At 40.3% G+C, this 72089-nt stretch overlaps 1 pseudogene; it reads left to right on the top strand.

Moving 5' to 3' along the window:
• The first annotated feature begins 37658 nt into the window (after positions 1 to 37658).
• On the top strand, positions 37659 to 65553 carry LOC121458667 (annotated as a pseudogene).
• The last annotated feature ends 6536 nt before the right edge of the window (positions 65554 to 72089 follow it).

The raw sequence follows: 72089 nt of genomic DNA, 5'->3' as shown, positions 1-72089 counted from the left end.
ATAACACAAAGAAGCAGCATGGCAGAAGCTGCACACTGAGAGAGTGGAGAGAGCATGGCCCTTCTCAGTTAAATTGCCACCACTGGGTAGTGCAAATTGATACCACCCAAAGCTCCAAGGGAGCTGGAGTTTCTGATGTTTAAACACATGCAGACATCTGGACTCAGGTAATATTTTCTGATTCTTTCTGGAATAAGGCTTCCATTTATTTTTTAATATCACCAAATAAACAATCTCCATAGGCAAGTCCATGACCAGGAGTCCACAGTACATGCTTTCTGAATTCGTTCAGCAGAAAAGGGAGGTCTTTCTACTAATTGCTTACCTCTTTAACTGTAGAGGATCTAGGATGGTGTGGGATATCAGTGGAACTGAAGTAGCATTCATCTCAAAATTACAGAAAGGATGGTCACTTGTTGGAAAGCCCATTTCTAAGTACATTGATTGGTATAAAAGTTGATATGTCTGCATGCACTGGCTGGTCCAAGGAGAGATGAGTCTGAAGGAGCTGGGGTAAAGGCAGCACTAATTTTACAGTCAGTGTCCAGACTCCAGAGCAATGAAATAATCCACGTGCTGAAACTTGAGGACTTTGTTGCCCCAACTCATCCAGCCTGGCTGTAAATTCCGAGCAAACAGTTCCAAACACTGCCCGCCTGTCTTGATGTGGTCTTTCAATACTTCTGTATAAAAAGAAAAGAAAAAAATCAGCAGTAAGGAAGAAATCAGTTTACTTTTTAAAAGCAGAGAAGAATAGAAGAAGCAGATGTTTCAGCTTTTAAGATGGACAGCAAATTAGAGTCGAGCATGGCACGGTCGGCTCTGCCATTCTTGTCAGAAATGCAAAGGGGGAAGCACCTGCAGGCTTGGGAGCAGCACCGCTGTAACCACACTAGTTCTGATTCACTGCAATGCATTTACAGACAAGAAGCGAGGCGTTCACGTCCACACACGTCTTTCCAGTTTTCCAATAATGCTCACACCTCTCCTGAGAACTAATTTACTCTATTGTTTAATAAATACAATCCATGAATTCAAAAAACTGTAGAATCAATATAAAGACAACCTGCTAGAAACTGAAGATGAACTATAAGTCTAGCTTTAGTACATACTTTAGTGAAATAATTAAGAAAAGAGTTTTATAAAGACAGAAGATTTTAACAGTTGTAACTACGCCTCTTGACTGGCACTTGCATGTTCTAAGATTACTCCCACACTATAGTTCTTTGCCTAAATTTCACCATGCTATTTCCAGTTAATGAGCCCTTATTTATATATTCAGAACCACAACCCTGAAAATCATCTTTTTTGGAGAGAAGACACTTCATTTAGATTAGTTAAGTAACTGTGGTCTGCATTGCCTGAGAGAAAGGAAAACCACAGCAACTTGTTTTTAAAAAGCGCTCATTCCCTTCGAGGACAAAAGAATCATTCTAACCCTGATCAGGTTTTGGTGGCTCTATTAACCACGTAACAGGAGTGGGTATAAAAGCAGTTCCAAGAAGAAAGTACTTTAGCAAGCAGAATACAGATCACAGTCCCTAAGTTAGGTTGGCCTTCGAAGAAGGACAAATAAGGCTTCTTCAGGATTATTTGGTTTTCCTTGGAAATAAGGATCCAGCCCAGGGCTGTACATGCTCAGCAGGGACTCCATTTCTGAGCTACACCTCCATTCTCAGACTTCCTTGGGAATAACTGAAGGTTTAAGAGGTAACAATTGTAAAGTTAGAAACACAATACAGCAGAGTGGATCTGGGAGGAACTGGGGGAGAGGAAGTGAAAATGGTCAAAATATATCACATGAAACTCTCAAATAACAAAGCTATTACATTATTTTTAAAAACATTTTGAGTTTCAGATTGTTCTTTGTCCAAGAGTAATATTCTTACTTACCAAAAATCAAAGAGAAATTAAAAGCTGTTATTTCCTGCAATTGACTAACTCAAATTTAGGTTTTGGAAAGATTCTAGATGTTGACATAAAAGACTTTATTCATTTCAAAAGTATGGAACTAAACACAGGGCAACTGAAAAGAGAAAACTTTCCCTGAGACCTAACAAAGAAAACCCTAACTTCCCTTCTGTTTTCTAGAAGTTGGCATGGGCTAAGCTATAATGCTAAGATTGTGCTAACCACCCCTCCCATCTGTTTTCTAGAAGTTAACATAATCTAAGGTGCAGTGGTTTTACTTAGGTTCTGCAGTCTTTTGGGAAAGATATTCTCTTGATGATGGGGCCAGAGAGACAGCTCAGCCATTAGCAGCCCTTGCCGCAACTGTGAGAATGAGAGGGTCTCTGTCTCTTGCCCGTTCCTGGGACTCTTTTCCTCCTGCTGGGTTTTATGTCCAACTTCGATGCAAGTATTTTTGCTTTGCATTGTTGTATTTTATTTTGTCATGTTTTGCTGTTATCTGCAGGAGGTCTATTCTTTTCTGATGAGAGATTGAGGAGGAGTGGATCTGGGGGGGAGACAAGGAAGTGAGGAACTGGAAGGAGCTGAGGGAGGGGAAATTATGATTGAGCTGTATTGTATGAGAAGGGAATCTATTTTGAATAAAAGGGGGGAAACACTTGCTGTTCTTAAGGAGGAGCAGGGTTTGATTCCCAGCACCCACATGGTCCAGAAGCATCTGTAACTCTGGTTCCAGGGGATCCTATGTCCTTTTCTGGCCTCTGCAGGCATCTGGGATGCATATGGTGTACAGACAAACATGCAAACCAAACACCCACACAGGTAAAATCGTTTTTTGGTTTTTTGGGTTTTTTTTTTAATTTAAAAGATGTATCTTGAGGTTTAAGAGCAATAGAGAACAGTTCATGTTTTGAGTGTACATAAAGCAGATTACTAAGATTCACAGACAACGTTCTAAGTGTAAGAAGATACACATATCCTGCCAACCCCCAGAGTTAGGATTTCACTGTGAAATTTACCACAGGAATCCTTAAGTTACTTTCTGAAGGTTTTGACTTGTACCTCTCTATAGCTAAGATGCATGCGCTAACCTAATATGAACTCAAGACAAGGCACCACTTATATTTCATGTATATGACTATGTAAAAGCTTGGAAGTTAACTATATTGAGTCATTCAGATTTTCCTTACAAGTACAACTCTGAGTGGAAATGTTTTCAATTTTAAATGTGTTTGTGCTGCTCTCTACTGGCAGTACGCAGAACTGCACTTTATAGACTATCAGGACAAGACTGATTTTAATCCACAGTCTTTAAATCTTTTCTCTTCAAAATAATCTTTACATGTATTTCTATTCTATTGAAAAAAATGGCAAATAATTAAAATTATTCCAGAATGAAAGACTTTGGAAATTAGATATTTTTTGTATTTTTTTAATTTTATAATTTAAATATCTTCATTTTATGTGTATTGGTGTGAAGGTGTCAGATCCCCTGGAACTGGATTTTCAGACAGTTGTGAGCTGCCATGTGGGTGCTGGGAATTTAACCCGGGTCCTCTGGAAGAGCAGTCAGTGCTTATGGCCGCTGAGCCATTTTTCCAGCCCTGTAAATTTTTTTTAGAACAAATTATAAACCCTCAAACAGAAGACTTATAAATTAAGCTTTGGTACATACCAAAGGATAAACAAAATTCAAGTATACAAATTAGATTTCATTAAAGTGCAACTTTTATTAAATATTTTTTTCAAGAAACAATAGACTTCACTTTCATCCAGGTCATAAACTAATGCATTAGCATTTATAGAGTCTCAGGTATGAGATTTCAGAGTATCCTTCTAAGCCAAAGAATAGTCAAACACATCTGAGTATTTCTCAAATTAAAGGTATCATAAGGACTCCTTTGCAAAGTTATTTGAGGTAACAGAAATCCTGAGTTCACTATCTTCTGTTGGTTGTGTGTCTGTGTGTGTACCTGTGTTTTCAGGTGTGCTATAAGCACTGAGTATCCCAGTCCCAAAGTGCACTTGCCAAGGTCAGAGTGGCTAGACTGGCTGGCCAGGGAGATCTCTGTGAAGTGCCTGTCTTTGCCCCAGTGATAAAAAACGCACGGCTTTTTACATGAATACTGAGGACTTGAACTCATTCTTGCTGAGCAAGCACTCTTACCCACTGCGCCACCTCGCAGCTTTCTCATGTTCTCATTTCCAGGCTCACAAACCACATTCTGCAAAAGTAAATCTGATAGATTTTGAGTAGTAATGATCAAAATAGTAAAATATCTTCCTGAAGAAATTTTCAAAACATAAACTTGGAATATCAAAGTCAGGCTTTCAAGAACTTCCATGAGCAAGTCTTTAAACTCTCACTTGAAAGACAATGAGCATTTGTTGCCTTTTAAATACACCATAAACAATGCAATCACTCCTTACCACTCTGCGGTATTAGACATCATTACTCACTCTGGGAATGAGGGTGGCAAGGAAAGGACTGAGGTAACCTGCCAGAGCAGAGAGCCAGAACTCACACGCACGTGAGCCAGTGCCCATGGCTAACACTGATCCTTGCTGCTCGGTTACACTGAACGAGGAGCACCATGCTCAGCACTCCAGCTTGAGGGAACAGCAGCCTCAGCAGCTTCCTTCCCCTGTTGCAATGGTAGCCTGCCTTCTAGAAATAGAAAATCATCATGTTCGGGGGATCCTAGACATCTCTTCTATTATGCTGGGTCTGAATCCTGAACCTAAGGGCAAACAAGGCCACTAACTGAACTACATCCTCTGAATCCCAACAGTAGTAGCTCGGCACAGGCTACTACTGGAGGGACAAGGACAGTAAAGAAACCGTGGGAGATGATGCTGAAGGACAGCTGAGGTAATACACACTAACATGGGCTCTATTTCATACATTCTATGAGAAGGTTTCTACACGCTTCAGAATATTAAACATCCCACTCACAAACCTACAGACCATTCCAATACGAAATTCAATCCCTTTGGGAATATTTTCTGAATCCTCACAGCCGGGTTTCACAGACACATACCAGCAAGGGGAGGCTTGTGTGAGTGAAGAAGGCAGGGCACACTGACAATCAGTTTCCGATCTGGAACCGGGGGCACTTTCACATCCAGGCTCCTCATTGACACGGAACAAGATGAAAAGCTAATACTTAAAGGATCATTTTTAATTATATGCTACAGTTGCATCATTTTTCCTCTTTTGAATAGTAATTAATTCTATTAATAAATGAATTTAAAGATAGAATCAATGAGAAAAATCAATTTAAAGATTCAAACATCTTTAGAATGTCAATTTTCATATTAACTACTATACTCTGGATAAAACACAAGTTAATAGAAATTTGTATTTGTTATGTAACTTATACTTCTTATCTCTAGGTCATTTTTAAGATTTCAAAAGTATAAAAATAAATAAAATCAGTGATCACTATATTAACTTTAAAAGTCTGTATTTATATAATTTTGAAAAATCACTTGGTTTACCTTAACACTAAAGCAGTTTTTTCTCGAAATCTCCCCAGTACAAGACACTCATAGGTTTTTCGTGTGGAGAATCCAATGGGAACATGAACTCCCCTGAATGCGTGATCTGAAAGGAAGGAACCAAGGAATGCTCATTTTTTTTCCTGACATTATACACTTTCCACAAAAAAAGGAGTTATTAAACTTCCTGTGTTACAACTGCTCAATAAAAAATATAGTATGAGCTGTGAGTGTGAGCCTTATATATAATTTTAAACTCTCTAGTATTAACATCAGAAAGAAGTTAAAAAAGAATGCAAGGTAATTAATTTTAATTTCATTCAATCTAGCATGTCTGAAACAGTATTTCCACACGTGACCAATTGTAAAGGGTATCATAAGATATGACATTTTTCTCCACTGTGGGTCTTTCATGCCAACAGACATTTACCACTCGACAGTACCTCTCCACGTAAAGGGCACAAGTCAAGCGCTAGAGAGCTGCATGGCACGGTGGCTACCACACTGGACATATGCAGTGTCCATACCACAGTGGAAATGTAGCTATAAGGAATATCTAAAATCTCACATACCATGGGTATTTTAAATATATTGTACTATCATCTCACATAAACAGTCTCTACTTTTTATGATTACTTGTTCCTGGAAACAAGGCCATTGTGAATTCAGTCATTAATTCACCCAAATAAAATTCAACTGATTACTACACATGATTAAGTAGTTAAAATAAAGCCTTCTATACTCAAGATGGCAGAGAGCCAGAGCCACAGTTTAGTAGGGAAGAAAGTGGGGCAGGTGATGATGGAGAAAAGACCTGGTGCCGAGACTGGCTCTTGGCACTATAAATTCCAGGTTGGCAACTTACTATCTCCAAAATAAAATAAAACAAACTGACAGCAAAGAAGGGAGTTCAACATGGTTCAACATCATCCTCAGCTACATAGCAAATTCAAGGCTGTATAGATTATAGGAAACCCTGTCTCAAGGGGAAAACCAACAAACAAAAAACCAGCGAACAAAAGGTTCCCGAATCTTCGCATAACTCTCAATAGTCTTGTTGTTCTCTGCTCTCAGCACTACAGCAGAGGGAAGAGAAGGGGCACGCAAAGGCAATGGAGCTGTTGATGAATGGAGAAGACATTGGAGATAAGACAGTCCCTGATTCTTGCTAATTCATTAAACTACAACTATCCATGGGTGCACACACACATGCATGCACACCCACATTAAACTACAGCTATCCATGGGTACACACACACATGCATGCACACCCACATTAAACTACAGCTATCCATGGGTGCACACACACATGCATGCACACCCACATTAAACTACAGCTATCCATGGGTACACACACACATGCATGCACACCCACATTAAACTACAGCTATCCATGGGTGCACACACACATGCATGCACACCCACATTAAACTACAGCTATCACATGGGTGCACACACACATGCATGCACACCCACATTAAACTACAGCTATCCATGGGTGCGCACACACACATGCATGCACACCCACATTAAACTACAGCTATCACATGGTGCACACATACATGCATGCACACCCACATTAAACTACAGCTATCACATGGGTGCACACACACAGGCATGCACACCCACATTAAACTACACTATCCATGGGTGCGCACACACATGCATGCACACCCACATTAAACTACACTATCCTTGGGTGCACACACACATACATGCACACCCACATTAAACTACAGCTATCACATGGGTGCACACACACATGCATGCACACCCACATTAAACTACACTATCCATGGGTGCACACACACATGCATGCACACCCACATTAAACTACAGCTATCCATGGGTGCACACATACATGCATGCACACCCACATTAAACTACAGCTATCACATGGGTGCACACACACATGCATGCACACCCACATTAAACTACAGCTATCCATGGGTGCACACATACATGCATGCACACCCACATTAAACTACAGCTATCACATGGGTGCACACATACATGCATGCACACCCACATTAAACTACAGCTATCCATGGGTGCACACACACATGCATGCACACCCACATTAAACTACAGCTATCACATGGGTGCACACACACATGCATGCACACCCACATTAAACTACAGCTATCCATGGGTGCGCACACACACATGCATGCACACCCACATTAAACTACAGCTATCACATGGTGCACACATACATGCATGCACACCCACATTAAACTACAGCTATCACATGGGTGCACACACGCATGCATGCACACCCACATTAAACTACAGCTATCACATGGGTGCACACACACAGGCATGCACACCCACATTAAACTACACTATCCATGGGTGCACACACACATGCATGCACACCCACATTAAACTACACTATCCTTGGGTGCACACACACATACATGCACACCCACATTAAACTACAGCTATCACATGGGTGCACACACACATGCATGCACACCCACATTAAACTACACTATCCATGGGTGCACACACACATGCATGCACACCCACATTAAACTACACTATCCTTGGGTGCACACACACATACATGCACACCCACATTAAACTACAGCTATCACGTGGGTGCACACACACATGCATGCACACCCACATTAAACTACACTATCCATGGGTGCACACACACATGCATGCACACCCACATTAAACTATACTATCCATGGGTGCACACACACATGCATGCACACCCACATTAAACTACACTATCCTTGGGTGCACACACACATACACGCATGCACACCCACATTAAACTACAGCTATCCATGGGTGCACACACACATGCATGCACACCCACATTAAACTACACTATCCTTGGGTGCACACACACATACACGCATGCACACCCACATTAAATTACAGCTATCCATGGGTGCACACACACATGCATGCACACCCACATTAAACAACACTATCCATGGGTGCACACACACATACATGCACACCCACATTAAACTACACTATCCTTGGGTGCACACACACATACACGCATGCACACCCACATTAAACTACAGCTATCACATGGTGCACACACACATGCATTCAATGCACACCAAATATTTTTAAATAAACTAGAGCTTTTTGTAACTTTATTCTGATCTCTCCTTGATTTCCTAAAACCAGCAGTTTGGGGCCCTACTTCAAAGACACAGGATAAAAAAACAAACATCTTGAGAATAGAAAGATTCGTCCAGGCACAAAGCATAAAAAGCTCTCATCAGAGCCTGATGAAGACACCAGTGATGTGGTCACAGTGAGAACAGTCAGTGTCTTCCCATGAGCAGTATGTGATGCTGTGTTAACAAATGAGCTAATTTTTGAACTCACTTTTACCCAGTACCATTCTGCAATGACTTCCACAAACCATGAAAGATAAAGTTTCTCCTTCACAAAACACAGGTGCTTCTGCCTATTGGTCACCCAAGTAACAACAAGACAGTCAGCAGCAAGCTTAGGAACAGGCATGTGCTTTATCTGCTGTGGTGATAAACAACTGTACCTAAAAATGAGCAGGAAAAACATGAGAAAATTAACTTCAAAAAAGAAATAAAAGCAGAGAAAAGAGCTGTAGGGTGCCAACCCCACTAATACACAGTTTCAGGGTCACTTGCATGTGGTAACTATGGAGTCACACTGACACCTGGTGGACCACTGGCACTTACACATGCCCTGAGTTTTCCATTTTACTAGTTTTAAATTGCCAGGCTGTTTGTTTTTGTTTTTTAAATTACTTTCAAATGACTTACATTTTGGTAATTTTCCCACAGGTAATATGCTTTTCCTCCCAGTCAGACTTACACAAATATTGTCTGGATTCCATCATGATGTGTTTCACAGGAGCCCCATCAGAGAGAGCCTTGCAACTAGTGACCCGAATGGTGACATGTCTTGGTACAAAGAAGCACTGGTTTTGAGCCCAGTGATACAGAAGCCAGCCGCCTTCAGTGAGGGGCGGTACCCACTGTAAGCCTCAGTCTTGCACACACTGCTGACCCCTAGATCTCCTATCACCTTGCCCGACCTCACCCTCCCAGAGCAGCTTCAAGCCTGTCTACCACCATGCTCTTGTCATCCCATTTTCTCTCTCTCTGCATGCACTCATTTTAAAGGCCCACTGTCTTATACCTCCTGACCATTAACACTACAAAGTAATTTTGCCAGAAAATTACTTCTTCTACAAATATCCAAAGAAATACAAGTCTTTCCCCAGCATTCAACATACAACTGGAGATGATACATCGGTATTCGAGTGTCCCCATCACTGCTTCTAGACTCTATCAACTTCTGCAAAACCTCCCTTCTCTTTAAGCATCATCCAGTCACACTAGCCCCAAACCTTCCTCACTCTCAATATTCAGTGTGCTGAAGCTCTGACATCCCTCTGTCTCAACAAGGAAAGTCTTGACACTATCCTGGGCAACTTCAAAGCACAAGCCATGTAATGTGTACACAAATGTTAATTCACCTATTCAAATAATATATGCACTCACCCTCCAGAAACCCATTTCAATAACATAATGAGGCCTTGTCATTGTGCACACATGTTGATGTATGCATGCGCATATACACGCACACAAGAAGGATAGACCTAGGGCCCTGTGCATGCAAAGCACACTCTCCATCACTGAAGCGTGACCACACGCACACACAGCCAATGCCACAATGCAGTTCAACTTCTCCATACACATAAATGAGGTGAAGAAAAACATGGGGCAAAAGAATTAGACCACTGAAGGGCTCAGTCAAAGATTCTTTCATTTACCCATGGTTACCACTACTCAGGTTCCTTGTCCAGAATTTCCCTTGGCATATGAATTTATCTCATACTCAGTTAAAATAAACCACCCAGCATCTTCAGCTATCACACTATTTCCTCCCTCCTTTATATACTTTATTTATCTACTTCAACACACCTTCTCTTTGGGGAAACATATGACAGCATCTGTGAAGTTTATCCTTCCAACTCTGTCTTTTCACTCCCACATTCCAACATCCCGCAATATCAATTATTGTTCCCTTGTTTCTGCATTGTCATCCTCTCTGGTAGTTCATCATCATACTTGGATTATGCTATTTGAAAAGAAGAGGAGAGAATAAAGAGACAAAATGAAAGAGATGGAGAGAGGAGGAAAAAGGGAGAACATATGAGGGAGAACATTTTTTGTAACATTAATTATGTGTTTGTTTATTGGCATGCATCTGTTTTAGGGTGTGAAGGGGTCAGAGAACAACTTGAAGGGATCAGTTCTTTCCTTGCATCATGTGAATTCCAGGGACTAAACTCAGGTCATCAGGCTTGGCAGTGAGTGCATTTTCCCAGTGAGCCACCTGCAGGCCCAAGTATCATTTTAGCCTAGAATGTCTCCATACACTCATGTGTTGAGTGTTCAGTGTGGATTGTGGTGCTGTTCTAAAAACTAGAGAGCCTGAGGGGTGCAGACTGCTGGCTGAAGTAGATCCCTAGGAGAGGTAGGAATCTTTGAAGGTCACACCCAGTACTGGTTGCCATCTAGTGCTCTCTACTTCCTGTCTGCTGCTATGTGCTCCTGCATCTGACTGGGGCCATGCCTTTCCTAATGTAATGGACAGAGATTTCTAAAAGCATGACCCGAAAATCCCTTTCCTTCCTTAAGCTGCTCCTGCTGGGGATGTTGTCAGCTTCTTCCCTTCACTAACTAGGCTAGGGATGCCATGGACTTAAGTCTCCCTACGTCCTCTCATTTGCTTCATTCCTCTGTCAATGCCAAAGACACTTCTACGACTCTACTCACCCAGACAAAAATAAGGAGTTTCCCAAGGGGCAGGCACAGGCATCCTGTTCTTATGGAAAGAAACATCACATTAGAGGGGTCAAGAATGCTGGCAAACTTTCCTTACGCAGATAAACTTGGTGAAGGAACTGAAGATAAACAGGTAACAGAATCAGATGGCAAGCACCCTGGGCTCCTGCATCCACACCATCCCATTCCCAGAACACAAGGTTTCCCATTCTCATGGGGATGCTTTTCAGAGACTATTTTGTCATGGTAGAAAATGTACTAGGTCAAAACCCTGCAGTGACATGTTTTCAATAGCTGCAGATAGACTGTCTTAACTAACCTGGAGTATTTGGAGGTGAAGAAACAGTCACTAATGCTCTTATAGTCAGTTGTGAGGAGTCACACACATCTCAGTACAGACCAGATCAACAGTCAGTGTGCTACTGAGGGTGTCTGGGACAACTGGTGAGTCAGAATAAATTGACGCATGACAATATGTGTCCATAGAGTTTTATATTAACGTTAGCTATCTCCTTCTGGTACCTCTAAATTCACAGAAATCACTGAGAAAATTTCAAATGATGCATCCTATGGCTTACAATGCTAACTATTCAAAGCACCTACTTCCAATACATCTTTTTAATTAGAATACAAATAGTCTTTCTTTTACAACTTTCACACATGCTAAGTCTTACTTGACCCTTCTTCTGTACTCTTCTCCCTCATCTCCTTTCCCCTATTCGTACCCTCCACCCCAATGTTCCCCTTTGAACACCCCTAGAGTTCAACTTCCATATCATATATGTTCTATTACCTTCCCCACCCACCTCCTTTGAAGTGTCTTATGACTTTGTTTCATGTCAAAAGAAAAAATTCTTGGTTTTTCTAAGGCAGGGTCTCATTGTATAGCCTTGACTAGCCTGGAACTTGCTCGTAGACTAGTCTGGCCTCAAAGTCATAGATATCAGTCTACCTCTGCCTCCCAAGTGCTGGGATTAAAAATATGCACCACCATGCCTAGCCTGACAAAAGATTTTTAAAACATGTCACTAAAAGCATAAGCAGAGACGCGAGCGGCGGCTACCGGCGCGGCATACGCACGAGGCGGGGGGCGGGGATGGGCATGCAATAACGAGAGCAGATCGCCCCACTACAATTAAATCAAAGAGGTAGGCCTTTTGTTGGCGAGGTCACTAGCAAACGGGGAGCCTGGTCCTGATTCTGAAGACCCTTCGGAGGGGTGAGAGGGTTCTTGGCCTGCGGCAGGAACCAGGAAACAGCGAGGGCAGTTGGTGAGCGAAACGCTTGGCCAGCAGGGAAACCTGATCTGGTTTTAAAAGACCCATTAGACAGGATCAATAGGAAGAGATGGGCAGGTGCCAAGGCAAGAATTCACCCAACAATCTGAAAAACAACATGAAAACACCAGAACCCAATGATCTTACAACAGAAGTATTTGAACACCCTAACACAGAAGAAGTGGAAAAAATTGACTTTATGAAAGCAATAGAGTCCCTTAAACAACATTTAAAAAACGCCCTTATAGAAATGGATGAGAAGTATAACAAAAAGTTTGAAGAAATGAGTAAATACGTACATGATACCCTGGGAAACCAAGAAAAAAAACGATCAAACAGGTAATGGAAACAGTTCAAGAATTAAAAATTGAAATGAAGGCAAAGAGGAAAACACAAACTGAGGACCAGCTGGATATGGAAAATCTAGGTCAACGAGCAGAGTCTACAGAAACAAGCATAATCAATAGAATATGAGAGATAGAAGAAAGAATCTCAGATTCTGAGGACACCACAGAGAAAATAAATGCACAGATAAAGAAAACAGCAAAGCCAAAAAATTCTCATCACAAAACATTCAGGAAATATGGGACACAATAAAAAGACCAAACCTAAGAATAATAGGAATAGAAGAAGGAGAAGAGTCACAGCTCAAAGGCCCAGAAAATATTTTTAACAAAATTATTGAAGAAAACTCTCCCAACATAAAGAAAGATATTCATTTAAATATTCAAGTAGCATACAGAACACCAAACAGACTGGATCAAAGAAAAACATCTCCTCACCATATAATAATCAAAACACAAAATATACAGGTTAAAGAAAGAATATTAAGAGCTGCAAAGGAAAAAGGGCAAGTAACTTATAAAGGTAAACCGATCAGACTTACACCTAACTTCTCTATGGAAACCATGAAAGCCAGAAGGTCCTGGATAGAGGTACTGCAGAAGCAAAGAGACCATGGATGCAAAACCAAACTACTATACCCAGCCAAGCTATCGTTCACTATCAATGGAGAAAACAAGACATTCCAGGATAAGAACAAATTTAAACAATACGTAGCCACAAATCCAGCCATACAGAAAGTAATAGAAGGAAAATCGCAACCCAAGGAATACAACATTGCCAACACTACCTACAATTACTCAGGCATCTAGCGACCCTTCACCAGTACATCTCAAAGAAGGGAGACACACAAACTCTACTACCAAAAACAATAAGAATAACTGGACTAAACAACCACTGGTCATTAATATCACTTAATATTAATGGTCTCAATTCACCTATAAAAAGGCACAGGCTAAGAGATTGGATACGAAAACAGGATCCAATAGTCTGCTGTTTGCAAGAAATACATCTCAACCACAAAGACAGACATCTACTCAGAGTAAGGGGTTGGGAAAAGGTGTTTCTAGCAAACAGTCCTAAGAAAAAAGCAGGTGTGGCCATACTAATTTCAAACAAAACTGACTTCAAACTAAAATCAATCAGAAGAGATCAAGATGGACACTTTATACTCATAACAGGAACAATTCATCAGGATGACGTTTCAATCGTGAATATCTACACCCCTAATATAAAAGCACCCACTTATGTAAAAGAAATATTACTAGAACTCAAGGCAGACATCAAACAACACACACTAATAGTAGGAGACTTCAACACACCTCTCTCTCCAAGGGACAGGTCAATCACACAGAAACCTAATAGAGAATTAAGAGAATTATTGGAGGTAATGAAGCAAATGGACTTAACAGACATCTATAGAACATTCCACCCAAATAGGAAAGAATATACCTTCTTCTCTGCAGCTCATAGAACCTTCTAGAAAATTGATCACATACTCAGAAACAAAGGAAACCTCCACAGATACAAAAAAAAATCAGTGTCCACCTGTATCTTCTCTGATCACCATGGATTAAAGTTAGAAGGCAACAACAATACTACCCACAGAAATCAGACAAACTCATGGAAACTGAACAGTCAACTACTGAACCACACCTGGGTCAAGGAAGAAATTAAGAAAGAAATTAAAGTCTTCCTTGAATTTAATGAAAATAAAGAGACAACATACTCTTTATGTTGATGAAAGCAGTGCTAAGAGGAAAGTTCATAGCACTAAGTGCCCACTTAAAGAAAACGGAGAATGCATACATTGGGGACTTAACAACACACCTGAAAGCTCTAGAAAAAAAAGAAGCAGCTGCACCCAGGAGAAGTAGAAGACTGGAAATAATAAAACTGAGGGCTGAAATCAACAAAATAGAAACACAGAAAACAGTCCAAAGAATCAATGAAACAAAAGAAAAGAAACAAATGAAACAAAAAGTTGGTTCTTGGAGAAAACCAACAAGATTGACAAACCCCTATCCAAACTAATTAAACAACAGAGAGAGAACACGCAAATAAATAAGATCAGAAATGAAAAGGGGGACATAACCACAGACACAGAGGAAATTCAGAGTATCATTAGATCTTACTACAAAAGCCTGTATGCCACAAAACTGGATAATATAAAAGAAATGGACATTTTTTAAATAAGTACCATATACCAAAGCTAAACCAAGACCAGATGAATGATCTAAATAGACCTGTTAGTCGCAAAGAATTAGAAACGGTTATCAAAAATCTCCCTTCCAAAAAAAGCCCAGGACCATATGGTTTCGATGGAGAATTCTACCAGAACTTCCAAGAAGAATTAATACCTATACTCCTTAATGTATTTCACAATATAGAAACAGAAGAGTCATTGCCAAATTCCTTTTATGAAACTACAGTTACCCTGATACCAAAACCACACAAAGACCCAAACAAGAAAGAGAATTACAGGCCTATCTCACTCATGAATATCGACGCAAAAATTCTCAATAAAATACTGGCAAACCGAATCCAAGAACACAGTAGAAAAATTATCCATTCTGATCAAGTAGGCTTCATCCCAGGGATGCAGGGCTGGTACAACATACACAAATCTATCAATGTAATCGACCATATAAATAAACTGAAAGAATAAACCCATATGATCATTTCATTAGATGCTGAAAACACATTCGACAAAATTCAACACCCCTTTATGAAAAAAATCTTGGAGAGATTAGGGATACAAGGGTCATACCTAAATATAATAAAAGTTATTTACAGCAAGCCGACAGCTAACATTAAATTAAACGGAGAAAAACTCAAAGCCATCCCACTAAAATCAGGAACACGACAAGGATGTCCACTCTCTCCATACGTCTTCAATATAGTGCTTGAAGTTCTAGCAATAGCAATAAGACAACATAAGGGGATCAAGGGGATTCGTATTGGAAAGGAAAAAGTTAAGCTTTTGTTATTTGCAGACGATATGATAGTATACATAAGCGACCCCAAAAACTCTACCAAAGAACTCCTACAGCTGATAAACACCTTTAGTAATGTGGCAGGATACAAGATCAACTCCAAAAAATCAGTTGCCTTCCTATACACTAAGGATAAGGAAACAGAGAGGGAAATCAGAGAAGCATCACCTTCACGATAGCCACAAATACCATAAAATATCTTGGGGTAACTCTGACCAAGGAAGTGAAAGATCTGTATGACAAGAACTTTAAGTCTTTGAAGAAAGAAATTGAAGAGGACACCAGAAAATGGAAGGATCTCCCCTGTTCTTGGATGGGGAGGATCAACATAGTAAAAATGGCAATTCTACCAAAAGCAATCTATAGATTCAATGCAATCCCCATCAAAATCCCATCAAAATTCTTCACAGATCTGGAGAAGACAATAATCAACTTTATATGGAAAAACAAAAAACTCAGGGTAGCCAAAACAAAAGCATTAGTTCAACTATGTTCATAGCAGCATTATTTGTAATAGCCAGAACCTGGAAACAACCTAGATGCCCCTCAATGGAAGAATGGATAAAAAAAAAAGTGTGGAATATATACGCATTAGAGTACTACTCAGCAGTAAAAAACAATGACATCTTGAATTTTGCCTGCAAATGGATGGAAATAGAGAACACTATCCTGAGTGAGGTAACCCAGACCCAAAAAGATGAATATGGTATGTACTCACTCACTAGTGGATTCTAGCCATAAATAAAGGGCATTGAGCTGTTGAAGTAATAAGAGGAGTGGCGGGGCTGCGTCCCCCGCACCCGGCCGCCCACATGGCTAGCTTAGCTTATGCCCGAAATAATTACACGGACACTGTATTCTTTTAAACACCGCTCTTGGCCCATTGTATCTAGCCTTTTCTCGGCTAACTCTCGCACCTGGACTAGCCCATTTCTTACAATCTGTGTAGCCCACGATCTGGCTTACCAGGAATGATCTTAACCTGCATCTGCCTGGAGTGGGAAAATCATGGCGACTCCCTGACTCAGCCTCTTTCTCCCACCCATCCGTTCTGTTTACTCCACCCACCTAAGGGTGGGCCTATCAAATGGGCCTAGCAGTTTCTTTATTGCTTAACCAATGAAATCAACAGATTGATATATGACACTCCCACATCATTGAGCCTATAATTCATGATCCTAGAGAAGCTAAATAGGAAGGTGAACCCCCATCAAAAAAAAACATGTAGTTATCCTCCTGGATAGTGGAAGTATACAAGATTTCCAGGCAAAAATTGAGAGCTGGGGGTGGGGGTGGCACAGGGGTGAGGGGAGACGGGGCGAGAGAAGTGAGAAGGGGAGGATGGGCAGAGCTTTGGGGAATGAGACAGTTGGGATGGAGGAGGAGTCGATATGGAACAGGGAAGAATATATCTTAATTAAGGGAGCCATTTGAGGGTTGGCAAGAGACTGGAGTCTAGAGGGGTTCCCAGGTGTCCAAGGAAACGTCCCCAGCTTGTTCCTTGAGCAGCTGAGGAGAGGGCGCCTGAACTGGCCCTATCCTATAGCCACTCTGATGAATATATTGCCTATCACCATAGAACCTTCATCTGGTGATGGATGGAGATAGAGACAGAGACCCACATTGGAGCACTGGACTGAGCTCCCAAGGTCCAAATGAGGAGCAGAAGGAGGGAGAACATGAGCAAGGAAGTCAGGGCTACGAGGGGTGCACCCACCCACTGAGACGGTGGGGCCAATCTAATGGGAACTCACCAAGGTCAGCTGGACTGGGACTGATGGAGCATGTGATCAAACCGGACTCTCTGAACTTGGCTGACATGGAGGGCTGACTGAGAAGCCAAGGACAATGGCACTGGGTTTTGATTCTACTCCATGTACTGGCTTTGTGGGAACCTAGTCTGTTTGGATGCTCACCTTCCTAGATCTGGATGGAGGTGGGAGGACCTTGGACTTCCCACAGGGCAGGGAAGCCTGACTGCTCTTTGGACTGGAGGGGGAGAGGGATGGAAATGGGAGGAGTGGAGGAGGTGATAATTTGTAGTAATAATAATAATAATTAAAAAAATAAAAAAAGAACATAAGTACTAATTCTTTTGATTTTGTGTAAAGAAAAGAATAATATTAGTATTGGTTTAATTACACTGGAACTAAGAGAATAGTCTATGATATGGAATAGCAAAGGACATAGATCAGGGGCCAATAAAACAGTAAGCGTTCATTTAGAGCAAACACATTATGCACAATTGGAGTATTTTGTATGAACTTGATTTTAGTATATACTATGTGACAATTATAAGCCTTGGTTTTGTAGATGATCAGAACTACATAGACTAAGAGTTAAATCCAAATTTCTAAAGACCATCTTCACAATCTACATATGATAGACATGAATTGGGAAAACCTGAAGGAAGAAAGTGAAGAATTCTAGGAAAACTGCAGCTTTCCTTATACTTATTTTTAAACTGTAGTTTAATGGCTCTGTGACTTCAGTCAACTTCTGCTGTTTCTGGCGTCACAGAAGTTAGCAAGTACTATGTGTCATAGTATTTTCCAAAGCTTAACTACAGTTGGCATGTGCTCCTGAATCTAATGTTAGGAAGATGCAGGACACTCAGGAGCATCCTTTGCTGTGCTGTTGTGTGTAGAGGATGGGGCACGTGCAGGTTTCCACTTTGTTTTTAACCCGTTTCAGCTGTGGACTTGCTCACATGGCACTGACAGAGGATACGACAGTTACAGGCAACCGAAGGAGGCAGAGATCAAGAGTCTCGCTGGTTATGGCCTGCCAAACTGAGATTGATACCCAGACTGTGTAAAGCTGCAAGGAGAGAATGGACTGCAAGAGTTGTCCTTTTACCTCCACATGTGTCCTGTGGCATGTTCTCACACATATAATATACACATACTAAACAAAAATATAAAAAGGTATCTGGTTTATAATGTTAAACAGTACATTTTATAGAATATATTAGAATTACCATATATAAATATGCAAAATTATAGTTTATATTATACATATATATAGTAATTTATATATAATGTATTATATTAAAAACACATAAAGGTTCATATTCAGAGTACTTCCGTTCTTAGAATAGGTTGTCTGTTGGCTTCAAAAAGCCTTGTGCTTAATCCAGACAGGAACAGCAGTGCACACCTATAATCCTAGTACTTGGGACGCTAACATAGGTGGACAGTCAAGAAGGGAGGCCAACCGGGGTTGCTGAGTAAGACTCTGTCCAAAACCAAAAAAGCCACGTACTGAGAACCTGGACATTACAGTGGGCTGGAAAGGGCTACACATCTCTCAAACATGTAAATATCACCTTATCTGGAAAACGGTCTTCATACAAGTGATTGGGAACGCTGACGTGAGAGAACCCTGGATTATGCAGGCGTGTCTTAATCACCACCATAGGTATCACTGTAAGATAGAGGCAAATGGAGAGTCCATGTAGATAGGAAGATGAAGACATAGGGACCAGAGAGATGCCCAGCAGTTGCAGCACATAGTGCTCTTCCAGAGGGCCCAGGTTTAGTTCCCAGGGCCTACATGGGTGGCTTACAACCATCTGTGACTCCAGTTCCAGCAGACCTGACACCCTCTTCTGACCTGAGGGTATCAGGTACACATGTGGTACACATAAACTTAACATACACATAAATTTAAAAAAAAATGGCTGGGCAGTGATGGCACACACTTTATTCCCAGAAAGGCGGATCTCTGTGAGTTCAAGGCCAGCCTGGTCTACAAAGAGAGTTCCAGGATGGCCAGGACTACACAGGGAAACCCTATCTCAGAAGGAAAAAACCCAAACCAACAAACCAAATTTAAAAAGACAAAAAAAGAGAAAAAGAAGAGACAAAGACAGAGGACAGAGGGAAATTCTAATTTTTGGAGGCAAGATTTTGAGTTTGAGGAGAGCTTGGGCTATGTATAATTATGGCCCCTGGAGGCTGGGGCCAGAGGATCTTCAATTCTAAACCAGCCTGGGATACAAATATAGTCTTAAAAAAGGGGGGAAAAGATGATGCAGAGAAAAGACAGTAAGAAGATGGAGGTAGAGATTATAGACTGATGTGGACATAAGCCCAGGTATGCTGTCAGCCATAGAAGCTGGAAAAAAAACAGGTTCTTCCTGAGTCATTTGGCAAGCACACATTTATTGGCTCTTAGATTACATTTGGAGCTATGAGAGAGAAAAAATACTATTTGGTACGGGACAATAGTTTATATTCTGTCAATTATGTTTTAAATAAACACTGATTGGCCAGTAGTTAGGTAGGAAGTAGAGGTGGGTCAAGGAGAAAAGAAGAATTCTGGGAAGGAGGAAACCCATTCCTCCCCAGTCCTGTCCCAACCACAGAAGAAGGAAGATGTGATTGCCCCACTGAAAAAGGTACTGAGCCATGTGGAAGTGGTAACTGAGCTAAGTAACAATATGTCTAACAAAATAAACCAGAACAACCTACATGCAGTATTTTAAGGGTCAATATGTGCCAATCCTGCAGTCTCAGCTACTTGTGAAGCCAAAGCAGAAGGTTTGTGAGTTCAAGGCTTTCCTTGAGTACAGAGTAGTTTAAGTCCAGTCTTAATAATTTAAGAGGACTTTTTGGCATGTAAGATGCCTTGGATTCAAACCCCAGCAATTCCCTAACCCCTCCCCTCACCACATAGTTATGTTTTGTATTGACAAATAATTACATTAAAGTGAGAAACAGGAAGAAAGCTGGGTGGTGGTGCACGCCTTTAATCCCAGCACTTGGGAGGCAGAGGCAGGCGGATCTCTGTGAGTTCAAGGCCAGCCTGGTCTACAAGAGTTAGTTCCAGGATAGGCACCAAAGTTACAGAGAAACCTTGGCTCGAAAAACCAAAAAAAAAAAGAAAAGAAAAGAAAAGAAAAAGAAACAGGAAGAAAAGGAATCTTATCTATAACACATATACTAGTTCCAATACATTTCCTTCTTTCTTTCAGTTCTTTTCAGTTTTGAGACAGGTCTCACTATATAGCCCTAGCTAGTCTGGGATTTACTATACAGACCAGGCTGGCCATGAACGCACATAGGTCTGCCTCCTTCTGCCTCCTGAGTGCTGGGATTAATGGGGGTACACATGGTTAAATTTGCATTTTTCAGTTGGCTACCACATGAGGGATTTTACACAGGAAAATTTAATGAATTAAATCTGGTTAAAAAAAATCAACCTGCCGGGCGGTGGTGGCGCACGCCTTTAATCCCAGCATTCGGGAGGCAGAGGCAGGCGGATCTCTGTGAGTTCGAGGCCAGCCTGGTCTACAGAGCTAGTTCCAGGACAGGCTCCAAAGCCACAGAGAAACCCTGTCTCGAAAAAACCAAAAAAAAAAAATCAACCTCACAAATTTCCTAGAAAGCAAAAGACAAGTTCTATAAAAGAACACCTTTTAATGAAGAATATAAAAGCATCCTCTTTATATATTGTTTATAGTAATATATCGTACCTTATTATGTTTAATCCCGTCATCTGTTTCTTCTCCCCAAGGCTGCCCATCATCAAATAATGGTGCACTTTCTGTCATGGCACTATGAATCTAATTAGTTCACAAACAACACATTAGATTGGTGGAGTTGATAGTTTGTAAAATTCATTTTTTTTAAAAGCTACCTGGTGTGGGTGCCGGGACTCTGATTCTCTGGAAGGGTAGGAAGTTCTCTTAACCATGTCATCTCTCAAGCCCTTTGCTGACATTGTTTTGAGATAGGGTCTTCACCTAAAGCTATAGAATGGAGCTCCCACCAGGTGAAGGTGGTATTCTCTAACAAAATACTATTTCTGAGCATTGTTTAGGGCACAAGAGATCCAAGCCAGGCCCAACCAAAAATTATTTTGGAGCTCATGCAACCTTGTTATTTAGTCTCTAAAAGAGACGGGGCCACGGTCAAATTGCTGCTATGCAGACAGACTGTGTGCCAAGTGAGCAAAGAGGCACAGTGAAGAATGAGAGAAAGTATCAAGCCACTTATAAAATATTATAAAGCAATTTGGGATCAGAGCAAAATAACAAATAATGGACAGAGGCCATCAATCAATATATTATATATGGAGGCGAAGAGAATGATTATATTTTCAGTATTGGAGGGAGGGCTCAAATTGTTAAGAGTATTTGTTGCTTTTCCTGAGGACTCAGGTTCGTTTCCCAGCACCCATGTTGCATAGCTCACAAATGCCTGTGACATTGCTTCTAGTGGACCCAATGCTCTCTTCTGGCCTTGCACAGAGATTCACACACATAGATAAGTAAAAATAATATTTTAAGGAATATTTTCAATTGTTCCTTCAACCATTATGTCAGGATCTTGTACTTGCTTAGACAAGCTCCCTATCACTCTATTCCATCACCAGCCAGGAGTAACTTCATTGCAGGGTGCGGGGGCCTGAATTAACAGTCTTATGTATGCTAGACCAGCAAACTATCACTGAGCTATTCTCAAGTTCTCTTTTCCTTTTTATCTTGTGACAGGATCTGAGTTGCACAGGCTGGCCTAAACCTCCCTTTGTAGAGCAATGTAAGGAAGGGAATCTGTGATTCTTCTGCCTTAGCTTCCTAATTAGATGAGATTACAGGCCGGAATCACTAAGCCTGGCTTTAAAAGCCATTTCTGAGATAATAGCAGATCCACTTCTGTAAGAAAAAAAACTACCTTTGATCCTGACTAAATAACAAAAATACCTTTCTTTGTAAACAGTAGTAGTAATAGAAAATAATTTAGAATGGGGTAAGATAGTTTATTAAGAGTAGTGAGATAAGAAAGTCTTGAAATATCACTACAAGTCTCAGCATTAATAACCTAGAAATATAGTTAAGAAAACATCAAAACAAATGGAACTGAAATATGGTACTTGATATTAAGAAAGCTATATCTTACTGAAGAAACAGAGATGAATAAATGAGAAAATTAATACTTCCCCAAACAATAATGTTAAATATTTTCAAGATATGAATTTGTCCCTAATGTTTATGAATGCAATTTGAAACCAGTGGAGGGGTAAACAAAACATAGAATTTTAAATAATATCGATAGGCTGGGAAAATGTTCTGTGGATAAAATGCTTACCATACAAGCATGAGGACTGGAGTTTGGAGGCCCAATAACTGTAGTGACATTTTTTTGTTTTAACAAAGAAAGCTTGCCCTAAGATCAGAGTACAGAGTAAACCACTAGAAGCCATGGAGTGGTGGCACACACCTTTAATCCCAGGACTCAGGAGACAGAGACAGAGGGACCTGTTAGTTCAAGACCACTCTGGGTTACACGAAACTGAATGTCTAAAAGAGAAACAGAGCTCCCGCAAAGGTGATCCCACACCTTTAATCCCAGCACTAGGGAGGTGGAGACAGGATGGATAGGGCTGGATGGAGAGAGGAATATAAGAGGGGAGGAGACAAGAACTCAGTGCATTCTGAGGATTGTTTCTTCGTTCTGAGGAGAGAGCCTGAGGAGGGAGCCTGAGGAGAGGATTGCCCCTTCGGTCTAAGCATAGGTAGAGGTTAAAGGTCTCTCTAGTGCCTGGGCACTCTGCTTCCCAGATTGTTCAGCTTACCCTGATAGCTGACTCCAGGTTTTTATTTGAATTCCTGCTAAGGTAACCATGTAAAAGCTGAATGTGGAGATGAGCATTTGCAGTTCCAGTGCTAGGAAGTGGAGACAAGTTTTTGTAAATTGATAAGAAAAAAGGAAAAAGGGCTAGCGAGAAGGAGGTAACAGCATGATATACAGTTTTGGCAACCTGGGCTTGATTGCACATATATGTTGTAGCATGCATACATGTGCACGTGCACACAGTAATAATAATGATGATGCAAAAGGAATAAAGGAAATGATAGGCAATTACTTTTTTTCAATAAAGATTTATTTGCTATGTCTGCATGTCAGAAAATGGCATCTGATTTCATTATAAATGGTTGTGAGCCCCCCTGGGGTTGCTGGGAATTGAACTCAGGACCTCTGAAAAAGCAGTCAATGCTCTTAACCTCTGTGCCATCTCTCCAGCTCAGGCAATTACTCTTGTGTGAAACTTTTAAGTTCAACTTAAATATATATATATATATATATATATTTATACATATATATATTTATACATATATATATTTATATTCTTTATGTCCTGTTGTCAGTTATTAAAACCATGAACAACAGACCTGGCTCAGTAACTAACTTCAAAAAATTATGCTATGACTTTCACATGTGTGCCACAGCATGAGCATGTCTACACATCGCTCACCCACACAGAAATAACAAGTTAAAGCTTTCAAAGGCATCATGAGGCCAGGGAAGTGCGGTTCAGCTGAAGAGTGCCTACACAGAATAAAAGAGGCTCAAACACTAACAAGGGGGAACATAAACCTAGGGAACATGAAGCCAAGTCCAAAAAAACAAAAATAAACAAAAAACAAGCAAGCAAACAAAAAAAGAACAAAAAACCTGGATATAATGGCAAAGACTGATGGTCCCAGTTTCTTGTGAGTTTGAGGTGGGAAGATTTTAAGACTACCAGTGAAATACAGTTTCTATTCCAAAATGGTGAACCAAAACAACCACTCACCATATCCCAGCCATTCCTTTCTCAAATGCAAAGCAACCTGACAACAAAACCAAACCAAACCAAACCCAACAATAACCCTTCCCAAATCATTGTCTCAGTTTGAGACAGAAGGGATTTCATACGAAAGGTTCAAATTAAATGCTGGATTAAAGCTGGATGCAGTGGCACATACCTGTAGTTCCAGCTATTTACCAGATTGCAGTGGGAAGATTATTTGACCCCAGAGTACAGACTAGGCAACATGGTGAGATTCACTCTCAGAAAAACCAACCAACCAAAGAAAGAAAGTTTCAAATTAATAGCAAAAGCACATAGAGAGATGTAAAACTAAGAAAACAAACAGCTTTAAAGTTTCCACATAGGTAGAGTTTGAAACAGTAACGCCTCTCCATAGGCACACAGTGCTCACACATGGCTGTGTAGAGACAGGGTTTCTCTGCGTAGACCAGGCTGTCCCTGAACGAAGAGATCTGCCTGCCTCTGTCCCAAGTGCTAGGACTAAAGGGCTGTGCCATCACATCTGGAGGCTGAGTATTTTTAATTGCTATAAGCTTCCTTGGAGGAAAACTAGTTAGTATGTAGAAAAAGCTTAAAAAATATACAGTCATGCATTGCTTAATTTGTGACACATTCTGAGGAATGACCAGGTGATTTTGTTGTATGAAAACTTCAGCACATTTACAAAAACCTAGGCAGTGTAAGAAAGTCATTCCATGTGGCCCCTTGATCTAATCAGGAAACGTGACACATGAAGCTGCTACAGATTAATATGGCACTGTTTTATAGTAAAAATTATTTGTTTAAAAAATGTAGTCCACTCTAAAATAATTAGGGTAAACATGTTAGGCAACATTAACTCATGTGCTATACTTTTATATGGCTGCAGCACAGGTTTACATCAGCATCACCAGAAATAAGCAATTTTGCAATGGCTCCATCACTAAGTGACAGAAATTAGTTCATATCTGTTATAATCTTATTGGACCACCATGCCATCCATCAATGACTGAACATCAGCATGTGAAACATGACTGTACACATTTTTAGAGTAAACAGGACTTTGAAACCTATATCCAGGGCTGAAGTGCACCTCAATGGTAGAGCCACCCACGGGTCAACTCTGAATACCACAAAACCAAATAAAACTAGATCCAAAGAAAATGACTTAAAAGTTATCTGTAAGTTGGGAAAATATTCATTCTATATTTCCCTATTTTTTGTGATTAATATTAATTTCATTTTTAAAAAAGGAAAAAATGAATTTCGCAAAGAAAAATGATGGGCTCATTTTTTTTCTAAACAGTAACACCCCAGGAACACAATCTGTCAAGCAGAACTTCTCCCTGATCACCGTACTTACACTAACAGTTTGAAGAACTTCAAATCAAACATGCTTTGAAAGCAGAAGCAGGGTTTGAGATAAGTTGCAAAAGTCAGATTGCGGGAGAATAGAAACTCATTGTGAGGAAAACCAAAACTAAACATTTAAAGGTAAGATTTAAACCATCAATCAAATACCTTGATGCAGTCTATCAGCCATACCAAAGCTGCCACGATGTGAGGCCAGGTATGAGGGGCTCCTACTGCATACAGGGAGCTCTTGGACAGTGCAAAGGGATACATATGAGAAACAGGAAGATAAGGAGCAACCATGTTAGCAAGCATAAAGACTACCGTAAAGGTGTATTTTAAAGCTGCACATACACCTGCTGTGCAGATATTTGAGTCTACTCTGAAGGTCTTATTCATCAATGATTTTTGTGTATTTATTCACATCCCACAGATTGCTTTACATGGTGTTTAACAGCTGAGTATAGACGGATTCTCCTAAAAAAAACAAAACTTTTCATTTTCCTACATTCAATGTACTTCTATTAGACGTTAGTGATTATCTGTCACTGAATCTACTTCCGTCCCTGTATCTCCAAACAAACAGCTTTCCTTCCTCAGTTTCCTGTGTTGGGATCACAGGTGTGCAGCACCACGTCTGGTCTGTGCTTGTCTTTATTTATAATGCCTTTAAACTTCATCTCTCTGCTGGGTAGCTCTGTCAACCAGACACAAACTAGAGTCATCTGGAAAGACGGAACCTTAAAGGAATTGTCTCCATTAGGCTGGCCCATGGGCATATCCATGGAGCACTTCCTTAACTCATGACTGTCGGGAGAGGGCTAGTCCACTGTGGGCAGTGCCACCCGAGTAGGTAGTACTGGACTGTAGGAGAAAGCACGCTGGGAAAGCTATGGAGAACTAGTCAGTAAACAGCTTGGCTTCATAGTTCCTACCTCTGTTCCTGCTTGAGTTTCTGCCCTTACTTCCCTTGATGATTAATGTAATAAGTTCTTCTCTCCGTTAGTGTTTTTTTTTTAAAGATTTAGTTATTTATTCTGCATACAATGTGCTGATGGCATGTATGCCCACACACCAGAAGAGGGCGCCAAATCTAATTACATGTGGTTTCTGGGAACTGAACTCAGGACCTCTGGAAGAGCAGGCACTGCTCTTAACCTCTGAGACATCTCTCCAGTACCCTCTGTTAGTTTTATGCAAGTATCAGGAAGTCAAAATAAGACAATCTCATTGTTTTCATCAGACCTTACTGCTGTGGTTGCCACTACAAACTGTGGTAACCAGGCTGCACTTTATGTTTTCTTGAGACGGGGACTGAGTAGCTTTGACTAGCCTGGTATTCATCACGTAGACCAGGGTAGCCTTGAATTCAGAGGATCTATTTGCCACGGCCTTTGGAATTCTGGGATTAAAGGCCTACCACCTTACCAGGCTGTACTTTATATTCCTCATGGTTTGAGCTTTATGTTCTATCACCTAAACTTCTGTTAGAATGGACTGCTATGGTTTGAATGTTTGTTCTGCAGAATTCCTGTTGGGAACTTAGTCCCCAGAGTCAGATACTAATGATACAAAGACATGAGACTTCTGGCAGGTGAGAGCCCTATGGACGAATCTATTCCAATACACGTGGGTGTTTGAAGGCATGGCCTTGTTATAAAGGTAATCCTTTTCGGACACACACGCTCCTCCTTGCCATATGGTACCTTCTGGCAAGTCATCACCCACCAAGACGGTCCTTCCTTATTAGAGGCTGAGTACATGCTGATGCCATGTTTTTGGCCTTTCCATCCTTTATAACCATGAGTTAAGCCAGTCACACGTGTGTGCATGCGTGTGTGTGTGTATATATAAATATATGGTGTGTTTTAAGCCCATAGATCTTCTGTACCAAGTAGTCTACAATATATATTACATATATATGTATTACATATTTAAAATTTATGTGTATGGATGTTTTCCTACATATATGCATAACATGTGTGTGCCTGGTGGCTGTGGAGGTCAAAAGAGGAATCACTGTTTATGACTGTGAGGCACCATGTGGGTGCTGAGAACCTAACCTGAGTCCTCTGGAAGAGCAGCCAGTACTCTTAACCACTGAGCCATCTCTTTAGCTCAATAACTCCTCTATTTACCAATTACCAAGCATTGGTGTTTTGTTAAAGGAAAAAAAAGTTGAATATGGTACAATCTATCAATTTTCCTTTCTTTTCAGTGCCTCCTACACATACTGTTCACAGTGATTATCATAACACTGAACCTATTAATTCAAAGGATTCACAAACTTATGTGTGTTTCTTCTGTGTTCTGATAAGATCTTAGACTAATAAAAATATTACATACCCAAGGTCTTTAAAAATTCTTGGAATCTCTTCTTTAAATTTCCTGTAGGAAGTTTATATGATGGGCATAGGAAGCCATAAAGAAACGCAAAAATCCTAAGGAAATCTTTTGTGGATGAGGCTTGAAAAGACTTTATGGATACACGATGTACATAACCATTTTCTTTAAGAAACTACAATCATTTTTATGAGTCCTTGAAAGTTTTGGATTAGAAAAAAACATGTTGGGAGCAAAAACACTCAATTCAGACAATTTAATACCTTATAAAGCTGGAATACATTGCTGAATGAATCCTTTATCATGAACTGAACTTGGGTCCTTTATTTTTTTAAAACTGGAAAATATACCAAGTTGACTATTCCTGGATGAATGCCCATTGGTCCTAGAAGAATATTTTAAGAAGACAATCAAAAACATTTCCTTCTGCGTTCAAGTCTGCATTATTTCAAGGCTATCCATCACACATACACACACACACACAAATTGTAACAATAGCATCAAACATTAGCCTTTGTTTTTTTTTAAAAATATTTATGTTTACAGCATTTCTTCCATGTGTGCCCGCAAGCCAGAAGGGGTGCCAGGTCTCATTATAGATGGAATTGAACTCAGGACCTCTGGAAGAGCAGTCAGTGCTCTTAACCACTGAGTCATCTCTCCAGCCCAAGTTTTAAATAACTAAACACAATGTATTCCTTAAAGCAGGAGAGCATACCATGAGGTAACAGCAGTTTTCGGCATAAAATGTGGGGGGATAAAATGTACTTCTGGGACAAGGACACATCTCAGTGTTTTGCTCAGCTTGTGAAGTGCTCTTTGCTCAATCCTCAGCACCACAAATAACAAACCAAATTTCCTTGTGCATGCCGTTATCAACACACATATTATCCTTAAAGGTGTGTTGCAGGCCCATAGATCTTTTGTACCAAGTAGTCGACAAGCCTGTTCAATAACCTAAACTCTTTCATCTCTATTTATGCCCCTGTAATTGTCCCCTTCTTCTACTCCCTTGTTTGCCATTATTCCTTAAGGGAAAATTGTCTGAGTATCAAGAGTTAATATGCATGAAGAACTTAAGAACAGTTGACCCGTATGAACACTCAATAAATATTGCTTAATGAACCACTTGCATCTGGAACATTTTTCTGATATTGAAATTAGGTTCTAAGCATGAAGTGCAGGTCCGTTTCCACCGGTGGTGCAGGCTGCCTCTCCACACAGGAATTGAGATCCCAGGACCTCGATAAACCAGACCTTTATACTTTTCAAACGTGCCTCCAACGTAATGAGTGTGTGTGTGTGTGTTAGAGATAGCCTCAAAATAATGCAGACTTGAACACAGAAGGAAATGTTTTTGATTCCCTTTTTAAAATATTCTTCTAGGACTAGTGGTCATTCAACCAGGAACATGGAACATGCAACTTGGGTTATGTTTGCAGTTCTAAAAAAATAAAGGATCCAAGACCAATCCATGATAAAGCATTCATTCAAGAAAATATTTGACATCTCTCTAAGGTATTAAGTTGTCTGAGGGTTTTTGCTCCCAACATTTTTTCTAATCCAAAACTTTCGATGCCTCATAAAAATCATTGCAATTTTTTACAGAAAATGGTTATGTACATCGTGTATCCATAAAATCTCTTCAATCCCCATTCACGAAAGATTTCCTAAAGATCTTTGAATTTCTGTATGGTTTTTTATGCCCATCATATAAACTTCCTGACTTGAAATTTGAAGAATTGGAAATTTTTGAGGTTGATTTTTTTTAAAAAAAAGATTTAACTCATTAATTTTTCCTGTGTATAATCCCTCATGTGGTGGCCACAGCTAGATCCTATGTCCTCTGATCAGAGACATTGTTTTCACAGATGGTCAATGAATTCCCGATAAGGACACTTGGTTAATATAGTCATTTTCCAGAGGTTACGGGTCAGGTATTTGGCACCAGCTTCAGGATTAAACTTAATTTTGAAGTCATAACCTTTGGAATTCTCAGCACTTTTGAAAATAAGCTTTAATTTTCTAGCCATTTTGTGGTAGTCTGCTAATTGTGCTTCGATCTGGAAGAAAACACAAAAAGAAATGTTAAAAATAAAGCAGTCCTAGACTGTGGTTTTCAATGGTCATTTCTGTAAATCTACACAAGCGGTTATGCCAGTTTTGAGTAGTTTGATAATTAATGGATAGTAATATTAAAATATATAAATGAAAGGTTTGGATAATAATTCTAAGGCAACAATTCTAATAATTGATTGGTGAGAAGTATACCACTGTTCATTTACTCCATATAAATTATTTTTCATTATCAACTAAAATTTACATTCTCAAACCTAGATATAAATATGAAATAAGACCAAAGTTTAGAGCTGGGCATGCCTTTCTTTAATTGCAACACTTGGGAGTCAGAGGCAGGTGGATCTCTGAGTTTGAGGCCAGACTGGTTTATAGAGAGAGTTCCAGGACAACCAGGGTTACATACAGAAACACTCTGGAAAAACAAACAAACAAAAACAAGACAAAAACTCCAAAGTGTGTGAGGGGGAACCCAAAACATTTTACAGTATTAACACATTTTAATTACCCCAAATAAAAGAAATAGATAATTTACATTTCAAAGTATTATCTTAAATATATTGAAAAAATTTTTAGTGGTTCATATCTCTCTGTCCTTCAAGGGTACATCTGTTACCAGAACAGTGTTTTTTCCCTCTAATAGAGTCCCCAGTTTTCCCAAACTCTTAATTTACTTTACAATGTGACATATCTGTTCACTTTTACTAGCTGAATGTAAGCTCTATAGAATCATATATGTGTGTGTGCGTGTGTGTGCGTGTGTGTGTGTGTTTATCTCCTCCCCTGGCCCTAGAACACAGCCTGGTACTTTCTCTTCTCTTCTGTTACTCTCTAGGCCCAATCAGTGGTCTCTTCTCTTCTGTTACTCTCTAGGCCCAATCAGTGGTTTCTTCTCTTCTGTTACTCTCTAGGCCCAATCAGTGGTCTGTTCTCCTGCTTCCTGCTCCTCTTTTCAGTCTAAAGGAAGAGCATCCAGGAGTTCACTGCTTATGTCTCTAGTTCTTTCTCCCATTATCAGTTCCCACAGCCAACACTTCTGATGATCTAGATGCAGTTGCAACCATTATATTTCACAAGAGTTCTAGATGTTATATTTATATTAATATAACTAAATATTTATAGTTGTATTTTACAAGAGTTCTATTATACTACCAGACTTGACAAGTAGGGCAAAATTTAATACAGAAAAAAGGTTCCAGATGCATTGTTTAGATAAGATTTTGTAACCTAGACAGACCTTTGATACTCTCAGCTCTCGGGTACCCAGCCCACTAAGTTCTTTTCTCATGGCCAGAGTTGGACCCCTCCCCTAGGTCACTGCTTACCTACCTCCTCGATTATTTTCTTCTTTCAGCGTGTTCAACCAAAAAATGCTATTCTCTTTTAGTTTTATAAACCCAATGTTTACTTATTCCAGAGATTTGTAACCTTTCCTTTCTTATACACCCTCTGAGAGATAAGGTACTCTGAAGTAACTCACTTCAGATTAACTGATGTGGTCTAATTACACTTCATTTTCTTTTTTTCTTTTTCTTTTTTGTTTTCCAAGACAGGGTTTCTCTGTAGCTTTAGAGACTGTCCTGGAACTAGCTCTGTAGACTAGGCTGGCCTTGAACTCACAGACATCCGCCTCTCTCCACCTCCTATACTTCGTTTTCTAAAGAAACAAGTGGAGGCTATAAAAGGCTAGATGATGCAGACTGTTCATGCTTTAATAAGAAATTACAGGCTAAAGCTGAATCAAGTTTGACCAAATTCTAGGCTCAAAGACTGGGTGCCACATCCTTTTCATTAGGATTATGTATTGAACTTGATACCCGGAGCATGCTAAGCTTGTGTTCCATCATTAGGTAGACCTCTCATGACGCTAGCTCTTATAAAGATGTATACAGATGTGTACCTATTTCCTTTATACCCAGGGATGGAGCTTACCTACCAGGGTTAGGAGATTAGGGAAGATAACAATAACTAAACGTTTAAAGGTAAGATTTAAACTATCAATCAAATACCTTGATGCAGTCTATCAGCCATACCAAGGCTGCCACGATGTGAGGCCAGGTATGAGGGGCTCCTACTGCATACAGGGAGCTCTTGGACAGTGCAAAGGGATACCTATGAGAAACAGGAAGATAAGGAGCAACCGTGTTAGCAAGCATAAAGGCTACTGTAAAGGTGTATTTTAAAGCTAGACATATACCTGCTGTGAAGATATTTGAGTCTACTCTGAAGGTCTTATTCATCAATGATTTTTGTGTATTTATTCACATCCCACAGATTACTTTAAACGGTGTTTAACAGCTGAGTATAGAAGGATTCTCCTAAAAAAAAAAAAAAAAACTTTTCATTTTCCTACATTCAATGTACTTCTATTACACACTAAATCTACTTCCGTCCCTGTATCTCCAAACAAACAGCTTTCCTTCCTCAGTTTCCTGTGTTGGGTGCACAGGTGTGCAGCACCACGTCTGGTCTGTGCTTGTCTTTATTTATAATGCCTTTAAACTTCATCTCTCTGCTGGTTAGCTTTGTCAACCAGACACAAACTAAAGTCATCTGGAAAGACGGAACCTTAAAGGAATTGTCTCCATTAGGCTGGCCCATGGGCATATCCATGGAGCACTTCCTTAACTCATGACTGTCGGGAGAGGGCTAGTCCACTGTGGGCAGTGCCACCCGAGTAGGTAGTACTGGACTGTAGGAGAAAGCACGCTGGGAAAGCTATGGAGAACTAGTCAGTGAACAGCTTGGTTTCATAGTTCCCATCTCTGTTCCTGCTTGAGTTTCTGCCCTTACTTCCCTTGATGATTAATGTAATAAGTTCTTCTCTCCATTAGTGTTTTTTTTTTAAAGATTTAGTTATTTATTCTGCATACAATGTGCTGCTGGCATGTATGCCCACACACCAGAAGAGGGCGCCAGATCTAATTACATGTGGTTTCTGGGAACTGAACTCAGGACCTCTGGAAGAGCAGGCACTGCTCTTAACCTCTGAGACATCTCTCCAGTACCCTCTGTTAGTTTTATTCTGTGTTTTATTCAAGTATCAGGAAATCAAAATAAGACAATCTCATTGTTTTCATCAGACCTTACTGCTGTGGTTGCCACTACAAACTGTGGTAACCAGGCTGCACTTTATGTTTTCTTGAGACGGGGACTGAGTAGCTTTGACTAGCCTGGTATTCATCACGTAGACCAGGGTAGCCTTGAATTCAGAGGATCTATTTGCCACGGCCTTTGGAATTCTTGGATTAAAGGCCTACCACCTTACCAGGCTGTACTTTATATTCCTCATGGTTTGAGCTTTATGTTCTATCACCTAAACTTCTGTTAGAATGGACTGCTATGGTTTGAATGTTTGTTCTGCAGAATTCCTGTTGGGAACTTAGTCCCCAGAGTCAGATACTAATGATACAAAGACATGAGACTTCTGGCAGGTGAGAGCCCTATGGACGAATCTACTCCAATACACGTGGGTGTTTGAAGGCATGGCCTTGTTATAAAGGTAATCCTTTTCGGACACACACGCTCTTCCTTGCCATATGGTACCTTCTAGCAAGTCATCACCCACCAAGACAGTCCTTCCTTATTAGAGGCTGAGTACATGCTGATGCCATGCTTATTAGAGGCTGAGTACATGCTGATGCCATGCTTTTGAACTTTCCATCCTTTGTAACCATGAGATAAGCCAGTCACACGTGTGTGTGTGTGTGTGTATATAAATATATGGTGTGTTTTAAGCCCATAGATCTTCTGTACCAAGTAGTCTACAATATATATTACATATATATGTATTATATATTTAAAATTTATGTATATGGATGTTTTCCTACATATATGCATAACATGTGTGTGCCTGGTGGCTGTGGAGGTCAAAAGAGGAATCACTGTTTATGACTGTGAGGCACCATGTGGGTGCTGAGAACCTAACCTGAGTCCTCTGGAAGAGCAGCCAGTACTCTTAACCACTGAGCCATCTCTTTAGCTCAATAACTCCTCTATTTACCAATTACCAAGCATTGGTGTTTTGTTACAGGAACAAAAAAATGTTGAAAATGCTACAATCTATCAATTTTCCTTTTAGTAAATCCTATACATACTGTTCACAGTGATCATCATAAAAATGAACCTACTAACTCAACAGATTCACAAACATGTGTTTCTTCTGTGTTCTGATAAGATCTTAGACTAGGGGCTGGAGAGATGGCTCAGTGGTTAAGAGCATTGCCTGCTCTTCCAAAGGTCATGAGTTCAATTCCCGGCAACCACATGGTGGCTCACAACCATCTGTAACAAGGTCTGCTGCCCTCTTCTGGTCTGCAAACACACACAGATGGAATATTGTATACATAATAAATAAATAAATTTTTTTTAAAAAAAAAAGATCTTAGACTAAAAAAATATTACGTACCCAAGGTCTTTAAAAATTCTGAAATCTCTAGTCACTGGTAAAAAGCCCTGTTTTCAATAGCACCATGGAGGCTTGTCTCTCTGTCTGTATGTGTTTGGTCTTTCAATCTCCAGCCCCTTGCCTGAAGATCGTGAACTGTATGGTAGCCCATAGAGCACAGACAGGAGTCGTGCGCTACACCCTGTCTTATCTGTATTAATAAATAAGAATGATGTTTGATTGTCTAAACAAAAAAAAATTCTGAAATCTCTTCAAATTTCCTGTCAGGAACTTTATATGATGGGCAAAGGAAACCATAAAGAAATGAAATGATCTTTAGGAAATCTTTCGTTGATGGGGATGAAGAGACTTTATGGATACACGTTGTACATAACCATTTTCTGTAAGAAACTACAATCATTTTTATGAGGCATTAAAAGATTTGGATTAGGCCGGGCGGTGGTGGCGCACGCCTTTAATCCCAGCACTTGGGAGGCAGAGGCAGGCGGATCTCTGTGAGTTCGAGACCAGCCTGGTCTACAGAGCTAGTTCCAGGACAGGATCCAAAGCCACAAAGAAACCCTGTCTCGAAAAACCAAAAAATAAAAAATAAAAAAAAATAAAAAATAAAGATTTGGATTAGAAAAAACATGTTGGGAGCAAAAACATTCAAATCAGACAATTTAATACCTTATAGAGCTGGAATACATTGCTGAATAAATCCTTTATCATGAACTGAACTTGGGTCCTTGGTTTTTTTTAAACTGGAAAATATACCTACTCCTGGATGAATGCCCACTGGTCCTAGAAGAATATTTTAAGAAGACAATCAAAAACATTTCCTTCTGCGTTCAAGTCTGCATTATTTCAAGGCTATCCATCTCTATCTCTCTCTCTCTCTCTCTCTCTCTCTCTCTCACACACACACACACACACACACACACACACAAATTGTAACAATAGCATCAAACATTAGCCTTTAAGTTTTAAATAACTAAACACAATGTATTCCTTAAAGCAGGAGAGCATACCACGAGGTTACAGCAGTTTTCAGCATAAAATGTGGGGGGAATAAAATGTACTTCTGGAACAGGGACACATCTCAGTGTTTTGTTCAGCTTGTGAAGTGCTCTGTGCCCAGTCAGCACCACAAATAACAAACCAAATTTCCTTGTGCATGCCGTTATCAACACACACACATTATCCTTAAAGGTGTGTTTTTGGGTGGGAGACGGGGATTTTCTGTATAGCTCTGGTTGTCTTAGAACTTGTCTGTAGACCAGGCTGGCCTCAAACCCAGAGATTAGACTGCCTCTGCCTAATTAAATGCGTGCACCACCACTCAACCTATCTCCATTCTTATACACAAGGGATTCAAAGTACAAAAGGTGAGGTCATACCCCAGGACATACAAATAACAGACTGCTTCCTGTCAATCTGTATCAAACTTCCCCACCTCTAATCCAGACAACTGCTGATCTAGTCTAAAAAAGTTCTCCAAGGCATATCTAGGTATCACTACAACAAAACTAAGATGATGTTTGTTCTTCTCATGCTCATCCTTTCATGTGTACATTGCTTCCTCGAGACTGGCTGCTACGACAGTCTGAATGCAGTAGCAGACATAGATTCTAACCATCTTTCATTAGTCAGCTATTAAAGGGATCTGACTTTAAAAGTGGGAGACCATGTTTGGCTGCCCAATGAAATTGTTTTGCATTGGAAATGTTTTAATTTTATTACATTTATTTGTGTGTGTCAGAGAGAGAGAGAGAGAGAGAGAGAGAGAGAGAGAGAGAGAGAGAGAGCGAGAGAGAGATCAGCAAGTTCTCTTCTACCACGTGGGTCTGGGGATAGAAAGCAGGTGTTTGGGCTTGGTGACAGGTGCCTTTACCTGCTGAGCCATCTTGCTCACCCAGAAATTTTTTTTTTAATTCAAAGCCTTGTAGGCGGTGGTGGCATACACCTTTAATCCGAGCACTTGGGAGGCACAGACAGGTAGATCTCAATGTTCGATGCTAGCATGGTCTTCAGAGTGAGTTCTAGGAAAGCTAGGGCTATGTAGAGAAATCCTGTCTCCAAAAACCAAACCAAAACAAACAAAGAAGCAAATAAATAAAACCATTTTATTTTTGAAATCCTATAATGAGATTGTTATTTTAAATTGAGATTATATTGACATTTTCTTAGTTTAACTTCTAATATAATTAATACTGACAGACTTAGACAGTATAACCAAAGCTCTTTGAAGTCATTCTCAACCTTCGGAGAGTAAAAGACTCCAATACTGAACTAGAGATGGCTCCACTCTCACCATCTGATTCTACAGTTTCTGAGAACTAGGTACAGAACATGGCAGTATGCAGGTGAGACCCATTGTTGGAGGCACTTACATTTGAGGGGTATAAAGTTCTGCTTTATCGAGGTCCCGGGATCTCAGTTCCTGTGTGGACAGGCAGCCAGCAGCACCGGTGGAAACGGACCTGCCCTTCATGCTTAGAACCTAATTCATGATTTCAATATCAGAAAAATGTTCCAGATGCAAGTGGTTCATTAAGCAACAATTATCACTTTTATTCTGAAGTAGAAGAGTAAGTCTGTTCCTTTACGACAGCATTTTCCCTGTGTGCTGTATTTGTTTTTCATGTACACTTAAGTCCTCACTACAGATAACACCTATGCAACTTCAAGTATTCAATACACTCAAACAAGGCAGTGCAAAAACGAACATATATGATTCCCGCATCACAAGGCAATCCATCGTTGCCAAATTTCTATACGTTATCCCTGAGTACATCACTGCTATCTCTTATGTCTATTTCTATGGCAACTCACAGAATGCTTGACAAGAAATCTCAGGCCCCTTAACTCTCCTCAAAATGTTTCCTTTGGCTTTAAAAATGGGAGTCATTCTGTTTTCCTAATGTCTACTTTTCTTGCTTTATGTTTAACCCCATAGTTTAATACCCACTATTGTCTTTCTGGTTTCATCTCCCTTTCCGTAAAGATAAGCAATCCGGTCCATAACATAATGTAGAGGCTGCTTCCATTCTCAAAACGTTTTAGTATCATAAGCATGCCTATGTCGGACCCTGTCTTCGTCTCTGCAGCGCTAGATGCTAGCCACTCAGCCTTTTCAGGTCCTGCCCTGGCTTCCTTCGAGGGTGAGACGCTGTTGTAATAATAATGATAATGACAATAATAATAATAATAATAATAATAATAATAATAATAATAATAATAATAATATAAGCAGCGAAGAGAAGTCACGCCATGCGATAAGGCTCACATAGAAGGTTTATTCGAAGACGAGAGAGAAGGGGCAGAGGAGGCAGAGAGGGGGGCAGACTAGTCCTTGGGGTCAAGAGTGCAGGAGAGTGAGGATGGCAGAGACTGGGAGAAGGGGGGGGTGGTTGGTGAGTAGGCCCACCTGTTACAAGGAACCATAGCAAATGTGCGCAGAAGTGGCTACAGGTGAGGAAGTATCCTGTCAGGACCCTAAGGGCAGGCAGGCCAACGCAGATGCCCAAATACTAACACCCACTTTATTGTTTGTTTGAGCTGGGGACTTTAGCACGCTTGGCTGTGCACTGAGCCACATCCCTCCTTGTTCAGCTGCTTACATCCCACTTAGATTTTATTCTCAAGACTTCAGTTTCCCAGACTTTTTCTCCTTACAATGCTTTTCAGATGCTGCATTACCATGCGAACGCAGCAGCGTTTTAACCTGTCCCTCCCTGGCAGGTTCTCCCCCCCCACACACACCCCACACCTCGGTCAGCAATCAGTATCCTCTCTTCCCTCTACAGGCGCTGTGGGCACAAACTTACTGTTCCCTGAATGCAGAGCCTGGCAGATGCCGCCCCAGGTCTCTGATGCCACAGAGCCTCTTAGCAGGAACAGAGTTAACCCCCTGTCAGCAGTTACCTTTCTCTCGGGTTCTTGGTGAGACCCAGCACCCAACTTCCAGTAAACAGCACAACTGCATACAAAAACACCCGACAACGCCAACCAAGACACATTTTGATTTTAAAGTCTCCGCCCGCGTGTCATCAAACGTCTGCGGCGAGTACGCTTATGCGTTTCTTCTGCACCAGTCGCATTGGCCGGAAGTGAGCAAGTTGGTCTCCCGGCTGCGTGCTGGGATCCCTGTCTTTTGGTAGCCGGTGTCTTCGTCCGGAGAGGAGTCTGGCTCTATCTTCGTAACTGGCACCTAGGATGATAGCGACGTCTGAATGGAGCGGCCGGATCTCTCCTGGAGTCTCATTCCGTACAGCAACATGGCTGAGCCTATGGACTAGGGAAGCGAGGGTTTTCTTTGACTCTGTACGGATGTCTGTCAGGACCAGGTTTAGATGAGTGCTGTTTCCAAGGCGAGAGTCTGGGAGGCAGCGTGCAGCGCTAGAATCCAGTTCATGAGCTTCGGGCAAGGGGCTGGAGGTTGAGAATACACACGCAGAGACAGACAAATACACGGACCTCCAATCCCTGGTACAAAGCCCTTCTTTAAGAGCACCATGGAGGCTTAAATACCCTACAGTCAATGGCCAACAGGTGAAAATCCCATCCTCTGATCCTCAAGGCAAAGCACAGCTTTTAGTAACTTCAATTAGAAGGTTCTAGCAGGGAAGAGCAGCTGAAGGCCAGGACCCAATTAGTACCAACAGCAGCGTGTCCCTTTCTGACGGTAGAAGATGCTGTTGAAAATGGTGGAGCTCTACTGACCCTTTGGTAGATCAGGAAGAGTTGGAAGGATAAGTAGCGGCAGGGTGCTCCAAGTGCTGTGAATTCTCCTCTCCCAGAGAGGAACTACAAGCAGGCATTGCCAATTCCCAGGCAGTGGTGGGAAGGCCTAGGGGGAAAGCTTAGATTTCTGAATCTTGGAGCTGTTGTGCCTCTAGCTAGAATTGCAGTTTTGTCCCTAGCAGCCCTTTTAAGTTTCATTCTTTCCTAGCCAACACTGTATCTCCTCAGCTCACATCCCGGCGGAGGGGAAAACCAAAATCACAGGTATCACCCCATCACGAGTATCAACAGATGTGTTACCCGTTATGTTTCAGATACTATCAGCAGCAGTTCATGCGGATTATCTCATTTAGTTCTCCAAACTAATGACAGTAGGACATAAAAATGACTTTGGTTGGGCATTGTAGCTAACGCCTTTAATTCCAGCACTCGGGAGGCAGAGGCAGGGGGAATCTCTGATTTCCAGGCCAGCCTGGTTTACATAGTGAGTTCTGGGACAGCCAGAGCAACATAGTAGGACACTATCTCAAAAGAACCCAGCCAAACAAAAAGATAACTTTTGAAGCTCAGTGAAATCAAGTAACTTAACCTGGAGTGGTTCACGACGGAGGCAGAGATGGGCAGATCTCTGTGCGTCTCTTGAAAACAAGGCCAGCCTGTTCTACATGCCATGTAAGACCCCGTCTTTAAAAACTAGTTCACGGTCAATTTTATAAGAAATTTGATTATAAACCTTATTATTATTAGCTGTGCTATTCACTTATTTCTTCTTCAGTACCCTCTTAAAGTTTCCACTACATTATCATTAAATAAGCTATATCCAGAAATGTAAAACGTATTTTAAATGAAGATAAAGTAGTTCTGATGAACCTAGTCACTGGAGTGTGTCTCAAACAGATTGTCGTTATCCACCTTTAATCCTGAAGTTCTGACCTAACAAGCTAGTTAGTTTGCTTTAGACTTAGTTGTGAAGTTCTGTCTTAGCAGACTAGTTAGGTGTGCCCTTTCGGTGTACTGTTCATATTGCACTTTGTTTAGCTGGAGCAGTCTTTTAGAGGTAATTACCATTCTTTGACTCGATGGGACGTTCATCTTTTAAGGATTTAATGTCTTGAATACTTGGATGATATGAACTAGTGCCTCAGTCCAAGGACCAAAACAGGACCATGGAGGGCAACGGAAGAAAGGAACCTGATTTTAAAAGTTTTTCTTTGTTTTTGTTGTGATAGCACTGGCTATCAAACCCAGCAGCCCCACAATGAACTGTAGTAATAGGGGCGGCAGGGCTGCGTCCCCAGCACCCCGGCTGCCTGCTCGGCTAGCTTATGCCCCGAAATAATTACACAGACACTGTATTCTTTTAATCACTGCTTGGCCCATTTCTATCTAGCCTCTTCTCAGCTAACTCTCACACCTGGACTAGCCCATTTCTAATATTCTATGTAGCACAGCTAGGTGCGCTTACCGGGAAGATTCTAGACTAAGTCCATCCTGGGTCGGAGCTTCATCGTGTGCATCTTCCCTGGAGCGGGGAGCATGGCGTCTCTCCGAGGCGTCTGCTCCCGAGAGGAGAGCTGTGGAGTCTGAGCTCACTTCCTCTTCCTCCCAGTATTCTGTTCTGTTTATTCCACCTACCTATGTTCTAACCAATAAAATGGGCCAAGGCAGTTCCTTTATTAGCCAATGACCTTCCTCCATCAATGAACTTTGCTCCCAGATCTAGTTCTGATTCTTAGTTCTGGTTTTTTTAGGAGAATATCTGTGCTGCACCATTTGCCACCTGGGTGGCTACTGGATCATCTTTCTTTCATTTACAAGGTCAACTATCAAATTCAGCGGCATCAAAAGCCTTCCTGCAGTAGAAACAAGCCCACTTCTTCTGTTGACCTGGATTCTCTTCAGATGGATGCCACATCCCCTTCTGGAGCTCCTAGTACATGCTCTGCTCCTGACTCTACTGCTGTGCCAGCCATTGAAATGATCACCCAAAACTAAGCCCTCCTCCCTGAGCTATTTAATGTCCCCAAACCTTACATAACTTCAGCTGTTCACAAAGAATGTCAGCAAAGTGGCCAGAATGAGGATTTAGTGACTGGTGCTAAGCAAGACATCTCCATGATTTTTTTGATGTGTTCTTGGATTCAGTTTGCCAGTATTTTATTGAGTATTTTTACATCAATCTTCATGAGGGAGATTGGTCTGTAGTTCTCTCTCATTGTTGAGTCTTTGTATGGTTTGGTATCAGGGTAACTGTAGCCTCAAAAAAGTACTTTGTCTATGTCCCTTTTGTTCCTATTTTGTGGAACAATTTGAGGAGTATTAGTATTAGCTCTTCTTTGAAATTCTGGCAGAATTCTATGAAGAAGCCATATGGTCCTGTGCTATTTTTGGTTGGAAGACTTTTAATGACTACTTCTATTTCCTTAGGGGTTATAGGTCTATTTAAATTATTTGTCTGTTCTTGATTTAGTTTTGGTATGTGGTACTTATCCAGAAAACTGTCCATTTCCTTTAAATTTTCCAATTTTGTGGATTATATGTTTTTGAAGTATGACCTGATAATTCTCTAAATTTTCTCAGTTTCTTTTGTTATGTCCCTCTTTTCGTTTCTGATTTTGTGTAAGCCCTGGTGATCTGATAATATACAGGGATTTATTCCAATTTATTTGTGTGTGTGTGTCTGTTGAGATTTATGACCGAATTTGTAGTCGGTTTTAGAGAAGTTTCCATGAAGTACTGAAATGAACATATATTCTTTTTTGTTTTAGTAGAATGTTCTATAGATGTCTGTTAAGTCCATTTGGGTCATAACATCTGTTAGTTCCTTTATTTCAGTGAGAGTGGAGTATTGCAGACCTAAGGTGCCATACCTGCCGTTGAGTTTTTTTCAAAATTATTGATTTAATGTGTTTGAGTGTTTTGTCTGTAAATAGTTCTGTCCACCATGTGTATATCTGCTGAGACCAGGAGAGGGCATCAGATCAACTACAGCTGGAGATATAGATGGTTTTGAGCCACCATGTGGGTGCTGGAAAACAATCCTGGATCTTTTGTAAGAGCAACCAGTGCTCTTGACCACTGGTCCTTCACTTCAGCCTCAGGTTTTCTTTGATAGCCTATAGGTGGTTCATGTTCAGAAATAAAAAACCTTATGCATATTACCCCATGTGTACTTGTACTCTTTGCACTGATTTAATCTCAGTGGAACTTCTTACATTTAAAAAATAGATGCAATATTTAAAAATGTAGTACAAAAAATAAAATTTAACAGGTTACAAAATGTCCACTTTGCGATAGACTGCAACATTATTTTTTCCTTGTCGCCTTCTCTTTAGAAGCATAAAAGAAGTCTGGCTTTCAATCAAGGTGAATTGGATGCCATGGAACATCATACAAAGGTAGGTAAAAAATATTCATTGATAGGCTGGGAAGTGGTGATGCACACCTTTAATCCCAGCACTTGGGAGGCAGAGACAGATGGATCTCTGTGAGTTTGAGGCCAACCTGGTTGACAAGAGCTAGTTCCAGGGGAGCTAGGACTGTTACACAGAGAAAACTCTGTCTCAGAAAACAAAAGCAAACAAACAATATATATATATCATGTGGGAAAATTAGTATGAAGTAGCATAAAAATGAACAAAATATATCTTAGAAATTCTGTCTTGGTCAGAATTTGAATTTAAGTGATTTATTTTTCTCAGTAATGAACAATTTAAGCTAATTTTTATAACACTAAATATGCTTCTATTAGTTTAGGTAGTTGATGAATTAATCTTGTGTTGTTACTGGTTAGGTTTTCTGAGAATGTTGCAGTGTTTTTACTCTTGCATGGTTTCTCTCATGTGTCGAATTCAGGTTCAACAATAAACAGTTGAACGTAGACTGTTACTTGACTATATATATATATATACATATATATATATATGTATATATATATATACATATATATGATATGAAAACAGAATCATTGGAGGACAGACAGGGGAGCAGTGATGGGTGGAAGGATGGGGAGGGGAGAATGAGGCTGTCTTATGTATGAAATCAGTTTGATAATATACTTTTGCAGGGTACAATTTGCCAAAAATGCAATAAAATGAATTAGAACCTTTAAAAAGTCTGTACAATTTGTATTTTCAATATTGGAAATGATGTAAAGATGAAATATATAACACAGGCCGGGCGGTGGTGGCGCACGCCTTTAATCCCAGCACTCGGGAGGCAGAGGCAGGCGGATCTCTGTGAGTTCGAGACCAGCCTGGTCTACAAGAGCTAGTTCCAGGACAGGCTCCAAAACCACAGAGAAACCCTGTCTCGAAAAACCACAAAAAAAAAAGAAAAGAAAAGAAATATATAACACAGAGAATTATGAATAGAGGGAAATACCCTCTAACCCTCTGAAAACAGCAAGAAACCTGCCCACAGGTTCAACATGGGAATAAGAATGCTACAGCTCTAGATGATGACTGCTGCCTGGAGGGAGGCTCCAGAGGGCCAGCTCCACAAACATAGCTTGATGTCGCGTATTACGATGAATTGCTGATTTCTGACTTAATTGTTTTAGTTAGCCTATAATGTGATGAGGTTCATCACAACATTTTTATTATATATATGAAATGTATATATATATATATATATCATTATACTTTGCTCATATTCCACCCCATCATTACTTTTCTCCCTCTTTTTAACCCTTCCTCCCTCCAAGTAGTCCCCTTCTTTCTTCATGATGCATATATACACACAGGCTTAAATAATGATATATATGCACAGATCATCAAGTTTACATTCTGCATGAGAGAAAACATGCATTTTTTTTGTTCTCCTTCCCCTTAATTATCTTGGTTTGAACATTTGGTAAATATTATCATATCACTACTGTAGAAGTCATGGAGTAGTTAGATTATACATTGAATTGTTTTTTCCCCCAGAAACTGCCATCCTGGTTTTCATAGCTGCTGCACAATTTTTGTATTTCCACCAACAGTGCATTCCAGTTTTTCTACTTTTTCATCAAAACATTCTGTTTCGTTTTGCAATTGCCATCCTAACGGGTATGAAATGGGATTACATTGTGAGCCTAGGTATCTTCATATTTTATGTTTTCACTTCCATTGTGAGAAAAACATTTTCTAATCTCTCTTTTGATTTCATCTTTGACCTGCTTGAATTATTTAGAAGAGAACTATTTCATTTGCATTTGGTTTATTTTAGTATCAATTTGTTCTTGATTTCTAACTTAAATCCTTTGGGTAGAAAAATAATTTCAGGTTCCTTTAAGTCTGTAGAACTTTATTTCATTGCCCAGCATATACATTATCTTTGAGATTATAATGTGGGGTTGAAGATTATGTTCTGTAACAGTTAGATATGATGTTCCTAGGTGTAACATTGAGAGCTTCACTGTTTACAGAATTTGTGTTACTTGTTTTACCCTTTCTGTTGGGTTTTCAAAGGTGGCTTTAGAGCAGTGTCTAAGGTCAGTATTTCTCCTGTACTGAAGATGTGATTACCCAACACTCTATGAGGACGGTGAAGACCTAGATTTAGGAAGTGTACAAGTTAGCCTGCCATGAAGTTTCATAGATGCTGCAGAAGATGTGGAATGTCTGGACCAGGACAAAGGACTCCGGTTCCTGCCACAAGGAAAAACATGCGCTTTATGTTGACAGGTGCCCTTTGTTCCCTGTAACACCCAATTCTGTGTTACGCCCTCGGTACAGTTCGTGCGCCACTGTACTGTACACGAGTCGGGCAAGGGCCTGGAGATTGAAAGAACACACAAAGAAACCTGGGTCATTCGTAAGGAGCTCAGCCGAATGCCAGTTAATTCAGACTTCTGGAAGTCCTTATCTACCTAACTGCTGCACAAGGACCTCCGCCCAGGCTGGTGGGAAATTACCATACCGACAATGGAGTCAATGCCCTACAGATAATCACCAGGCAGGCTGGGCAGGGGAAGTACAGGAACGAACAGAATGCTTTGTCAGCTGACCAGAAACTGTCCTCGAGATGCACCCCAGGAACAAGGGCAGACCCGGGCCCTACAGTCCCCATGTCCTACATGAACGTTGTGAGGTTTTTCTCTGCAGAGCCTAAGTGAGCATAAGCAGTGGTTATTTTTCTCATCACCACAGCCAGGTATCTAAGAGAAACAACCTAAGCAAGGAAAAGTTAGTTTTGGCTTGAAGCATCAGCATTTTGTATACATATATTGTCACATTACATCATAGGGGGTTTATGAGGTGTGTTTAATTCCATAGAGTTCACAAGTAGTCTCTTAACACTCTTATAGTCCCATTATACTCTAAAATAACTCTGAGTTTAATAAGAATAGATTTTAATAAATGAAATAAGATGCTCAAAGCACAGCACAAATTTAATTATTTGGAAATTTATTTTAATTGTAATCTAATTTTACTTTATGTATGTGGATGTTTCGCCTGCATGCATGTCTGTGTATCATATGTTACCTGGGTGCCCTCTGAGGCCAGAAGAGGGTCATAGAGCTCCTGGAACTGGATTGACAGCTGATTGTGGACGACTGTGTGGGAGTTGGGAACTGAACCCAGATTCGCTTTAAGAACAGCGAGTGCTCTTGATTGCCGAGCCATCTTTCCAGCCCCTGGAAAATAATTTTAAACCAGCATTATTTTAATGTACTTTAAACAATTGTTTTTCACAGATCAGAGAGCTGGTTTTGGGTGGATCCTTGCAGTTAATCCAAGAAGGTCTCAAAAGCTGTGTTCTCTGCCCCCCGTTGTTGAAACCCAGCATGGAAATAGTGGCCGTGCCCCTTTACCACGCGATGCTTGCAACTTGTCAGAATTATGTGAGATGGCAAAGCACTTGCCTTCCCTCGAAGACATGCATCTTCAGACGCTCCCGTTGGCAGAAGATGATATGTCTGTTATAGAGCTGGATTTATCGTCACAGGTCATTGAAAACAACTCTAGCTTTTCCAGAATGATTAATTTGATGGGACAGAAGTACCTGCTACCACCGAACAGCAGCTTTCTCTTGTCTGACATTTCTTGTATGCAGCCACTTCTGAACTGTAAGTAGTTTTATTTTTGTTTCAGAAAAAGAAAATTTTTCTGTCATCTCAGAGGAGTTTGAACTTGGAATGTAAGTTCAGTTTTCAAATACTGGCTTTGCTCTGTTGTTTATTTTTGAGACAGTCTTTTTAAGTAGCCCAGGCTGCCATTGAACTTGCTGTGCAACCCAGGATGGCCCTGATATCTCAATTGTGCTCGACTTTGCCTTAGTTTCCTGGGTGCTCGGATTCTAGGTCTGCATCACCATACCTACCTCCTGCTTTCTAAAAATAAATGCATTTTATGACAAGTAAAGGGTTAAAGAACTGGCATTTGAGAAAGCAAATATAATACTTAATGTTCTCAGGAATTCAGAACACACTTGTGTTTAATTGAGAATTTATCTATCAAAATGAAAATATTTTAGTTGTGAATATTAATTCCCAAGTCCTTCCTAGCCTTTAATTTTTTTAACTTCTTACATTTTATGTTACTTTTTAACTTTTAACATCATTCTTTTAAGAAAAAGAAATGTTAAGTACAAACATCGTGCAAAAGTACATAGTTTCCTACGGGGAGATGGATTAACTCATCTGTGTTTGAGACAATCAAGTCCTTTCCTATGGGGAGATGGGTTAACTCATCTGTGTTTGAGACAATCAAGTCCTTTTGCAGCAGTGCCCAGTTGTTTTCCGTAGAGTCTGTTATTGTCGTTTTGATTTTTAAAATATCCCTAGGGCTGGTGAGATGGCTCAGTGGTTAAGAGCACTGCCTGCTCTTCCAAACAACTGGATTAAATCCCCAGGACCCACAACTATAACTCTAATTTCAGGAGGTCTTATGCCCTCTTCTGGCCTTGGTGGGCTCCAGACACACATGTGGTATACAGACATACATGTAAGCAAAACACTTTTTACATAAAATAAAAACAATAAAGTTTTTTTAAAAAAAATACTGACAAAAACTATTCCTATGCAGATTTATCATAATTAAAATTCTTTACAACCGCTGTGGACATCCACTCACCTTAGTTTCAAGATGCCTTAAGAAATATAAAATTTGTGGGGGCGGTGTTGGTGCACTCCTTTAATCCCAGCACTCAGGAGGCAGAGGCAGGGGGGTCTCTGTGAGTTTGAGAAGAGTCTACAGAAGAAATATAAAATCACCTTAGCTATGAAATTTGAATTGGAAGTATTATCGCTGACCAAGATATTTTGTCACTACAAGGCTATGGGTTATGCATTAACTATTCCTGGATTCTTTTTATAAAAGACTGCAGTGAGAAAGGATTAATGTTCTACATGTGCTAAAAAGAAACCAAAAAAACAACAAGTTTTCAGATACTAGTCCTTCTAAAGTCATTCCTTATCAAAGAACTTCTTGAAATTTTTTATTGCAAAAAGTTAAAAAGCTTGAAGTCTACAGTCACCAGGCTGGTAGTCATAGACACACAAAAACCTAACAAGCTTGTTTTCAATGCCTACTTCTGAAGGCCACTCAGGATCAAGTGAGATAATTGCATCAGGATTTTAGCTTAGTGATACATGCTGTTAATAAATTATAATTTATCCTAAGGAATGTAGTAGGAAGAAGTGATAATGTAATCAAGTTGAATTTAATTTGCTAGATATTTTATAATGACACTTTAAGTTATAAGCAACTATAATATACTTTACTAGTAAAAAGCTTTTAATTATTGGCAGGCCAACTTATGCCCATGTGGTTATCCTATGGCAGTATCTGTGACAAATTCTTCAGAATAGGTAACAGGGATAAGTTACATGTCTTTTTATCTTTTTTTTTTAATTTTCTGAGACAAGGTTGTCTATTTAACAATCTTGACTGTGTCCCTTTTTATCTTTTATGTTAATGCTTTAAAAACAACTACTTCCTTATTTTATTTATTGTATTATGTGTAGTTGGAATTTTCCTTGGGCCACCAAGCAACTCCCAAATAATTTACTTATTATTAATTATAAGTGCTTAGTCTTAGCTTAGGCTCGTCCCGCCAGCTCTTTTAACTTAATTGAACCTGTTTCTATTCATCTACATTTTCCCTTGGGGCTTCTTAACTTTCTTTCATTCTGTATGTCCTGCTTCCCTGCTTCCTCTGTGTGTATCTGGCTGGCCACTGGTTTCTCCCTGGTATCTCTTTTTCTTTCTTCCTTTCTAAGCCTAAATTCCTCCCCCTACTTAGTCTCCCTGCCTGCAAGTCCTGCCTATACTTCTTCCTCACTATTGGCCATTTAGCTTTTTGTTGGACTAATCAGGTGCCTTAGACAGACAAGGTAAAACAGCAACACAATTTTACATATAATTAAACAAATACAACAATCTTTACATAGTTAAACAAAAATTTTGCAACAATTAAACATCATTTCTCCTTTTACCTTTTTTCTTCAAACCCTCTCATATATGCCTCCTTGTTCCCTTTCAAATTGATGGATTTTTCATTAATTTTGTTACATGCATATATGTATGTAACCTGCTCGATCTGTATGTTACTTGTCTGCATGCTTTCAGGGTTATAATTAGGTTCAAGGAAGATAAATACACAGGGAGAAAGGAGAGCAAAATAATAGTATGGATATGTGAAAGAATCATAAGGAATCATACTGTTAACTACCTAAGAAACTATAACACACACATACTTTAACTTAGTATTATGTTATTTGTATGTATGTTTTCAGGGCTCACCATTTGGTATTGGATAAGCAATTGATGTACTCTTCCCTCAGTAAGACTAAAACTGTTTCTCCACTCCTGGCATTTGTGAGTTCCCTATAGTTCTTTGTGTAGGGCTGGTTGGCCCCTTGTCCCCTATAGCATTGCCTGTTGTCCTTCTCCAGCTCATATTTAAGCAGTCATGTTAATGAGATTTTATGGGTGTAGCTTCTGACATTCCTAGGAAATACAATTTCACAGCAAACTCCATGATCCTCTGGCTCTTATAATCTATGTGTCCCCTCATTTACAATGTTTCCTGAGCCTTACGTGTAGTGATATTTCATTTGTATTTTAATAAAGAAAGCTTAGCTGAAGATCAGAGAGTAAGTGGTGGCACACACCTTTAATCTCAGTAGCCACTCTAGTTGCCATAGAAACCTGGCGGTGCAGCCTTTAATCCCAGTGGAGCGTTTAATCCCAACCTAAAGAGAGGAATGCAAAACGGAAGGAGAAGCTCTCACACAAGGTCTCATCACCCTGCTATTTGATTTTTCAGTTAGATTGCCTTCACATATGTATTTATTTCAGGAAGCATCTACTGCCACTGCTCACTACTTCAGTGGCCTCAGTTTTAGCTGTTTCTCCCTGTGTATACTCCCTCGTCCCCCTTTTCTCTCCTTGCACCTCCCCTCACCAGCCTGTAACTTTCTATTCTATTTCCTCTTCCCTGATGAGATGCTTCTCTCCTCCTCAGTCTGTTGCTCTATGCTTAACCTCTGGGATTCTGTATATCCACATGTAAGCTAATACATGCCACACTTGGCCTTCTGGGTCTGTGTACCTCACTCAGGGTGAATTTTCCCCCTAGTTCTATCCATTTATTTACTGTGGATTTAATTCTTTTTTAATGGCTGAGAAATATTCTTTTGTGTGAAGGTACCAATTTTTATTATCCATTCATGTCTTGAATATGTTTTCCAATTTCTGGGTGTTATTAATAGAGCAGTAATGAACATGGTTGAACCAGTGTTTTTGTGGTAGGATGAAGTGTCCTTTGGGTAAATGCCCAAGGGTGATATAGCTGGATCGTGAGGTAGATCAGTTCCCATCTTTCTGAGGAACCCCCACACTCATTTCCATAGTGGCTGTACAAGTCTGCACCCCACCAGCAGTGGATGAGAGTCCCCCGTATTCAACGTCCTTGCCAGCAGGAGCTGTCACTTGTGTTATTGATGCTAGGGATTCTGACAGGTGTAAAATGAACTCTCAAAGCAGATTTGGTTTGCATTTCACTAATGACTGAGAATGTTGAACATTTAAGTGTTTCTCATCCATTTAAGATTCCCCTATTGAGAATTCTCTGTTTAGATTTATACCCCATTTTTAATTGAGTCATTTGTTTTCTTGCTATATAGTCTTTTGAGTTCTTTATGTTTGTTTGAGTTTTTATATAATTTTGGATATTATCCCTCTATTAGAGGTATAGTTGGAAAAAAAATATTTTACCATTCTGTAAGCTGCCGCTTTGTCTGAATGATGCAGAAGCTTTTCAGTTTCACGAGATCCCATTTATTAATTGTTGATCTTAGTGTCTGTGTTAATACTGTTCTGTTCAGAAAGTCTTTTCCTGTGCCTTTAATTTCAGAGCTGTTTCCTACTTTTTCTTCTGTTAGGTTCAAGATAGCTGTTTTTAGGTTGAGGTCTGTGTCGGAATTCCTTTCCACTAAAATTTTTTTTGGGGTGGAGAGTCTCAGCGTTAGGATGGCTTCTGTGTGCCAAGATCATCTCTTATAAGGGAGAGTGATGGAGGAAGGTCATTGGCTAATAAAGGCACTTCCCTGGCCCATTTTATTGGTTAGAGGATAGGTGGGAGGAGTAAACAGAACAAAATGCTGGGAGGAAGAGGAAGTGAGCTCGGAGTCTCGACAGCTCTCCTCTCGGGAGCAGATGCCTGAGAGAGACGCCATGCTCCTGGCTCCTGGGCAGACGCACGCTATGAAGCTCCGACCCAGGATGGACATAGTCTAGAATCTTCCCGGTAAGCGCACCTTGGGGTGCTACACACAGATTATTAGAAATGGGCTAAATTAATATGTGAGAATTAGCCTAGAAGAGAATGGGCCAAGCAGTGATTAAAAGAATACAGTTTCCGTGTAATTATTTCGGGGCATAAGCTAGCTGGGCAGGCGGCCGGGGTGTTGGGGACGCAGCCCCGCCGCCGCCCTTATTACTTCATATGGCACCCACGTGGACAACTGCTTCCACATAAAGCCTGAGACAGCTTGGGAAGTAATTCTAGAACAAAGTGAAAGCATTGTGCCTGGTTTCTTGGTAGCAGCAATTTCTCGGTTCTACTCTGCTTGCTAGAGGCAAGCAAGCGCCTCATCTAAGAGAGGCTTCCTGACTCAGCTTTAGCTGCAAAGCCTGCAGCTCATTAAGAGGTCCTGCCACGAAACACTTAAATGGTGTTGACGAAAAGCTGAACGCATGCTTTTCGGTTTTCAGCCGTAGCAGGAAAAAAGCTGCGCCGTTTAAAAATGCTGGCTTTCTGGGCCATCCTGCCAGGGCAAACTCTGACTGTTTAAGGCAGGAGGGCCGGCTACCAAGAGAGGACGTGAGTGTTGTCCGTTGTAGCTCACTTGCTGGCAGGGACCTTGAAATGCCATACAGTTGTTGCAGTAAACATGGCTACAGCCTGTATATCCGCCATGAGGCTGGAAAGCTAAGGAATGGACTGGATCTAGCTGGCAAAGCCACGCCTTTAATCCTACCCATATTGCTCAGTAATTTAAAGGCTCGTGTGGTCAGAAAAAGAGAGATATACAGTAAAGAGAGATTCAAAGACAAAGAAAATTTCTGAATGGTTTAAAGTGTGTTAAAAATATATGCAGACTAAAAGTTGAAGTTCTTAAAGTAAAAAACAAAAAAGAAAGAGAGTTGTTGTGTGTGATAGCACACGCCTTTAATCCCTGTGCCTAGAAGGCAGAGACTAACAGATCTCTGTGAGTTCAAGGTGTAGTAGCAAACACCTTTAATCCTGAATGCCTGGGAGGCAGAGACAGGCGGATCTCTGAGAGTTCAAAGACAGCCTGGTCTACAGAGTTACTTCAGGTCAAAGATACAGAGAACCTGTCTCAAAAAGCAAAGAGTTAAAAGTAAAAATAAACAAAATAGAGGTTAAAACAAAGCTGCACAAAGATGGAAAATACACAGAGAATCTTGATACTGTATGCTATTATGCTCTCTTTAAATTATTTAAACGCTGAGGAAGGAGCAACAGATGCTAAAAGATATTTATTTATAAATGCTGCTGAACTAATCCAACATAGATATTTTGAAAATGCCTTGAATTTGAAATTTGGATCTAAGGACATGATACTTTGGAAAGGAGTTTCTTATTTTGTTTTCACAGAGGATGAGACGCTGTTCATTTCTTCTATTCCGATTTGGTATGATGGACCACGCCCTCCTGAAGGGTTGCAGTGAACATCTTCAGAAAATTGCTTCGCTCAACTGCCAACTGAGATGAAACTAGCACACAGGTTATACCATGAAAGACCTAATTAACGACGCCCCCATTCAGCAGGAAGCAGTTTGGAGAGAAAAAACTGCGCCCATGTTCCCAAATATGGTTTATAAATGTCCTTTTACATTTAAAGGGGGATATGATATAGATATGAATAATTTGCTAATGCTTTATTGATAGAGATTTAAGGTCAATTTTGTTATATGTATAAGTGTTTCTGATTTTGATTAAGGTATTGTGATTGTGTAGTTCATTTAAATATGTACTGTATAATTAAGAAATATAGGTTGTTAATGGATAATCATCGATAATAGTAAAGCTTGTAGTCATGTTAGATTTTCTAGATATATAGAGATATATTTTAGATAGGCATTCTTCATGTCTTTCAAAGATTACAGAATAGGACATTTAATGTTTTTATAACTAAGGACTTTTCACAACAATGAGACACTCTGCTCCTGGCAGCACCAATCTACTTCAAGAGGAAGATGGGCATCAAAGAGGCACCTTATGGAGTTTGATAGCCATTTGGGCAAGACACTGCTCTTGCCTGGACTATTGCATAAACTGGACACAGAGAACCCGCAGAGAGGACTACTGAACTTGCCTAAGGTGAGATGATCTTTCGGGGTTCCTGATTCATGAAAGAGTCTGCGAGACATGCTGCAGGACACAACAGATAGTGACTGAACTGACTTTGAATTTTCCTGCTTTATGGAAATGTCTGCTGGATACCATGGGCCTGAAGGCTGAAGATGGATGCCCCAACGGTACAAAAGAACTTTGGGTGACTGTCCAGGCAGCGAGATGTCTCTGTCATTTCTAGAGTTTTAAAAGTTGCTTTTTTCTTGTTTGCTTAGGTAGTATTGTATCTTTCTGGAGTCTTTGATGGAGTTAAGAATAGTTAGTTATAGTTATAGTTTTCCTTAGTTATGACAAAGATTATTGTAACTTTTACTTGATAACTGTTTTGTTATATGTAATTTTGCTATGTTAAAGTTAAAGCTTTTTTTTTTGTTTAAACCGAAAAAGGGGAAATGATGGAGGAAGGTCATTGGCTAATAAAGGCACTGCCCTGGCCCATTTTATTGGTTAGAGGATAGGTGGGAGGAGTAAACAGAACAAAATGCTGGGAGGAAGAGGAAGTGAGCTCGGAGTCTCGACAGCTCTCCTCTCGGGAGCAGACGCCTGAGAGAGACGCCATGCTCCTGGCTCCTGGGCAGACGCACGCTATGAAGCTCCGACGCAGGATGGACATAGTCTAGAATCTTCCCGGTAAGCGCACCTTGGGGTGCTACACACAGATGATTAGAAATGGGCTAAATTAATATGTGAGAATTAGCCTAGAAGAGAATGGGCCAAGCAGTGATTAAAAGAATACAGTTTCCGTGTAATTATTTCGGGGCATAAGCTAGCCGGGCAGGCGGCCGGGGTGTTGGGGACGCAGCCCCGCCGCCACCCTTATTACTTCAGGAGAGGAACGGTTACTCTCTTGTATGGTGGTTGGAGATCTGGTTGTAGCTTCCATTGCTTCCAGGGCAGAGGACAGTGGTGAATCTTCACCTTATTGTTATTCATGAGTCTTCCGCAATAAATATTTGATATTCTTTTATTTTGGGCTCTCATGAACTCACTTACCCTTGCCTAAACCTGTGGCCCAGTGTGGGGCATAAACCCACATCCCTGAGAGTAAGAGTCTCATGCTCCACTTGACTGAGCTCTTTGATCTTTTTGGAGGTGAGTTTTGTGCAGGGTGATAAGTATGGACCTGTTTGGAATTCTCTACATACAATCATCCAGTTTAACCACCACTATTTGATGAAGATCCTGTCCTTCCCCCCATGTATTTCTGGTTTCTTCATCAAAGATCAGGTGTCCGGCCGGGCGGTGGTGGCGCACGCCTTTAATCCCAGCACTCGCGAGGCAGAGGCAGGCGGATCTCTGTGAGTTCGAGGCCAGCCTGGTCTACAAGAGCTAGTTCCAGGACAGGAACCAAAAAGCTATGGAGAAACCCTGTCTCAAAAAAAAAAAAAAAAAAGATCAGGTGTCCATAGGTACATGAATTACACCTGATTTCTCAATGGAAACCATGAAAGCCAGAAGGTCTTGGATAGATGTGCTGGCAGACACTAAGTGACCATGGATGCAAGCCCAGACTACTATTCCCAGCAAAGCTTGCATTCACCATCGATGGAGAAAACAAGATATTCCAGGAGAAAAACAGATTTAAACAATATGTAGCCACAAACCCAGCCTTACAGAAAGTACTAGAAGGAAAACCACAAACCAAGGAAGCCAACAACACCCATAATAACACAGGCATCTGACAACTCTCAACCAGCACAACTCAAAGAAGGGAAACACACAAGCACTACCACCAAAAAAATTAACTGAGTTAACAACCACTGGTCATTAATATCACTTAATAACAATGGACTCAATCACCTATAAAAAGGCACAGGTTAAGAGAATGGATACGAAACAAACAGGATTCAACATTCTGCTGTTTACAAGAAACACACCTCAACCTCAAAGGCAGACACTACCTCAGAGTAAAGGGATGGGAAAAGGTTTTCCAATCAAATGGCCCAAAGAAACAGTGGGTGTGACTATACTAATATCTAACAAAATTGATTTCAAACTAAAATCAATCAGAAGAGATGGAGAAGGACACTTTATATTCATAAAAGGAACAATTCATCAGGAGGAATTCTCAATCCTGAACATCTATGCCCCTGTTATAAAAGCACCCACATATGTCAAAGAAACATTACTAGAACTCAAAGCACACATCAAACCCCACACTATAATAGTAGGAGATTTCAACACTCCTCTCTCACCAAGGGACAGGTCAACCAGACAGAAACTTAACAGAGAAATAAGAGAACTAACAGATGTGATAAACCAAATGGACTTAATAGACATTTATAGAACATTCCACCAAATAGAAAAGAATATACCTTCTCCTCAGCATCTCATGGAACCTTATCAAAAATTGATCACATAATTGGTAACAAAGCAAACATCCACAGATACAGAAAAAAATTGTAATAACCACCTGTGTACTATTGCGTTACCGTGGAATAAAGTTAGAATTTAACAACAATTCTACCCCCAAAAAGCCTACAAACTCGTAGAAACTGAGCAGTCAACTACTGAACTACACCTGGGTCAAGGAAGAAATAAAAAATAGAAACTAAAGTCTTCCTTGAATTCAACGAAAATAAACACACAACATACCCAAACCTACGCTGGTCATATACTCACAGAGATCCTCCTGCTTCTGCCTCCCAGTGCTGGGATTAAAGGTGTATACCACCACTGCTCAGCAGTTTGTTCTTTTTAAATGTCGTATTTTGAAAATCTTTTTTCAGACTGGGCATGGTGGTGCATAGTTTTAATCCCAGCACTTGGGAGGCAGAGGTAGACTGATATCTATGACTTTGAGGCCAGACTAGTCTAAGAGCAAGTTCCAGGCTAGCCAAGGCTACACTATGAGACCCTGCCTTAAAAAAAAACCAAGAATTTTTTCTTTTGACATGAAACAAAGTCATAAGACACTTCAAAGAAGGTGGGTGGGCAAGGTAATAGAACATATATCATATGGAAGTTGAACTCTAGGGGTGTTCAAAGGGGAACATTGCAGTGGAGGATATGAGTAGGGGCAAGGAAATGAGGGAGAAGAGTACAAAAGGAGTGTCAAGTAGATTTAGTATTTGTGAAAGTTATAAAAGAAAGACTGTTTGTATTCTAATTAAAAAGATGTATGAGAAGTAGGTGCTTTGAATAATTAGCATTGTAAGGCATAGGATGCATCATTTGGAATTTGCTCAGTGATTTCTGTGAGTTTAGAGGTACCAGAAGGAGTGTGACTGTTTCCTCACCTCCAAACACTCCAGGTTAGTTAAGACAGTCGGGAATGTGCAGCTATTGAAAACATGTCACTGCAGGGTTTTGACCTAGTACATTGTCTACCATGACAAAATAGTCTCTGAAAAGCATCCCCATGAGAATGAAACCTTGTGTTCTGGAAATGGGATGGTGTGGATGCAGGAGCCCAGGGTGCTTGCCATCTGATTCTGTTACCTGTTTATCATCAGTTCCTTCACCAAGTTTATCTGCGTAAGGAAAGTTTGCCAGCATTCTTGACCCCTCTAATGTGATGTTGCTTTCCATCAGAACCGGATGCCTGTGCCTGTCCCTTGGGAGACTCCTTATTTTTGTCTGGGTGAGTATAGTTGTAGAAGTGTCTTCGGTATTGACAGAGGAACAAAGGAGAGGACATAGGGAGACTTAAGTCCATGGCATCCCTAGCCTAGTTAGTGAAGGGAGGAAGCTGACAACATCCCCAGCAGGAGCAGCTTAAGGAAGGAAAGGGATTTTCGGGTCATGCTTTTAGAAATCTCTGTCCATCACATTAGGAAAGGCATGGCCCCAGTCAGATGCAGGAGCACATAGCAGCAGACAGGAAGTAGAGAGCACTAGATGGCAACCAGTACTGGGTGTGACCTTCAAAGATTCCTACCTCTCCTAGGGATCTACTTCAGCCAGCAGTCTGCACCCCTCAGGCTCTCTAGTCTTTAGAACAGCACCACAATCCACACTGAACACTCAACACATGAGCCTATGGAGACATTCTAGGCTAAAATGATACTTGGGCCTGCAGGTGGCTCACTGGGAAAATGCACTCACTGCCAAGCCTGATGACCTGAGTTTAGTCCCTGGAATTCACATGATGCAAGGAAAGAACTGATCCCCTTAAGTTGTTCTCTGACCCCTACACACCCTAAAATAGACTCATGTCAATAAACAAACACATAATTAATGTTACGAAAAAGCCTCATATGTCCTCCCTTTTTCCTTCTCTATCCATCTCTTTCATTTTGTCTCTTTATTCTCTCCTTTTCTTTTCAAATAGCATAATCCAAGTATGATGATGAACTACCAGAGAGGATGACAATGCAGAAGCAAGGGAACAATAATTGATATTGCAGGATGTTGGGATGTAGGAGTGAAAAGACAGAGTTGGAAGGATAAACTTCACAGATGCTGTCATATGTTTCCCCAAAGAGAAGGTGTGGTAAAGTAGATAAGTGAAGTGTATAAAGGAGGGAGGAGACAGTGTGGTAGCTGAAGAGGCTGGGTATGAGATAACTTCATATGCCAATGGAAATAATGGACAAGGGACCTGAGAAGAGGTAACCATGGGTAAATGAAAGAATCCATGACTGGTTTGAGACGCTGAGAATAGACTGAGCCCTTCAGTGGTCTAATTCTTTTGCCCCATGTTTTTCTTCACCTCATTTATGTGTATGAAGAAGTTGACCTGCATTGTGGCATTAGCTGTGTGTGCGTGTGGTCACGCTTCAGTGATGGAGAGTGTGCTTTGCATGCACAGGGCCCTGGGTCCATCCCTCTTGTGTGCGTGTATATGCGCATGCATACATCCACATGTGTGCACAATGACAAGGCCCAGTTATGTCATTGGAATGGGTTACTGAAGGGTGAGTGCATATATTGTTTGAATAGGTGAATTAACATTTGTGTACACATTACATGGCTTGTGCTTTGAAGTTGCCCAGGGTAGTGTCAAGACTTTCCTTGTTGAGACAGAGGGATCTCAGAGCTTCAGCACACTGAATATCGAGAGTGAGGACAAAATGTGTTCATTGAGGAAGGTTTGGGGCTAGTGTGACTGGATGATGCTTAAAGAGAAGGGAGGTTTTGCAGAAGTTGATAGAGTCTAGAAGCAATGATGGGGACACTCGAATACTGATGTATCATCTCCAGTTGTATGTTGAATGCTGGGGAAAGACTTGTATTTCTTTGGATATTTGTAGAAGTAATTTTCTGGCAAAAAAAATTCTGACTTTATAGTGTTAATGGTTAGGAGGTATAAGACAGTGGGCCTTTAAAATGAGTGCATGCAGAGAGAGAGAAAATGGGATGACAAGAGCATGGTGGTAGACAGGCTTGAAGCTGCACTGGGAGGGTGAGGTCGGGCAAGGTGATAGGAGATCTAGGGGTCAGCAGTGTGTGCAAGACTGAGGCTTACAGTGGGTACCGCCCCTCACTGAAGGCGGCTGGCTTCTGTATCACTGGGCTCAAAACCAGTGCTTCTTTGTACCAAGACATGTCACCATTTGGGTCACTAGTTGCAAGGGGCTCCTGTGAAACACATCATGACGGAATCCAGACAATATTTGTGTAAGTCTGACTGGGAGGAAAAGCATATTACATCTGGGAAAATTACCAAAATGTAAGTCATTTGAAAGTAATTTAAGAAACAAAAACAAACAGCCTGGCAATTTAAAACTAGTAAAATGGAAAACTCAGGACATGTGTAAGTGCCAGTGGTCCACCAGGTGTCAGTGTGACTCCATAGTTACCACATGCAAGTGACCCTGGAACTGTGTATTAGTGGGGTTGGCGCCCTACAGCTCTTTTCTCTGCTTTTATTTCTTTCTTGAAGTTAATTTTCTCATGTTTTTCCTGCTCATTTTTAGGTACAGTTGTTTATCACCGCAGCAGATAAAGCACATGCCTGTTCCTAAGCTGGCTGCTGCTGACTGTCTTGTTGTCACTTGGGTGACCAACAGGCAGAAGCACCTGTGTTTTGTGAAGAAGAAACTTTATCCTTCGTGGTCTGGGTAAGTCATTGCAGAATGGTACTGGGTAAAAGTGAGGTCAGAAATTAGCTCGTTTGTTAACACAGCATCACATACTGATCATAGGAAGACACTGACTGTCCTCAATGCGTACGCATCAGGCTCTGATGAGAGTTATTTATTTATTTATTTATTTATTTAAGATTTCTGTCTCTTTCCCGCCACCACCTCCCATTTCCCTCCCCCTCCCCCAATCAAGTCCCCCTCCCTCGTCCAGCCCAAAGAGCAATCATGGTTCCCTGCCCTGTGGGAAGTCCAAGGACCACCCACCTCCATCCCGGTCTAGTAAGATGAGCATCCAAACTGCCTAGGCTCCCACAAAGCCAGTACCTGCAGTAGGATCAGAAACCCATTGCCATTGTTCTTGAGTTCTCAGTAGTCCTCATTGTCCGCTATGTTCAGCGAGTCCGGTTTTATCCCAGGCTTTTTCAGACCCAGGCCAGCTGGCCATGGTGAGTTCCCAATAGAACATCCCCATTGTCTCAGTGTGTGGGTGCACCCCTCGCGGTCCCGAGTTCCTTGGTCGTGCTTGATGAGAGCTTTTTATGCTTTATGCCTGGGAGAATCTTCCTATTCTCAAGATGTTTGTTTCTTTAACCTGTGTCTTTGAAGTAGGGCCCCAAACTGCTGGTTTTGGGAAATCAAGGAGAGATCAGAATAAAGTTACAAAAAGCTCTAATTTATTTTTAAAATTTTGGTGTGCATTGAATGCATGTGTGTGCGAGCAAGCACGTATGTGTGCATGCGTGTGATATATGTAATTTAATGAATTAGCAAGAATTCGGGAACTGTGTTACCTCCACTGCCTTCTCCATTCATCAACAGCTCCATTGCCTTTGCGTGCCCCTTCTCTTCCCTCTGTGTGTTTGGCTGAGATCAGAGAACAAGATTACTGGAGAGTTATGTGAAGATTTGGGATCCTTTTGTTCTCCTGTTTTTTGTTTGCTTGTTTTCCCCTTGAGACAGGGTTTCCTGTAATCTATACAGCCTTGAATTTGCTATGTAGCTGAGGATGATGTTGAACCATGTTGAACTCCCTTCTTTGCTGGCAGTCTGTTTTATTTTATTTTGGAGATAGTAAGTTGCCAACCTGGAATTTATAGTGCCAAGAGCCAGTCTCAGCACCAGGTCTTTTCTTCATCATCACCTGCCCCCCTTTCTTCCCTACTAAACTGTGGCTCTGGCTCTCTGCCATCTTGAGTATAGAAAGCTTTATTTTAACTACTTAGTCATGTGTAGTAATCAGTGAATGTTATTTGAGTGAATTAATGACTGAATTCACAATGGCCTTGTGTCCAGGAATAAGTGATCATAAAAAGTAGAGACTGTTTATGTGAGATGATAGTACAATATATTTAAAATACCCATGGTATGTGAGATTTTAGATATTCCTTATAGCTACATTTCCACTGTGGTATGGACACTACATATGTCCAGTGTGGTAGCCACCGTGCCATGCAGCTCTCTAGTGCTTGACTTGTGCCCTTTACGTGGAGAGGTACAGTCGAGTGGTAAATGTCTGTTGGCATGAAAGACCCACAGTGGAGGAAAAATGTCATATCTTATGATACCCTTTACAATTGGTCACGTGTGGAAATACTGTTTCAGACATGCTAGATTGAATGAAATTAAAGTTAATTACCTTGCTTTCTTTTTTTTACTCCTTTCTGGTGTTAATATTAGAGAATTTAACATTATATATATATGACTCACACTCGTGGCTCATACTATATTTTTTATTGGACTACACAGGATGTTTAATAACTTCTCCTTTTTTGCTGGAAACAGAATAATGACAGTAAAAAAAAATCCACGTTCCTTGGTTCCTTCCTTTCAGATCACCCGTTCAGGGGAGTTTGTGTTCCCATCGGATTCTCCACACAAACAACCTTATGAGTGTCTTGTACTGGGGAGATTTTGAGAAAAATCTGCTTTAGTGTTAAGGTAAGCCAAGTGATTTTTCAAAATTATATAAATACAGACTTTTAAAGTTAATACAGTGATTACTGATTTTCTTCATTTTTATACTTTTGAAATCTTAAAAATGGCCTAGAGATGAAAAGTATGTTATATAACAAATACAAATTTTGATTAACTTGTGTTTTATCCAGAGTATAGTAGTTAATATGAAAAATGACATTCTAAAGATGTTTGAATCTTTAAATTGATTTTCCTGATTGATGCTATCTTCAAATTCATTTATTAATAGAATTAATTACTATTTAAAAGAGAAAAATGGTGCAACTGTAGCATATAATTAAAAATGATCCTTAAAGTAATAGCTTGTTATCTTGTTCTGTTTCAATGAGGAGCCTGGATGTGAAAGTGCCCCCGGTTCCAGATCGGAAACTGATTGTCAGTGTGCCCTGCCTTCTTCACTCACACAAGCCTCCCCTTGCTGGTATGTGTCTGTGAGACCCGGCTATGAGGACTCAGAAAATATTCCCAGCCGGATATTGAATTTCGTATTGGAATGGTCTGTAGGTTTGTGAGTGGGATGTTTAATATTCTGAAGCGTGTAGGAAACTTCTCATAGAACGTATGAAATAGAGCCCATGTTAGTGTGTATTACCTCAGCTGTCCTTCAGCATCATCTCCGAGGGTTTCTTTACTGTCCTTGTCCCTCCAGTAGTAGCCTGTGCCAAGCTACTACTGTTGGGATTCAGAGGATGTAGTTCAGTTAGTGGCCTTGTTTGCCCTCAGGTTTAGGATTCAGACCCAGCATAATAGAAGAGATGTCTAGGACCCCCTGAACATGGTGATTTTCTATCTCCAGAAGGCAGGCTACCATTGCAACAGGGGAAGGAAGCTGCTGAGGTTGCTGTTCCCTCAAGCTGGAGTGCTGAGCATGGTGCTCCTCGTTCAGTGTAACGGAGCAGCAAGGATCAGTGTTAGCCATGGGCATTGGCTCACGTGCGTGTGAGTCCTGGCTCTCTGCTCTGGCAGGTTACCTCAGTCCTTTCCTTGCCACCCTCATTCCCAGAGTGAGTAATGATGTCTAATACCGCAGAGTGGTAAGGAGTGATTGCATTGTTTATGGTGTATTTAAAAGGCAATAAATCCTCAGTGTCTTTCAAGTGAGAGTTTAAAGACTTGCTCATGGAAGTTCTTGAAAGCCTGACTTTGATATTCCAAGTTTATGTTTTGAAAATTTCTTCAGGAAGATATTTTACTATTTTGATCATTACTACTCAAAATCTATCAGATTTACTTTTGCAGAATGTGGTTTGTGAGCCTGGAAATGAGAACACGAGAAAGCTGGGGAGATGGCACAGTGGGTAAGAGTGCTTGCTCAGCAAGAATGAGTTCAAGTCCTCAGTGTTCATGTAAAAACCTGGGCATGGCTGTGTTCGTGTGCCTAAAGCCCCATCAATGGGGCAGAGACAGGAGCTTCACAGAGAGCTCGCTGGCCAGCCAGTCTAGCCTGAGGTTGTGCTTCCAGTTCAATGAGAACCTGCCCCAAGGAGTAAGGCAGGGAGCCCTGAAGGAGGACATCTACTCCGACCTTGGCAAGTGCACTCTGGAATTCAGATGTTCGGTGCTTATAGCACACCTGAAAACACAGGTACTCACACAGACACACAACCAACAGAAGATACTCAGTGCTTATAGCACACCTGAAAACACAGGTACACACACAGACACACAACCAACAGAAGATAGTGAACTTTTGCCTCAAATAACTTTGCAAAGGAGTCCTTATGATACCTTTAATTTGAGAAATACTCAGATGTGTTTGACTATTCTTTGGCTTAGAAGGAAACTCTGAAATCTCATACCTGAGACCCTATAAATGCTAATGCATTAGTTTCTGATCTAGATAAAAGTGGACTCTATTGTTTCTTGAAAAAATTATTTAATACCATTTGTACTTTAAAGAAATCTTATTTGTATACTTGAATTTTGTTTATCCTTTGGTATGTACCAAAGCTTAATTTACAAGTCTTTTGTTTGAAGATTAATAGTTTGTTATAAAAAGTTTACAAAAAATATAATACCCCAAGCCTTTCATTTTGAAATAATTGTAATTTATTTGCCATTTTTCAATAGAATAAAAATACCTGTAAAGATTATTTTGAAGAGAAAAGATTTAAAGACTGTGGATTAAAATCAGTCTTGTCCTGATAGTCTATAAAGTGCAGTTCTGCGTACTGCCAGTAGAGAGCAGCACAAACACATTTAAAATTGAAAACATTTCCACTCAGAGTTGTACTTGTAAGGAAAATCTGAATGACTCAATATAGTTAACTTCCAAGCTTTTACATAGTCATATACATGAAATATGTGGTGCCTTGTTTTGAGTTCATATTAGGTTAGTGCATGCATCTTAGCTATAGAGAGGTACAAGTCAAAACCTTCAGAAAGTAACTTAAGGATTCCTGTGGTAAATTTCACAGTGAAATCCTAACTCTGGGGGTTGGCAGGATATGTGTATCTTCTTACACTTAGAACGTTGTCTGTGAATCTTAGTAATCTGCTTTATGTACACTCAAAACATGAACTGTTCTCTCTTGCTCCTAAACCTCAAGATATATCTTTTAAATTAAAAAATTATTTTATATGTGTGGGTGTTTGGTTTGCATGTTTGTCTGTACACCATATGCATCCCAGATGCCTGCAGAGGCCAGAAAAGGACATAGGATCCCCTGGAACCAGAATTACAGATGCTTCTGGACCATGTGGGTGCTGGGAATCAAACCCTGCTCCTCCTTAAGAACAGCAAGTGTTTCCCCCTTCTATTGAAAATAGATTCCCTTCTCATACAATACAGCTCAATCATAATTTCCCCTCCCTCAGCTCCTTCCAGTTTCTCACTTCCTTGTCTCCCCCCAGATCCACTCCTCCTCAATCTCTCATCAGAAAAGAATAGACCTCCTGCAGATAACAGCAAAACATGACAAAATAAAATACAACAATGCAAAGCAAAAATACTCACATCAAAGTTGGACATAAAACCCAGCAGGAGGAAAAGAGTCCCAGGAATGGGCAAGAGACAGAGACCCTCTCATTCTCACAGTTGCGGCAAGGGCTGCTAATGGCTGAGCTGTCTCTCTGGCCCCATGATCAAGAGAATATCTTTCCCAAAAGACTGCAGAACCTAAGTAAAACCACTGCACCTTAGATTATGTTAACTTCTAGAAAACAGATGGGAGGGGTGGTTAGCACAATCTTAGCACTATAGCTTAGCCCATGCCAACTTCTAGAAAGCAGAAGTGGAGTTAGGGTTTTCTCGGTTAGGCCTCAGGGAAAGTTTTCTCTTTTCAGTTGCCCTGTGTTTAGTTCCATACTTTTGAAATGAATACAGTCTTTTATGTCAACATCTAGAATCTTTCCAAAGCCTAAATTTGAGTTAGTCAGTTGCAGGCGATAACAGCTTTTAATTTCTCTTTGATTTTTGGTAAGTAAGAATATTACTCTTAGACAAAGAACAATCTGAAACTCAAAATATTTTTAATAATAATGTAATAGCTTTATTATTTGAGAGTTTCATACAATATATTTTGACCATTTTCACTTCCTCTCTCTCAGCTCCTCTGAGATCCACCATGCTGTATTGTGTTTCTAACTTTACAGATGATTTTCAGTGTAGTAGTTATGAATATATAAATAAGGGCTCCTTAACTGGAAATAGCATAGTGAAATTTAGGCAAAGAACTATAGTGTGGGAGTAATCTTAGAACATGCAAGTTCCAGACATGGGATGTTGTTATGATGGTTAAATACGTCTGTCTGTATACAACTCTTTTCTTCATTATTTCACTAAAGTATGTACTAAAGCTAGACTTATAGTTCATCTTCAGTTTCAAGCAGGTTGTCTTTATATTGTTTGTACAGTTTTTTGAATTCATGGATTAAACAATAGAGTAAATTAGTTCTCAGGAGAGGTGTGAGCATTATTGGAAAACTGGAAAGGCGTGTGTGGACGTGAACGCCTCGCTTCTTGTCTGTAAATGCATTGCAGTGAATCAGAACTAGTGTGGTTGCAGCGGTGCTGCTCCCAAGCCTGCAGGTGCTTCCTTCTTTGCATTTCTGACAAGAATGGCAGAACCGACCATGCCATGCTCGACTCTAATTTGCTGTCCATCTTAAAAGCTGAAACATCTGCCTCTTCTATTCTTCTCTGATTTTAAAAAGTAAACTGATTTCTTTCTTACTGCTGATTTTTTCTTTTCTTTTTGTACAGAAGTACTGAAAGACTACATCAAGCCAGGTAGGCAGTGTTTGGAAATGTTTGCTCGGAATTTACAGCTAGGCTGGATGAGTTGGGGCAACAAAGTCCTTCAGTTTCAGCACGTGGATTATTTCATTGCTCTGGAGTCTGGACACTGACAGTAAACATTGTGCTGCCTCTACCCCAGCTCCTTCAGACTCATCTCTCCTTGGACCAGCCTGTGCGTACAGACATGTCGTTATGAGCTGGTCATCCTAAAAATTTTGGTTTATCTGCTTGGATGTCCCCAAACTCATCAGACCATGGGAAGCCTTGTCTAAAGCACAGGTAAGGGTGTGAGATCTGAGAAGCACAGGAGAAACCACAGACTGCAGAAAAGACATGAAGATGGACCTAGGAACTCACATGTGGCAATACCAGGAAAGAAAATTGGATCAGATGCAGGGGTGATCTAAAAATCTAGTGACATGGAACTCATGAGGTACTTTGAATTTCTTAATGTGGAAAAGTATGGAGAAAGCAAGTATAACACCTCTGCTTCTGGTTGGACCTGCCATGGATGGTTCTACAACAGGAAGGAAAAGGATTGGCACAGAAATTAATGATATAATACATAAAATTAATGAGACATGCAATAAAGTTATAACATGATTCTTTAGAAAATGGTAATCAAATTCTAAACTTTTAGAAAATAAGACTCATGTTTTTAGAATCAGAAAAGGAATGGGAGAAAATGCTCCAAATTTGCAGAAAAACAATCATAAAGTAATACTGAAACATGTTGTAAAAGATGAAAATCTAAACATGTTAACAATGTTTTTAAGCCTGAAGGATACCATGAAGTGAAATATGACAGGCATGAAGAGTCAAATCTCTCACGAGTTCATTTTTATGTTTAAAATTTCTCTTAGAAGTTGGGGGTATAGTTATAGTTACCAGAAGATTGTGAGTGGTTATCAGGGAGGTAGATGGAAGGTGGTTACAAGGAATTTTTTTTTAAATAGAAAGATGGCTACAATTAATATATCATGACAACATCACCTTTAACAATAGCCACAAATAATATAAAATATTGTGGAATAACTCTAAAGGAGTGGAAGGCTGTATGACAAGAATTTTACACTTTAGAAGAAAGAAATTGAAGGAGAGACCAGAGAATGGGAAGATCTCCCATGCCCTTTGGTAGGTTGAAATTAATATAGTAAAAATGAAAATCTTTCCAAAGCAATCAACTGGTTCAATACCATTCCCATGTAAATTTCAGCAAAAAGTTTTACTGCCCTTAAAAACATACTCAACTTCATATAGAAAAGCAAAAAACCCACAGAATAAAACCAACCACAGTGAATCACAGAAAAGGAGAATGTGGGAAGTATATTTGAGCTTATTCGCACAGGAGACCATTTTCTAAATATAACCCCAGTAGCACAGACACGGAGAGCAATAATTAATAAATGGGACCTCCTGATACTGAGAAAATTCTGTGAACCAAAAAACATGATCAACAATACAAAAAAGGCAGCCTATAGTATGGGAAAAGATCTTCACCTACCCCCCACTGGACAGAGGAATGACCTCCAAAACATACAAAGAACTAAAAAAAAAAAAAAAAAAAAAAAAAAAAAAAAAAAAAGGTCATCAAAAGAACAAATAATCCAATTAAAAAATGGGGTACAGACATAAACAGAGAACTCTCAACACATGAATCTAAATTGCCTGAGAGACACTTAGGGAAATTTCCAACATCCTTAGCGATTAGAGAAATGAAAATCAAAACAACTCTGAGATTCTCTCTTACATCTGTAACAATAGCCAAGATCAAAAACACTGATGACAACTTAAGCTGGAGAGGATGTGGGATTAAGGGAATGCTCCTTCATTGCTGATTTGAGTACAAATTGGTACAGCCACTTTGGATATGAGTATGGTGATTTCTCATAAAATTAGGAAGCAAACCGCCTGGTGATGGTGCATGCATTTAATTCCTGCACTTGGGAGGCAGAGACGGGCAGATCTCCATGATTTCGAGGCCATCCTGGTTTACAAGATCTAATTCCAGGACAAGCTCCATAGCTACAGAGAAACTGTCTCTTAAAAAAACCAAAAATAAAAAAAGAAAGAAGGAAAATAAGGTAACAACCTATATCAAAACACAGCAATACAACTTTTGGATATGGACCCAATGGATTCTCAACCATACTACAAGGACAAGTGCTCAACTACGTTCACAGCATCATTATTTGTCACCCCCAAAACCTGAAAACAACCTCTCAACAGAAGAGTTGATAAAGAAATTATGGTACAATTACAAAATGGAGTACTACATAGTGGATAAGAATAATGAATCTTGAAATTTATGGGCAAATTTCTGGATCTAGAAATCATCATAAAAGAGTGAGTTAACCCAGACCCAGAAAGAGAAATAAAATATGTTCTCACTCCTAAGTGGCTTTTAGATATAAAACAAAGGACATCCATCTTTCAATTCACAATGCCAGAGAACACAGACAACAAAAAGGAACATAAGAGAGACATACATGGATCTACTCTACATAGGACATAGAGAAAAACAATATCTGAATAAATATGGAGCATGTGGATCAAGGGAGAAGGGAAGTGGAGAGGAAAGGAGAATAGTGGAAAAATATATAGTTGAATAAAAAAACAGTTAAAAAAATCCTTGCTACACAGAAGATCATGGGTGAATTATCCAAAGTGATAGTAATAAATGAATATCTGAAATACGGAACTTTGTTTAATTATGTAGCTGAATAAAATAACTCCTCATGCTAAGGCAAACTGATTTATGACATCTAATTAAAAATAATCCACACATATTTTGCAACAGAAAATTGAAGATTCTGCTGTTGTTGCCACAGACTTTCCAGGATAATATTAGTCCTTCTGGGTTCTTTGATTGAGTTCAAAACTATATAGTTATAGTTTTCCTTAGTTATGGCGTGTGTAAATTAGATATGAAAGTTGAGACTCACAAAGGTAGGATAGATGATATATGGTAAAAGGCCTCTTTTTGCTTCAGTGTGGGTGACTTTGCCAAACCCTGAGAAAGTCTGGAGACAGCAGGTCTTCTGTCTTCTTGAAGAAGCCATAGGGTGCTGCAAAATCTGGCATGTCTGTGTGTGAGAAGCTCTTGTTCAAATGCCATGATCTCATATCTCTAAAGACACTTGAGAGCCAGGTACCATTACCTGGTATTTTAAACTGGGTATATAAGCTAAATTTATAGAGCTGTTATAATTTGGAAGCACACATGTACATAAAACATGTTTTGAGTCCTTGTTATTCATGCCACAGCCACGGCTGACAAGGCTGAGTGTCTGGCTATGCTGTGGCTTAGGGGACAGGGTGCATCAGAGCCATGCCAGAGCCCATCCGCTGGGCTTATGGGGTGGCATGAGAGTGCTGTCTGTGAACAAGCAGGAGGGGGGAAACGGAAGTTGGGGCAGGACAGAAAGGCACTGGAGAACCAGATCCCAAGTGCGAGGAGGCAGCCAAGTGGGAGGGGGCTAAATGGAAGTTAGGACAGAACTAGAGATCTGTCCTTGACTAAGCAACAGAGAGAGATGGAAGTGGAGGCAGGATGAGAGAACTGTTTACAGACAAGGCCAAACACAGAGCCTGAGCATCCGAATGTAGGACAAGAGGGCTGTCTACGAATGAGCAGACATAGAAAGGTGGAAATGGGGTGGGGCCAACCGCTTGGTTGCATGGATGCAAATAAACAGAGAAAGAAAAGCAGAAGGGGAGGGTAAGAATGAGGGTGCACTTTAGAAAAACTTGGATTTGGGGGCGTAATTGCTTTTAGTTGGATAGTCTCAATTAAAAAATTTGTAAATGCCTGCTTAAAGGCATTTTGAAATTGGCTAGGAATCACAAGAAACCCACTTTAAATGCAAGCTTGTGATTCGAGGCCATTACAGCGCATCCACTAGACTGGAGTTCAGTCAGGAAACCGGGATACGTGAGAAATTGGCCAGGGACATCTTTCCAAATCACATCTCAGCAAGAGGCCTGGCCTCTGCTGCCTGTGTGTGCCAGGATTTTGGCATGTCTGAATCTTCAGCAAAAGCCTGAAATCTCTCATCTCTACCTGCATTCAGTTTAAAAAGGGAAACTTACATGCACAGGAAGGGCATTTTCCAGCATTGTCCTGGAAAAACTGAACCTCCTTGGTGGTACCTCCATGTTAGGAAAAAATTCTAAGACAAGTCACTTTGCTGGCACACAAAAGTCCAATAAAACAGATTAAATCAAATTCAAATGTCCATGGTTTATTAAGTGCAATGCCCTCAGGTGGCTGAGGGCATGGCAGAGGAGACAGAAAATGGGGGAACACATGTAAAGCCAGGACCACTTGTTTTTCCCTGGAAACCCACTTAAATACCCTGTGGGAGGGGTCAGGACCTGGCATGCTGGGATTTGGAGTTCATACCAATGCAACTCCCAGGCCATGGGTCTGGGATAGATGTCAGGAGCTAGGATGACACTCCCAACTTAGCAATAATGTAGAACTGTAGGATTAGTGATATAAATGATTTACCAATGCGTAGAAAATAGTTAAATCTCATAAAGTATAGTGGAGCTCAGAAAAGACTGCATCTAAACACTCGAAAGATAAGAATATGTTAATCGGGTATGTTGGAGATAAGAATGCTTGGGTACACATTGTTTACCAGGATCGTCCAGTGGCTCCAAACCATTATAAAGAAGCCATCGCTGATTTAAAACCAGTCACCTTGTCCATCCCCATATCAAAGAATAGACCTCTAACAAGCTGCTCAATGAGGCATTACAGGGTCACAACCAATCTTAAGGCCGATTAGCCATAAAGTTCTAGTTTTCTTTTTGAGAAAAACATAGTTCTGCCAGATGGAAAATATGACAGGAGGTGACATGTGTTTGAAATGTAAAACACTGTTGTGTGAAGGACTGGCTTGATCAATCAAAAACTTTATTTTGGACCTCAGGCAGGGAAGAGGTATGATCTTGGGAGACCTAGTATAATTTGGGACCTAAGCCTTGTGAGTTTCACTAATTACCTGATGTACTGATAATAAAACAGAGCTCCTTGAGTAAAACTAGGAATATACTTTGGAGAGCTGGTAATGGCCTGGTGTTAAGGCCTTTGTGGTTGAGTTGCTTCAGATCTTGAGAAAACTGTTCTTCCCCCTATATGGAGCTATGGTTATCAGCTCAAGGCAACTATGCACTTAGTAAATATTTCAAAATATCCTGTGTACCTCTTGTATAGAGTTGTTGGACTAGCCTCCTCCTAAACTTGTCTCATTGTGTGATAGTTTCTACTGACTTCATATAATTCTTCCATTTCCTTCCTGGAAGTAGTATGCAAAATGGTAATCTTTTCTTCCTTTCTTCCTTCCTTCCTTCCTTCCTTCCCTCCTCCTCCTCCTCCTTCTTCTCCTTCTCCCTCTCCCTCTCCCTCTCTCTCTCCCTCTCCCTCTCCTTCTCTTTCTCCTTCTCCTTCTCCATCTTCTTTTTTGTTTTTTCAAGATAAGGTTTCTCTGGGACAGTCCTGACTATCCTGGAACTCACACCATATACCAGGCTGGCCTTGAACTCACTGACAACCACATGGTTCTTCACCCTAAGTCTTGAGATTAAATGTGTGAGCCACCATCACCAAACAAGATGCTATTTTTCTTTAGAAGCTTACTAGGGGTGGGATGTATCTTCTGCAATACCTCCCCACCCTATCCTTTTAACTTTTACCTGTCCTGTCTTTCTCATCCATTGTGATCTTTACATTAAAACACTGTCAGTGAAGAATGACATGCTGTTTTCAGCTCACTGGTATACTTAAGAAAATATTCTGAGAATATCTTTGCTGTGTAACTCTGCCATCTGCCTAAATGTCCAGACTGGCAATTTGCCTGTTTCTATTTCAATTGTTTAAAATATAATCTGGATTATGAGCCTAAAGGACACTTAAGGATAATAGCATATATGGAATGCAAAATCTGTCTATGATGTCTCCTCTTTGAGCATTAGCCAGATATTAATGCATACAATCATTAAGGAGATTTTTCTGTATTAATCTCCTAAATTTGTGAAGTGATTTCTCAATGGAAAGGCATACTAATTCTAGAACAGTTGTATTTCACTCCTGTTAGAAAAGTTGTTTCTGAGACAATTTTTCCTAGGTAGACTCAAGTGGCCTTCATCCCTGACTGTTGATTTTCAGTGCAATTATCTTGAGTGTCCTCTATATTTCACCTTCAAAATTCTTAAATGATTATACCACTTTGCAGTTTTCAAATTATGTATTTGAGTCATGTAGTTGACTATTCAATGCAGTTACAGGAAAAGGATTTGCATATGGAGCATTCCTTCTGTCTTCAAACCAAAATATTAGGAATAGTTTATTGTGTACTGTGCAGGTGAAACAGCATTGGCAATCAGTTGTTGGAGCCACCATTAAGAAAAATTGCCTGATTCTGGTAGGGGGAGTGATTTTGTATTTTCCCTGCATGTTTTAATTAATGCCATGTGAATGAACACAGACCAGATTGTGTAGTTGTACAGATTGGAGAGGTTATCTTGAGCCAAAAAACACTGAATTTGCAATTATGCAATTATCCTATGCAGGTATGGTTGATCTTGCTTGACACATTTATTTCAGCTCAGAGATTTGAGAAACAGGCCATTGACTAAC

This window comes from Microtus oregoni, unplaced genomic scaffold, assembly GCF_018167655.1.
Source record: "Microtus oregoni isolate MIOR12 unplaced genomic scaffold, Mior012 000018F_ref0000195, whole genome shotgun sequence".
NCBI lineage: Eukaryota > Metazoa > Chordata > Mammalia > Rodentia > Cricetidae > Microtus > Microtus oregoni.
This window is presented reverse-complemented; position numbering and strand designations above follow the sequence as displayed.